This window comes from Gorilla gorilla, chromosome 19, assembly GCF_029281585.2.
Source record: "Gorilla gorilla gorilla isolate KB3781 chromosome 19, NHGRI_mGorGor1-v2.1_pri, whole genome shotgun sequence".
NCBI lineage: Eukaryota > Metazoa > Chordata > Mammalia > Primates > Hominidae > Gorilla > Gorilla gorilla.
Window position 1 is genome coordinate 52,274,311 of NC_073243.2, and position 72,089 is coordinate 52,346,399.

A 72,089-nucleotide genomic window follows, 5' to 3' on the forward strand; every position below is an offset into this window, starting at 1 on the left:
TGAAATATGACATAGATCACCCCTAAGCTTAAGGGAAAATGGCACTTCCAAATACTCTTTGAAACAAGGCTCTGAGTTTTGAATCTGAGAGCTGGAATTTATGGTATGCCTTTGTTGCTTTGTCATTCAATTTTTCTGACCCTGGGAAAATTTCTGATTTTTAAAGTGTGGTTAAATTGTTATAATGAAGATATTCTTTTGAAACCACAAATCTGAACAGGGCACCTCTCTACTTAAATTATTTCAATGGCTTCTTCTTATATTAGGCATAAAGCCAATTAATAATCTTTTGTGTGGTCCATGAAGGGCCTGCCACAAAGTGACCCAGGTCCCCAGCCAATCTCTCCCATGCCCCATTGACCATCTTTCTGCCTCTCTCATATTCCATGTTTCTTGCCACCCCAGGTCCTTTCCACACACTGTCTCATCTGCCTGATATTGGCTCCCTCCACTCCATACCGTTGGCTCCTACGTATCCTTCAGATCTCAGTGCAAACATCACTTCTCTCCATTTTCCAACAAGCCATGTGTCCTACCTGCTCAAGTCTCAGAATGCCACCTGTCCTCTCCCTTTTGTTAATTACCAGTCATCCTTCAGAATTCAGCTCTTAAGTCACCTCCAGAGGGAAGCCTTCCCTAAATACCCTCCTGGATTGGTTAGATCTCCCTATTCTACCCACTGCTAGCACACTCAGCCTCTCTTTAATAGAACTTAGCACAATTCAACTAAATGGTTATCTACTTGCTATCTCATGTCTAATTCCCCCACTAAAATGAATTTTTCTGCATGAGAAAACTTTGATTGCTTTTTTGCCTAGCATGGTGTTTAGGCAAGTGCCAGGATACTTCATGGTTGCTCAACGGATGCGGTATATCAGGTAATCACCATCATCCTAACCCGAGTAAGTACTCAATTTATCACCGCCTTTAGGTAATGGATGTTTCTATAAAAGTAGCAAAATCAACAGAAATTCTCATATATATAAATATTCCAATTCTTCACTTTGAGCAATACCTCTCAAGCACCTACTGTGGACAAGGCATCACACTAAGAACGACGTCAGATGAAAAATAAATGAGAAGTCGTCCTGCCTCCTAAGAGCTTGTCCAGGGTGAGAAGATAATAAATAAATAAATGGCTTTAATTCAAGGTAAAGTATGAGAAGAATAACACAGAACATCCTCCCTCCAAAAAATATTATGGAGGCTTACATGAAAGGAATAAAATATCTGGTTTGGGGATGAGAAAAGGCTTAATGGAAGACATGGATTTTTGTGGATGGACAGAAATTTCAGACAGCAAAGCTAGCATGGATATGGGCGGATATTTCAGCGAAAGAGTTGAACATAAGCAAAGTAGAGAGGAATACATGATTTATAATACAGCATGGGTAAACTGCACTAATTTGTCAGGCAATTGTTCTCCAAATAAAGGGTCCAAAAATCTTAGAATGAGTCAGCTATGTAGACATAAAAATTAATCAGAACTAGCTCTGTACTAAAATAAATATATCTAGATTCTGAGCATATACATGCAGTATTTTGAGGCAAATCTATGCTTAACACTTCATCTTTAATTCATACAGCACCCTGAACATCTCTGATGTTTTCAAGACAGAGAAAAATCCAGAGAAGAATATGTCTCCTATCTATTTGGATACTTGTAGGTTTTGTGGTGGATTATGAAATTCTTTGACGCTCCTGTCATTGAGTTCTGGGAGTTCATGTCTCTGTCCCTTGAATCTGAGCAGGCTGTGTTAATGATTTTACTGACATAATATGGCAGACGAGATGCTACATCAGTTTCTGGTCCAGGCCTTATGAGATTAGCAACTCCTACTTCTTGCTTCTTGGAACTGTTGTTTTGGGGAAAGCTAGCCACTGTGTAAGAAGCCCAGCTACTGGATTGTGAGGAAATTGAAGCTGAGCATTTTGGAAGGCCACATGAGGAAAGGAGACCAGCCAGCCCCAGAGATTTCACCCATCTAAGCCAGGTTCTGGACATGTGAGTGAATGAAAATAAGACAACTTGGATGTGGAGAAAAATTAAGAAATTCAGACAAAAGCCAGAACTGAGGTGGCAGATAAATGGCCCCACCTGAGCCATCTTCAGCCCATAGAGCCACCCAGCAGAGGCCTCAGCTGTCGTGATCTAAGATGAGCCATTCCTGTGATGTCCTGCTCAATTTTCTGACCCACACAACTGTGTGCATAGTAAAATAATTGTGGTTTTACACCACTATGTTTGGGGGAGGTTTTACACAGTAAAAGATAACCAGAGAAGATATTTTCACTAGAGTTGACTATAAGATAAATGAACACACTAGCACTTGCTTCTCAAAGTATTAGTATTTAAAATTGACACCTAGGAAGATATTTACTTATTTCAATAATTTTCCACCCTGATAACATTTTTGAAATTCCCTTCATAGAAACACATTATGATTTATGGAGAAGCAGGAGAAGGAAAGAAGGAGGTAAGAAAGAAAGGAAAGAGGAAGGCAAGAAGGAAGAGAAGAAGAAAGGAAGGAAGTGAGGGAGGGAAGGAGGGGGAAAGAGAGGGAAGGAAGGAAGGGAGGGAGGGAAGTGGGGAGGAAGTGAGGAGGGAAGCATCATGGTGGTTATTTTATAAACACATTTGAATTGGAGCTTAAATAATGCAATTTTCACCATATTCTCTAGACTTAGCTCTAGACAGCTTTCTCTTTTTCTTTTTTTTTCTCTTCACATTAAAAAAAAAAAGCCATCAACTACTGAAGAGTTGTCACTACTGAAAATGTTGAAAAGAAAGTGGCAGGCACTCCCAAGGCACCTGAAAGGGAAGAGCTGTGGAAATATTTGGCTTATTTTCTTGATGCTCAGCATCCCCAAAGTGTCTTTTATAAAGGACACAGAACTCATGTAGAGAAATCTGATCCTGTGAGTTAAAAAAATCAATTCCATTATAAAGGGCAACTAAGGCAGAATAGAACATAACTGTTATGACAGTAAACGAATTTGCTGCACTTCTCCTCTGTAATGTCAACAAACCTACATGCCACCATGTAGTTAATTTATCTACATAGATTTATCCTGAATCTTTCTGCCATTTATGTAAAGAGAGGATTTAGTTTTAAATAGAGAAGTTTCAAATAGTGAAGTATAAATAGCCCTGTTTCTTACTAGCTCAATGGCCAAGTTATTAACCTTTCTGAAACTTATTTTTTATTTGTAAAAATATGAATTTGATATTCACTGAATAAGGCTGATTTGTAGAAACAATGAATGATTTCAAACCACTCTGTTCATACCTGATACTAGGTATGAATATACTAGGCTCTGAATTTCATATATTCTTGCAAACAAATAAGCAGGCATTTAAGTATGTCATTATTGTGCTCTTCTTTTTTAGTTTTATCTTTAAGAAGGAGCTGTAAACAGTTCCTAAATAGTTGTATCTCTTTTACCAGGGCATCTACAAAATGAGATCCCATTCAAACATCAAGAATTGAATTCTAAATTTAGAAAATATTTAAGTTAAAAGTAATAAAGTCAATTATTGAATAAATTTGTCCAAAGAAAGTTAAAGGCAACTTAGTTTACTTATTGTTTTGCTTGAGACCGTGGAAATAAACAGAGGTATAATATGAAAATGATGGTATTGGTATGATGAATAAGGCAATAATGTTTGGACAACAGGAGAATGGTGCTGTGATAAAATACAGTCATTACTTGGTGTTATGAAAAAGATTTTGAGTAATTTTCTTTATATACCAACATAACAATCATGTCCTAAGCAAAACTAAATAAACCATTATTAGATATTTCTGGTGCCACCTTCTGTTAGGCATGATAAACCAAACTTCTCTCTGTTTTGTATTCTTCCACAGTACCTGGCTGAGAGCTCTGAAACTGACAAATGCTGTTCCTCTGGAATTTAAAGAAGTGCATAAGCACATGAGATATTTTCACACACACACACACAAAAAACACATATGTGGGCTCTTTTGTGTCATGGCATCTCCTAAGTAGCCATATAAACTTTCAGAAATTAAAAAGAAAAGTTGTAAAACGATAAGCACAAAGTAATTGCCAAGCATTAAGCTTTGATAATACCACCTAGAGAAAAGTTAGGAAGAGTCCCAATATACATTCAACTGCTTCTAGATCTTCTTTTATGAGAAGAGAGCTTAAAGTCTGTATAACAGATGCTGCTCCCTCTAGGATGCCAGCTCTAATTGACCACCAAGGGAACTATCTGAATGATAGGCCAGCCTGTATTATTAATGTTGTTCCCCTTCTCTGGCAAGAAACTCTTCGAAAACATGGCAATTTTTTTTTCCAGAATAGAGATTTTAACAATAACCCTTGTTATATTTCAAATAATTCCAGGAAAGTGTTTGCGTAGCGCAACTGGCAATGCAAATGGGGTATCTGCCATGTTGTGTGGTAGATCAAATGTGTACACCATGTGCTTTCTGCTAACCAAAAGCTTCTGCTACATATTGGCCAGGAATTTGATAGTGGCTGTAATGAATCATCATATTCCAAACCAAACAGAAGAGTGGCCTCCAACCAATTATCACTATAATCATTACAATTTGGAAATATGATAGAGAGTAGGGGGAAAAGAATAAACACAAATTAATTCTTAATCATCGTAATTCATTCTAACACTTCCTGGAAACTGGAATATGAAACACATACTATGTTCAACAATTCCAAGGGTGGTGAATCAATATCACAGCTTCTCATGTTATCATCCCTGATTATAGTACTTTTACCGTTTCATTATCTTTTAAGAAATAGTTTTACTACAAGTGTTACTGTGTATTTTCATCTCCAGAACTAAGATGTAAAAGGTTTAATTTTGAAAAAGGAACTTTGGCAGCATCAAGCCTGCTTTCCCACGTGGCACCCATTAGCTGTACTGAACACCAGCTGTGGGCTGTGAGAAATGCACTTTCTGTCTTCAGGGCCTGGACACTGACCTGGAGGTTTGCTCACTTATACTGCCTATCAGGCCCCTGGAAGCATCTGGGTCTGTGACTCACATACTCCCCAATATTGGTGATGCAAAGAAACAGTTAACTTCCATATTCTTTGGAAATTCTTTTCTCATGATTTCTAATATAAACTACAAAATGCTACAAGCAGAATGTATTTGTAAACTTAAGAAAAAGAATTGAAAACAGTTAAGCAGTAACAATTAAAGAATAAAGAAATAAGCAAAAGAAATAAATGTTACCACTCAGTATGCTTATATTAACAAAAAACAAACCCAAATCCTGATTTATCTTTAGTGAGTCTGGTACATTCATATACTGGTACACTCATATACTGCAGTATAATTTGGAATATTCCTTTGTAGAACAATTTGACATCACAAGAAAAATCATTTATTCATTCATTCAGTCATTCAAAAAAATTGATGAGTGTTGTTTTTAACAATTATAACATGCCAGGCACTGTTATAGGTGTATGGGGCACAAAAACAATTAGAAAACGATTGCCAATCGTTTCTAATTGTAGCAGACAAGGAGAATGAGATAAATTTTAATGAAAAATACGTATATACAAAATTCTCTGGGGAATTGAAGAAGGTTGTACAACGGAGATGAAGCTTGCGGCTGGGTCATGTATTATTCATTTATGTGTACTTTAATTCATCAAGTATCTAATGAGTACCTTCTGTATGTCACAAGCTATCATAAGCACTGGAGATTCAGCAGTGAGCATAACAGACAAAAATCTGTGCTCTCCTGAGGGTTACATTCTAGTGAGTGAAACAGACAAAAAACAAGATAAATAAATGAGATGTGTAGTAGGTTGATAATAAGGGTTAAGCAGAAGAAGTAAAGAGGGATGGGGGAGTATGAGAAGAGACTGACATTTAGGCAAAGTGCCAGGGAGGGCGTCATGGATTTGGTAAAACATCTAAAGGAGGTGAGGGAATGAGCCGTACAGGAACCTGCGGACAGACCATTCCAGGGCGAGATGACTGTGAGTGTCAGGACTCTGAGGGGGAACATGTCTGTGAGGAAGAGTGGGTAAACCCATATGGCTGGAGTGAAGTGAATGACGAGGGAGGAGGATACAGAGGCTGGGAGGCAATGGGGAGCCAGTTTATTTAGGTCACTATAAACACTTTACTTTCTCTTTGAATGTGATATCTGGTCACTGGAGAATTTGACAACAAGAATGACAGGTCATGTTTATGGACTGATCAGTTCACTCTGCTCTACTGCAGAAAAAGAGGACTGGAAACAAGGAGACCAGTTAGGAGGATGAGTGATTTAGGAGAAAGATGATAATGTTATTGATAAAGGTGGGAGCCACGGAGGAGATAAACAGTCATATTCAGGATATATTTTAAGGCAGTGTTACAGCAGTTTCCAATGGACAATGAGTCATGGGTTCTTAAGAACCCATCAGTGTTATGATGTGTTAGAAGAACTCATAGGGGCTGGGCGCGGTGGCTCACGCTTGTAATCCCAGCACTTTGGGAGGCCGAGGCGGGCGGATCACGAGGTCAGGAGATCGAGACCACGGTGAAACCCTATCTCTACTAAAAATATAAAAAATTAGCTGGGCGTGGTGGCGGGTGCCTGTAATCCCAGCTACTCGGAGAGGCTGAGGCAGGAGAATGGCGTGAACCCGGGAGGCGGAGCTTGCAGTGAGCTGAGATCACGCCACTGCACTCCAGCACTCCAGCCTGGGTGACAGAACGAGACTCCGTCTCAAAAAAGAAAACAGAAGAAGAACTCATAGGACCCAGTATAAATTTGTACTTGCAATTATGATTTATTATAGCAAAAAGATACAAAACAAAATCAGCAAAAGGAAAAGGTACATCAGGAGAAGCTCAGAGGAAATGAGACACAAGCTCCCAGGACTCCCCACCCTACGGAGTCAGGTATTTCTCCAGTACTGAACTGTGACAACACATATGAAATATTGTCTACAAGGAAGCTGATTAGAGACTCAGTACCCAAGGTTTATTGAGGGCTGACCATGTAGACACCCTCTGCCTAACATGTACCAAAATTCCAGACTCCCAGAAGGAAGCAGGTAGGTGCTCAGCATGAACTTTTTTTTTTGCACAGTTTCAGCACCATGAGCCACGCTTATCAGTAAGGGAATCATGAGAATCCTCCAGAAGTTTAAGTTCCTGACACCAACCAGGGGCCAACAACACAAGCAGACCTTCTAAGGATGGCAGTCTCAGCCCTACTGTGTTAAGGTCTTTTTTTTTACAGATGGAATATGAGAAATGAGATAAATAACTATTCAAGAAGAGAAATAGATGCTGTGGACTCTACTGTGAAGGACCCGAAGAACAGAAATAGATGGTATCTCATCCTTCACTTATGTATTAGTCTGTTCCCACAGTGCTATAAAGAACTACCTGAGACTGGGTAATTTATTAAGAAAAGAGGTTTTGATTCATGGTTCCACAGGCTGTTCAGGATGCATGGCTGTGGAGGCCACAGGAAACTTAGAATCACAGTAGAAGGGGAAGGGGAAGCAGTACATCTTACATGGCTGGAGTAGGGGCTCAAAGTGGGAGGTGCTACACACTTCTAAACAACCAGATCTCATGAGAACTCACTCACTATCATGAGAACAGCAAGGAAGAAATCTGCCTCCATGATCCAAATTTGCCTCCATGATCATATCACCTCCCTCCAGGCCCCTCCTCCAATATTGGGGATTACAATTTGACATGAGATTTGGGTGGAGACGCAAATTCAAACCACATCAATTTAGATGTGTGCAATAAAACTCATGGAGATATGATGGTGATTTCAACAGACACAGTCCCTCTTCTTGTGGAGCTTATTTGCAATTTAATAGGAGAGCCAGATACTAAGAAAATTATCCCCATATCTGTCCTTATGTTACTAACACAGGAGTAGTCAGCCCAGGCAGAGCAAACAGTATCATGAGGAAAGACCCTGATGGGGTGAGTATCACGGCCCCATCTCACTCCTGAAGGAAGTCCAGCATTATCGAATGTATTAAGCGAACAGGATAATGGTGAACAGGAGTATGGACTTCGATGGGAGTTTTTCATGCTTTCTGAGGCCTCAGTTCTGCCAACTATTGATTAACCATTTATTGACATCTCTGCCAAGGACTGGCCCTACTTTGTTTATTCATCCAATAAATATGCATTGAGCATTTACTGATGCCAATCATGTGCTAAGCAATGGGGATACCGTTTCTGATGCAGTGGTGTTTGCAGTCCAAGAGAAGAGAGAAAGTCATTTGGTCTTGATGACGTCCTTTTTGTCTTCTCATAGTTTGCCCTTCCTTTCTATTCCGACTACCCACAATGAAATCTCTCTCAACCCTGGATCACCATGAAATCCTTTCCCTCGGTGACCTCTCTCTCTCTCAATTGATCCTCTAGTCTAAAACCGAATTATTTTCTTAGCATCTGATTCCAAGACAATTTCTAACTAAAATTTTTTTTAATATTTTCCTACTTCTCAAATTGTGTTCCAAGTTAAGAAATTAACATTTAAGGCTGTTACACACACACACACCATAAACCTCCCACAATGAGCTTGCTCATTTCTATCACCATCTCTTCTTATCCTATTTTTCCCCATCAAGAAAACCTCTCTTCAATCTATTCTTAATTCTTCTTTTGTGGGACACCTCAGGTGCTACCTTCTCCGCAAGTGATTAACTATCTGGTCTACCTTACAATGTCTCTCCTTTCCACAGCTTATAATATCTGCAAAATATAAGCATATCTTTCTACTTGCTCTTTTCCTTATCTGAAGATGGGGATTTTGTGGGGTTTTTTTATTCTAACTGCAATGTCTGAAATTATTCTGGGTCATGGCAGGCCCCTGAGTCACAATTATTTAGTTAATTTATTGGCTTTTCTAGCTAAACCTCCAGCCTGGATTTTTGCCTTACACATATGTATTCATTATCTATTGCTGCATAACAAACTGCCCCAAAATCTACTAGCTTAAAACAACAATAAACATTTATTATCTCATATCCTCTGGGAGTCAGGAATTTGGGAGCAGCTTAGATGTTTCTGGCTTAGGGTCTCTCATGAGAATGGAATCAAAATGTCGGTTGGGCTGTGGTCATTTGAAGTCTGGCTATGGCTGGAGGATCTGCTTTGGGAATGTTGTCATTCATAAAGCTGGCAAGTTGGAGCTTGTTGACAGATCTTCCTCTTCTCATGGGCTTTCCATGGACTGCTTGTGTACTCATCACGTGACACCTGGCTTCCTCCAGAGCAAGTGATGCAATAAAGTATGAGACAAAAGGGTCAGTGGGTTTACGGCCTCACCTTGCAGAAAGTCACATGCCATCACTGTTACAATATCCATTTGTCGCATGGTCAACAATATTCACTATCAGAAAAGACTACACAAAGACACGGATACAAAGGGACAAGAGTTACTGGGGGCCCACCTGGGAGGCTTGCTAATACACTACATCTGATTACATACACTTTACTGCCTAGGTTTTAATTTCTGCACAAAAGTGCTTACTTTAAACAAATCTAACATGAAAGAAGTGAAAAGACTAGCAAAATAAATAACATCATGAAGTTTTCCATAAAGACTTAGCATTTTTCAAAAAGAATGTCTTTATATAGCAAGCTGACTTCAACCCCTCACCATCACACAAATATTCTCCTTTCTTTTTTCCTCCACTGATCCTCACAGTTTTCCACTCCTCTCTCTCACCATTTCCCTTAAATCCTGGCTTTCTATCCTAGAAGTACAGCCTTTCTTATGTGTAGGTAGAGCAAGTAGCCGCTGAAGAGTAATGTTCATGAAACTTAAGATCTTCTTCCCCCATCAAAATATGTTTTCAACCTGCTCATTAATGTCGAACATCTTGAAATTCACAGATTCTTTTTTCTTAACATGTAGGGTTTTTTTTGTCTGAGGTTAAAATACCAATGTTTCTGCTAAAAGGAACATATTACTATTTTAAAATCTGTCTGCTCCTGCTCGTTAGTATGTTTTTTTTTTTCTGCATATCTCCTGAAACTAAGTTTCCAGAAGGGAGAAGAAGTAAAAAACAAAAACAAAAACAAACAAACAAACAAAAGCACTGGAGAGAGACAATTTCCCAAAAAGCAAGTCAGCATAGAGAAAGGGGAACTTCATGGAATGGGAGGATGCACTTCCTCATAATTTTGCTCAGGACCAACTCTTTTCTAAGATTTTTACCAGGGGTAGAAAATCGAGGTCCTCTTACTTGATTATTTTATCAACCAAGCTCACTATAGTAAGCCATATTTCTTTATTCATCAACTGCCAAAGGCCATCAAAATGGAAAAATGAAGACAATCCATTAAGAAAAATGAAGAAAGAAATTATTTGGGAACATAAGCCACAAAGTTGACAATGAAGAACTGGGAATGCACTACTTGCAGAGTGGCTGACTTGTTAAAGCTTGAACTAGAGCTTGTTTATTTTAATGATAACTTTGGTCTGTAAGCCCTTAGCCATGTTATTTATTCATAACCTTGCAGGGGTCTTGGATTCCTAATTTGCAAGCACAAAAATGAGAAGCAATTTGCACACACCAGGTGTCTGGACAAATGCTCTCCATTATCTGCATAACCAGATGCTCAGTGATTTGAATCAAGTTGATCAGAATGCATACATACTGTTCACTCACAAGCTGGCATCACACTCCTACAGCAACCCTGGGTTTTGCAAAGACTGTTCTGTAGAGCTTTTACCAATTATGGTAAAACCATTGTCAAAAAACAACAACAACAAACTTTTCTTGATGATGTGCTGCTGACTAATGATTACACTGTCCAGTAGAATTTAACAGCCTCAGACTCTTCTTATGATGCTTAAAATATGCCCCTAGGAAAACAGATTTAGAATATAGACACTAAAGCCAGGTTTATCCACTGCATCAAAGGAGTACTTTTCTATTTTATTTGACCTGACGGCCAGAGGAAAGAAAACTAGCATTTGTTAACACACATACTGTGGACCAGAAATCATGCTAGGAGCTTGAGGCACATTATCTCATTTAAGCAACTGATTGGGTCATAAAATATCCAATTCAAGTTTTTCTATTAACCCAATTAGACTGTGCTTTGCCCATGTTTTTATTTGGCAGAATAGGCTGTCTTAACAGCAAAAAAAGAAATAAAATTCAGCTCCCCATAATTGAATGTGTTCACAGCCTTACCTTGTTTTTAGTACATTTGTGTTCTCATGCTCAGGCACAATAAAAAGTACCTACAGTGCCTCTTTCTATGTGCAGGGCAAGGGATGCTCATGGTTTGTGAACTACATGAGGCAGAGCAAGCCTGGAAGGACAAAATCAGAAGCTGGGGGCAGCCAAGAGTGTATGAATAGCCCTATAGATATCATCCATGCAACTATGGTGTGCACTGAGAGTAGAGTCCACTGCCAGGCATAGCTAGAGAATACAATTTTCAGAATCAAGAGAGGGGTGGTCATATGAGTATTAGGATGCTCAAGCAGGACAAAAAGACACAAGAAAAACTTGGCAAGGCTATTCAGACCAGAACCCAGCCCACAGAAGTCTGAGCCGGACAGGAGTGGCTATACATAGCTAGGAGTCAGAAATCTGCTGGGCTGGAAGAGAACGGTCAAAGTGTAAACCAGGAGGACAGAAAAGCACCAAGAACCTGAAACACACAAGTAATGTCATAGAACAGTTTAAATCACCTGGATAGCACAAATGAGCTTATGTTCCCGTTCACAAGCAGATCCACCAGTTATGCTCTGGAATGGATTACATGAGCTCCTCATGTAAGGTCTACAAGGCCTTGAAATGGACCTTGAAAATGATGCTCTGGGATATCTGTCTCGGTAGAAGAAACTTTAAAGAGGAATGTTTTGAACAGTAAACACCATTTACTAGCACAGTTTTCTCCAGCTGATGAACAGTGCTATGCTGCATATGCATTCTAGGTATGCCAACATATTTATCCCCTCTTTGGGCACATTTGGTAAATAGCTGCTTATACCTGTGGAAGATCATAGTTTTATGTTAGTACTTAAACATATACTACTCCAGACCAGCACTTCCGTAACTTTAATGTGCGTGCAAATTATCTTGATTCTTGGTAAAATGCAGATTCTGATTCAATAGGTCTGGGTGGACCTGAGAGTCCTCATTTCCAACAAACTCTCAGGTGAAGCATATGTTGCTGGCCTTGGAGGTCACACTTCAAGGAGCAAAGTCCTAAATTAAAGATAAGAGCCTTATTTTTGTTTTCTACAAACAATTGATATACATAAAAATTCAACAACAGGTCATACACAACTAGCATCTGAAAGAACATAGATCGTTGTTTTCTTGGTGATTTATATGTTTGGATAATTGTTTACATTAAACAAAATCCGATGTAAGGAGTATTAGTCAGGGATCTCCAGAGAAACAGAACCAATAGAATATGAATATATATAGAATTGGCTCACACAGTTATGAAGACTGAGAAGTTGAGAAGTCCCACGACCTGCTGTCTATAAGCTGGAGACCCAGGAAAGCTGGCGGTGTAGTTCCAGCTCAAGTGTAAAGACCCTAGAACAAGAAGCACCAATGGTATAAGCCTCAGTCTGAGGCCAGGACAATATTAAGCTTCTCAAGCTGTCAGGCAGACAGTGAATCCTCCCTTTCTCTGCCTTTTTGTTCTATTCAGGCCCTGGATAAATTGGACGATATCCACTTGCATTGGGCAGGGGCCATCAGCTTTATAGAGTTGACCAATTCAAATGCTAATCTCATCCAGAAACAATGTTTAAACAAATATCTGGACATTCTATAACCTAGCCAAATTGAAATATGAAATTAACCAGCATACAAGTAAATATATATTTTTAACTTACTTTAGTTGTTTCTGCAGGTTAGCAAAATGTGTAACCTTGGGCAAATTGCTTAACCTGAGTCTCAGAGAGTAAATAAAATAGAAATAATTCTAGGACTTCAAAGGGATGGCATAAAGATAAAATGTGTTATTATTTTTAAAACATTTAAAATAGTGCATGAAATATGGTAATTACTATTTTAGTGTTTGTTAAACTAAAATACATGAATAAATTTATGAAAAGTTAGTTAGAATTTATATTAAATCTACCATTTAAATAGGATAGTATATTGTGCATTATATTTGTTTTTATTTTGTTTGATTTCTTTTATATTTTTTTAATTATACTTTAATTTCTAGGGTACATGTGCACAAAGTGCAGGTTTGTTACATATGTATACATGTGCCATGTTGGTGTGCTGCACCCATTAACTCGTCATTTACATTAGGTATATCTCCTAATGCTTTCCCTCCCCCCTACCCCACCCCACGACAGGCCCCGGTGTGTGACGTTCCCCTTCCTGTGCCCATGTGTTCTTATTGTTCAATTCCCACCTATGAGTGAGAACATGAGGTGTTTGGTTTTTTGTTCTTGAGATAGTTTGCTGAGAATGATGGTTTCAAGCTTCATCCATGTCTCTACAAAGGACATGAACTCATCCTTTTTTATGGCTGCATAGTATTCCATGGTGGATATATGCCACATTTTCTTAATCCAGTCTATCATTGTTAGACATTTGGGTTGGTTCCAAGTCTTTGCTATTGTGAATAGTGCCACAATAAACATACATGTGCATGTGCCTTTATAGCAGCATGATTTATAATCCTTTGGGTATATATCCAGTAATGGCATGCCGGGGTCAAATGGTATTTCTAGTTCTAGATCCTTGAGGAATCGCCAAACTGTCTTCCACAAAGGTTGCACTAGTTTACAGTCCCACCAACAATGTAAAAGTGTTCCTATTTCTCCACATCCTCTCCAGCATCTGTTGTTTCCTGACTTTTTAATGATCGCCATTCTAATTGGTGTGAGATGATACTTCATTGTGGTTTTGATTTGCATTTCTCTGATGGCCAGTGATGATGAGCATTTTTTCATGTTTCTGTTGGCTGCATAAATGTCTTCTTTTCAGAAGTGCTTGTTCATATTGTTTGCCCACTTCTTGATGGGGTTGTCTTTTTTTTCTTGTAAATTTGTTTGAGTTATCTGTAGATTCTGGATATTAGCCCTTTGTCAGATGAGTATATTGCAAAAATTTTCTCCCATTCTGTAGGTTGCCTGTTCACTCTGATGGTAGTTTCTTTTGCTGTGCAGAAGCTCTTTAGTTTAATTAGATCCCATTTGTCAATTTTGGCTTTTGTTGCCATTGCTTTTGGTGTTTTAGACATGAAGCCCTTGCCCATGCCTATGTCCTGAATGGTATTGCCTAGGTTTTCTTCTAGGGTTCTTATGGTTTTAGGTCTAACATTTAAGTCTTTAATCCATCTTGAATTAATTTTTGTATAAGGTGTAAGGAAGGGATCCAGTTTCAGCTTTCTACATATGCTAGCCAGTTTTCCCAGCACCATTTGTTAAATAGGGAATCCTTTCCCCATTGCTTGTTTTTGTCAGGTTTGTCAAAGATCAGATAGTTGTAGATGTGTGGTATTATTTCTGAGGGCTCTATTCTGTTCCATTGGTCTATATCTCTGTTTTGGTAACAGTACCATGCTGTTTTGGTTACTGTACCCTTGTAGTATATTTTGAAGTCAGGTAGCGTGATGTCTCCAGTTTTGTTATTTTGGCTTAGGAATGACTTGGCAATGTAGGCTGTTTTTTCATTCTATATGAACTTTAAAGTAGTTTTTTCCAATTCTGTGAAGAAACTCATTTGTAGCTTGATGGGGATAGCATTGAATCTATAAATTACCTTGGGCAGTATGGCCATTTTCACAATATTGATTCTTCCTATCCATAAGCATGGAATGTTCTTCCATTTGTTTGTATCCTCTTTTATTTCATTGAGCAGTGGTTTGCAGTTCTCCTTGAAGAGGTCCTTCACATCCCTTGTAAGTTGGATTCCAAGGTGTTTTATTCTCTTTGAAGCAATTGTGAATGGGAGTTCACTCATGATTTGGCTTTCTGTCTGTTATTGGTGTATAAGAATGCTTGTGATTTTTGCACATTGATTTTGTATCCTGAGACTTTGCTGAAGTTGCTTATCAGCTTAAGGAGATTTTGGGCTGAGACAATGGGGTTTTCTAGATACACAATCATGTCGTCTTCAAACAGGGACAATTTGACTTCCTCTTTTCCTAATTGAATACCTTTTATTTCTTTCTCCTGCCTGATTGCCCTGGCCAGAATTTCCAACACTATGTTGAATAGGAGTGGTGAGAGAGGGCATCCCTGTCTTGTGGCAGTTTTCAAAGGGAATGCTTCCAGTTTTTGCCCATTCAGTATATATTGGCTATGGATTTGTCATAAATAGCTCTTATTATTTTGAGATATGTCCCATCAATACCTAATTTATTGGGAGTTTTTAGCATGAAGGGCTGTGGAATTTTGTCAAAGGCCTTTTCTGCGTCTATAGAGATAATCATGTGGCTTTTGTCTTTGGTTCTGTTTATATGCTGGATTACATTTATTTATTTTCATATGTCGAACCAGCCTTGCATCCCAGGGATGAAGCCCACTTGATCATGGTGGATAAGCTTTTTGATGTGCTGATGGATTCGGTTTGCTAGTATTTTATTAAGGATATTTGCGTCGATGTCCATCACGGATATTGGTCTCAAATTCTCTTTTTTTGTTGTGTCTCTGCCAGGCTTTGGTATCAGGATGATGCTGGCCTCATAAAATGAATTAGGGAGGATTCTCTCTTTTTCTATTGATTGGAATAGTCTCTGAAGGAATGGTACCAGCTCCTCGTTATATCTCTGGTAGAATTCGGCTGTGAATCCGTCTGGTCCTGCACTTTTTTTGGTTGGTAGGCCATTAATTATTGCCTCAATTTCAGAGCCTGTTATTGGTCTATTCAAAGATTCAACTTCTTCCTGGTTTAGTCTTGGGAGGGTGTATGTGTCGAGGAATTTATCCATTTCTTCTAGATTTTCTAGTTTATTTGTGTAGAGGTGTTTATAGTATTCTCTGATGGTAGTTTGTATTTCTGTGGGATCAGTGGTGATATCCCCTTTATCATTTTTTATTGCGTCTGATTCTTCTCTCTTTTCTTCTTTATTAGTCTTGCTAGCGGTCTATCAATTTTGTTGATCTTCTCAAAAAACCAGCATCTGGATTCATTGATTTTTTGAAGGGTTTTTTGTGTCTCTATCTCCTTCAGTTCTGCTCTGATCTTAGTTATTTCTTGCCTTCTGCTAGCTTTTGAATGTATTTGCTCTTGCTTCTCTAGTTCTTTTACTTGTGATGTTAGGGTGTCAATTTTAGATCTTTCCTGCTTTCTCTTGTGGGCCTTTAGTGCTATACATTTCCCTCTACACACTGCTTTAAATGTGTCCCAGAGATTCTGGTATGTTGTGTCTTTGTTATCGTTGGTTTCAAAGAACATCTTTATTTCTCCCTTCATTTCGTTATGTACCCAGTAGTCATTCAGGAGCAGGTTGTTCAGTTTCCATGTAGTTGAGCGGTTTTGAGTGAGTTTCTTAATCCTGAGTTCTAGTTCGATTGCATTCTAGTCCGAGAGAGAGTTTGTTATAATTTCTGTTCTTTTACATTTGCTGAGGAGTGCTTTACTTCCAACTATGTGGTCAATTTTGGAATAGGTGTGGTGTGGTGCTGCGAAGAATGTACATTCTGTTGATTTGGGGTGAAGAGTTCTGTATATGTCTATTAGGTCCACTTGGTGCAGAGCTGAGTTCAATTCCTGGATATCCTTGTTAACTTTCTGTCTCATTGATCTAATGTTGACAGTGGGTTGTTAAAGCCTCTCATTATTATTGTGTGGGAGTCTAAATCTCTTTGTAGGTCTCTAAGGACTTGCTTTATGAATCTGGGTGCTCCTGTATTGGGTGCATATATATTTCGGACAGTTAGCTCTTCTGGTTGAATTGATCCCTTTACCATTATGTAATGGCCTTCTTTGTCTCTTTTGATCTTTGTTGGGTTTAAAGTCTGTTTTATCCGAGACCAGGATCGCAACCCTGCCTTTTTTTGTTTTCCATTTGCTTGGTAGACTTCCTCCATCCCCTTATTTTGAGCCTATGTGTGTCTCTGCATGTGAAATGGGTTTCCTGAATACAGCACACTGATGGGTCTTGACTCTATCCAATTTGCCAGTCTGTCTTTTAATTGGAGCATTTAGCCCATTTACATTTAAGGTTAATATTGTTATGTGTGAATCTGATCCTGTCATTATGATATTAGCTGGTTATTTTGCTCGTTAGTTGCTGCAGTTTCTTCCTAGCCTTGATGGTCCTTACAATTTGGCATGTTTTTGCAGTGGCTGGTAACTGTTGTTCCTTTCCATGTTTAGTGCTTCCTTCAGGAGCTCTTGTAGGGCAGGCCTGGTGGTGACAAAATCTCTCAGCATTTGCTTGTCTGTAAAGGATTTTATTTCTCCTTCACTTATGAAGCTTAGTTTGGCTGGATATGAAATTCTGGGTTGGAAACTCTTTTCTTTAAGAATGTTGAATATTGGCCCCCACTCTCTTCTGGCTTGTGGAGTTTCTGCCAAGAGATCAGCTATTAGTCTGATGGGCTTCCCTTTGTGGGTAACCCGACCTTTCTCTCTGGCTGCCCTTAAACTTTTTTCCTTCATTTCGACTTAGGTGAATCTGACACTTATGTGTCTTGGAGTTGCTCTTCTCGAGGAGTATCTTTGTGGCATTCTCTGTATTTCCTGAATTTGAATGTTGGCCTGCCTTGCTAGGTTGGGGAAGTTCTCCTGGATAATATCCTGCAGAGTGTTTTCCAACCTGGTTCCATTCTCCCCATCACTTTCAGGTACACCAATCAGACACAGATTTGATCTTTTCACATAGTCCCTTATTTCTTGGAGGCTTTGTTCATTTCTTTTCATTCTTTTTCCTGTAAACTTGTCTTCTCACTTCATTTCATTCATTTGATCTTCAATCACTGATACCCTTTCTTCCAGTTGATTGCATCGGCTACTGAAGCTTGTGCATTGATCACATAGTTCTTGTGCCATGGTTTTGAGCTCCATCAGGTCCTTTAAGGACTTCTCTGCATTGGTTATTCTAGTTAGCCATTCATCTAATCTTTTTTCAAGGTTTTTAACTTCTTTGCGATGGGTTTGAACTTCCTCCTTTAGCTTGGAGAAGTTTTATTGTCTGAAGCCTTCTTTTCTCAACTCGTCAAAGTCATTCTCCATCCAGCTTTGTTCCATTACTGATGAGGAGCTGCGTTCCTTTGGAGGAAGAGAAGCACTCTGATTTTTAGAATTTTCAGTTTTTCTGCTCTGTTTTTTCCCCATCTTTGTGATTTTATCTACCTTTGGTCTTTGATGATGGTGACATACAGATGGGGTTTTGGTGTGCATGTCCTTTCTGTTTGTTAGTTATCCTTTTAGCAGTCAGGACCCTCAGCTGCAGGTCTGTTGGAGTTTGCTGGAGGTCCACTCCAGACCCTGTTTGCCTGGGTATCAGCAGCGGAGGCTGCAGAACAGCGAATATATTGCTGAACAGCAAATGTTGCTGTCTGACCGTTCCTCTGGAGGTTTCATCTCAGAGGAGTACCGGTCCGTGTGAGGTGTCAGTCTGCCCCTACTGGGGGATGCCTCCCAGATAGGCTACTCAGGGGTCAGGGACCCACTTGAGGAGGCAGTCTGTCCATTCTCAGATCTCAAAATCCCTGCTGGGAGAACCACTACTCTCTTCAAAGCTGTCAGACAGGGACATTTAAGTCTGCAGAGGTTTCTGCTGCCTTTTATTTGGCTATGCCCTGCCCCCAGAGGTGGAGTCTACAGAGGCAGGGAGGCCTCCTTGAGCTGATGTGGGCTCCACCCAGTTCGAGCTTCCTGGCCACTTTGTTTAACTACTCAAACCTCAGCAATGGCGGGCACACCTCCTCCAGCCTCGCTGCTGCCTTGCAGTTCGATCTCAGACTGCTGTGCTAGCAACGAGCAAGGCTCCATGGGTGTGCAACCCTCTGAGCCAGGCGTGGCATATAATCTCCTGGTATGCCGTTTGCTAAGACCATTGGAAAAGCACAGTATTAGGGTGGGAGTGACCCAATTTTCCAAGTGCTGTTTGTCACAGATTTGCTTGGCTATGAAAGGGAATTCCCTGACCCCTTGTGCTTCCCGTGTGAGGCAATGCCTCACCTTGCTTTGGCTCACACTCGGTGCGCTGCACCCACTGTCCTGCACCCACTGTCTGACAAGCCTCTGTGAGATGAACCCAGTACTTCAGTTGGAAATGGAGAAATCACCCATCTTCTACGTCGCTCACGCTGGGAGCTGTAGACTGGAGCTGTTCCTATTCGGCCATCTTGGAACCACCTCCTCGCATTACATTTGATCCTTAAAAACCTTATAAAGGATTTTCCATCTTCATTTAACATATTAGGAATTGACAATAGAAAGACATAAAAAGTGATTCTTGAGATGGACACACATTATTTGAAATCTTCAGAAGAAATATATAGAGAACTAGACTAAATGTGGTATAACTGCAGTATTTTACACTGGGCTCGCATTTAAGGTGGAATAACTCAGTGCATTAGTCCATCCTCACACTGCTATGAAGAAATGCCCAAGACTGCATAATTTATAAAGTAAAGAGGTTTAATTGACTCACAGTTCTGCATGGCTGGGGAGGCCTCAGGAAACTTACAATCATGGCAGAAGGCAAAGGGGAAGCAAGAACCTTCTTCACATGGCAGCAAGAGAGAGAAGTGCCAGTGCAGGGAAAACTACCGTTTATAAAACCATCAGATCTCACAAGAATTTACTCACTATCGTGAGAACAGCATGGGGGAAACTGCCCCTATAATCCAATCACTTCCTACCAGGTCTCTCCCTAAACACCTGAGAATTACAATTCAAGATGAGATTTGGGTAGGGACACAAAGCCTAACCATATCACTCAGACTCTAATTAATGTACTTACGTCTGACTTTAACTAATATATTAATGTTTCACTAAACTGACTGTGTTGTCGGATCTGTAGGAAAATTCCACATCCCTCTGGATAGAACTGAGATTTCTCCTATAGTGAATGGATGCTGCTATTGTTAATAATTCGGGAAAGAAATAAAACCTGGAGCATAAATTGAAGATTATGAAGATAGGTCTTAAAATAAGATGAGGGAAAAAAAAATTCCCCTTTCTGTGGCTGAGAATCAGTTATGCTTGGAATCTAATGTCTGGAGAGGCCCAGAGCTCTTGCCAGTCCTTTCAGGTGAACTGCTGCTGAGAAGTGAAGACAGGCTGTAGTAACCCAGGGAGCCAGCCCAGAAGAGGACACCAGGGCCTGTTGAGTAGGTATGAGTTTTTCTTGGTGTTGAACTTTTCATCCGCTATTCATATTCACTATTTATGATGTGTTAATAAAGACATCAACACAGTCTGGTCTCTGTCTTACAGGGGAACTTATAAACTGGGTTATGCAAGCATGAAGCTAGGGAGAATATCAGGACTAGAATTTGAGTTTCCTTATCTCAAACCTACTACTATTTCCAGTGTATCACAAGACAATCATATCATTAGGATAATCTTTGTCATTATCATTGTCTTTATGAAAACTCCAGAAATTTTAATGATGCCCCCATTTTAAAATCTTGACCTTTAACATTGTCTGGAAATGTTGAAGGCTATCAGGCCATTGATTTGTTTTGTTTGTATGCCTCTTTGTTTTTAAATGCAAGTCACAACCAAAGTTGACTAAATTGTTCTTGATCAAAAAGAAAAACAAATTCTTATATGGCAAGGAACCACTTTTAATAAACAAATAGAGCATTGCTAAACAACTTTGATGAAACTACATGGGCATCTCAAAGAATATGCAAGAATAATTTCCAGTGTTTGCAGAAAGAACACTGGATTAAGCCAAATGACTTTGGGCTGATCACTGTGAAACCTTGGAAGAAATATTCATCCTCTCTGAACTCTCAAGCTCTTCATGTCTTAAATGGGGATGATAATCCTAGGGTTGCTTACTGCAGGGTTGCCACCAACACATGGCACAACTTTGTGAGAATTAGAAGATCTCCCCTCTGGGAAAATCCAGCCTAGTGTAGGCATACCTATTAACGCTAAGTGTGTGGACTGGGTTTGAGGCCCACATGTTCCCTCAACCAGGTACTCATGTGCAGTGAGCCAACTTATACATCCATGTACATTGGCCATGGTCTATCTCACAGGATAGTTGGTTGTGAGGATGAAATAAGACACTCTGCAAAATTTGAAGTGCAATACAAACCTAAGGGTATGTACAGACATGAATATCATCAAATTTTAGCTTCGAAACGGGAAATTTAGAAAGATCCCATAGCATGTGAATTTTTCAAAAAATTTAAATCATGAGACAGAAATCAAAAGTGCACTTACAAAATATATGATATAGGTTTGTAGTTCTTAGCCAGTGTGAAGGGCCAGAGGCATCTGAAATCTATTTGAAAAAAACGCATTCAGGGCCCTTTCCCTGGAGGTTTCTGAAACAAGATGTCTGAGATGACTGTAACATTCTTGTTTTACAAAGCTCCTCAAATTTTCTTTGATATACACTCTTATTTGAACATCATTAGCTTAGAGAATTCAAGCCTAGCAGCCAATTCAGGTATTTTTAAACCATACTCACCTCTCTCTCCCTCTCTCTCTCTCTCTCTCTGTCTTTTTTTTCCCTTGTGCCTGAATCATCCAGAGAGCCATCAAATGAAAAAATAAAAAAAGCATATTACATAAAGAATAAAAACAAACTAAAAAAGATGTCATTTTCTCCACTTAAAAAAGCAGCTAAGATACTTCTCAATAAATTGATAGTTCATAAAATATTTATTAGAATGCATTTTTCTGAGTACGTTGCACATGGCACAAAGCATCTCACTGAGCTACAAGGGTAAAAATCCTAATTCTATTCCCTATGTGGTATGAGCCCACTGAAATGCAATGAAAATACTAGACCAGCATGTCTGTCATCATTCTGATACCCACTGAGGCCATTATGAATCATGTCAAAGTAAGCAACTGGTAAGCATTCTGCTTTTATGTAAAGCCAACATTATCACATGAAAGTAATAATTTAAACCCAGTCATTTATAGTGAAACACTATACAGTAAATCCTTCTTGAAAGTACACTTTTCACTTTCAACTTAGATATTAAAACAATTAGTTATATTCTTCTCTCCCTTCTGCTATTCTGTGTTTCAGGAGTGAAATGAGTAGATGTCATGTAGCACCTTTCTTAAGGTATTATTAATACCACTGGTAGGGGAAGCTATAAGATTTTGAACAAAATTGAAAGGACCCATTTCAACCTACAAAGAATAAGCCAGTGGATTTCTCCACAGTGACACCTTAAAGTATTAAACGCAGGATATGAGCACTCTACTTTTATAAATTTCTATAATTGCATCTAATTATCTCAGAAAAGTAAAAAGTGGAAGATATAATGGACAAATGGAAGGGACTCTGGGTTTTGGATGGACACTATTAGTGCTTCCAAACTCATTAAACGGGCATTGTCATTTACTTCAGGCTGTTGCCACACTCATTAATGAAGAAACCAGTTTGGAATTCAATATCTAATTTAGTCCAAAATATTCTAGAAAAAAGGCATCTACATGTGGTTGATTAAATGTGACAAGTGGAGCCTTTTTATATAATAGAGTCATAAAATAATAATTGATAACAACATTAGAAAAATGAATTTCTGGTTACTATGACAAGAAAGCTCACACTACCTATTCCAACAGCAAGGCTTAAATAACAAGCAGAGACAGGTAATGGAGCCCACACAGAAGTACATATCAAAAGCTAAGAAGTCAAATGCTAATAGATTAACATAGGAAGAGACCAGTGAGTAATGAGGAAATTCTCTTCATGTAGAGCTTAGTCTGCTAAAATACAAGATGGTTCACAAATATCTACATTCTGCCATGTGGCAATAGACACTAAGCTGTCATTCCTATGGCAGTAGGCAATTGCAGCTGACAATTTCACAGAGTGCTTATCAGAAAGAGGATAGAACAGGATTTAGGCCCCCACTCATCATGTAAATGAATGATAAGTAGCGGGCATGAGTGTATAGTTAAAGCTATGAAAAGAAAGGCTGGTGAAAATGTTCTATTTTAAACTGTGAATTACGAGAAATGAAAATATCATCTCCTAATACAATTAAGGGACAGGCCTACCTAGCAGGAATACATAGTGCACAGGTAAAGTGATGGTATGAACTGCATTTCACTGAGTATACCAAACTGAGTATATATTGAATTTTAAAAAGTAAGCCGGGCACAGTGGCTCACGCCTGTAATCCCAGCACTTTGGGAGGCCGAGGCAGGTGGATCACCTGGAGTCAGGAGTTTGAGACCCGCCTGGCCAACATGGTGAAACCCCGTCTCTACTAAAAAAAATACAAAAATTAACCAGGTGTGGTAGCACACACATGTAGTCCCTGCCACTCAGGACGCTGAGGCAGGAAAGTCGCTTGAACCTGGGAGACGGAGGTTGCCATGAGCCAAGATCACGCCACTGCACTCCAGCCTGGTGATAGACTGAGGCTCTGTCTCAAAAAAAAAAAAAAAAAAAAAAAAAAAGGTCAAAAAGTCATATGTTGGTGAAGGTGTGGAGAAAAGGGAACACTTAGATACTGTTGGTAGGAGTGTAAATTATTTCAATCATTGTGAAAAGACTGTCAAAGAACTAATCACAGAACTACCATTTGACCCAGCAAGCCCATTGCTGGGTATATACCCAAAGAAATAAAAATCATTTTACCATAAAGATGCATTCACAAAAATGTTCATTGCAGCATTATTCACAAAGAACTAATCACAGAACTACCATTTGACCCAGCAAGCCATACCCAAAGAAATAAAAATCATTTTACCATAAAGATGCATGCACAAAAATGTTCATTGCAGCACTATTCACAATAACAAAGACATAGAATCAATTAAATGCCCATCAATAACATATTGGATAAAGAAAATGTGGTACGTATACACCATGGAATATTATGCAGCCATAACAAATAACAAGATCATGTCTTTTGTGCAACATGGATGGGGCTGGAGGCTATTATCCTTAGCAAACTAATTCAGGAACAGAAAGCAAATACCACATATTCTCTCTTATAAGTGGGAGTTAAATGATGAGAACTCTTGGACACAACAAGGGGAATAACAGAGACTGGGACCTACTTGAGGATGGAGTGTGGCAAGAGGGAGAGGATCAGAAAAAATAACCATTGGGTACCAGGCTTAGTACCTGGGTGATGAAATAATCTGTACAACAAACCCTCATGAGACAAGTTTACTTACATTACAAACCTGCACATATAACCCTGAACCTAAAAGTTTTTTTTAAAAAAAACCATGATATATATACACAATGGAATACTATTCTGGTATAAAAAAAATGAAATCGTGTCATTCATGGCAACATGGATGGAACTGGGAGACATTAAGAGAAATAAGCCAGGTACAGAAAGGTAATCACCACATGTTCTCACTCATGTAGAAGCTAAAAAAAAGTTAGCCTGGGCATGGTGGCTCACATCTGTAATTCCAGTACTTTGAGAGGCTGAGGCAGGTGGATCCCTTGATCCCAGAAGTTTGAGACCAGCCTGGGCAACATCGCGAGACCCTGTCTCTACAAAATATATAAAAATTCAGCTGGAATTGGTGTCATGTGCCTGTAGTCTCAGCTACTCAGAAGGCTAAGATGGGAGGATCACTTGAGCCCAGGAGGCGGAAGTTGCAGTGAGCCAAGATCACACCACTGCACTCTGGCCTGAGAGACAAAGCAAAACCCTGTCTCAAAATAATAATAAAATAAATAATAAAGTTAATGTGATAAAAGTAAAAAGTAGAACAGAGGATATTAGAAGCTTGGAAGAATAGAGGGAAGGGAGGGCTAGGGAGTGATTTGTTAAAGGATACAAAATTATAGCTGGATAGGAGAAATAGGTTCTAGTGTTTTATAGCACTACAAGATGACCGTAGTTAACAATAATAAACTATATAGTTTCAAATGGCTAAAAGGAGGATATTGAATGTTCCCAACACAAAGCAATGATAAATGCTTGAGACAATGACTATGCTAATTATGCTGATCTGATCAGTATACATTATGCATCTCGCCACATCACTCTGTACCTCGTAAATATGTACAATGGGTATGTGTAAACTAATAATATTTTTTAAACTATCATTTAAGTGGTGTAATAATCATAACTACCATTTAAGTAGTAGTAAATGTAGACATGCACCAGGCATTTAACATTGATTATAACATAACATTTGATTGGCGCAAAAGGTCTTATATGGTGGCTTCTTTTCCTTTCATTTTATAAATGAAGAAAATGAAGTCATAAAACTAGAAGCTATAAGCCATTATAAATAATGGAACTGAAATTTGAACACAGACGACCCTGTGCTTTTGATGACCATATTTACTACCACTTTTTAATTATATAGTATATGTTTTTATTTATGTACATACCTCACTGCTTTGCAATTAACTGTTCATATGTCTGTCTTTCCTGATAGATTTTATTCTTCAAGGCTGAGGGGTTTCTTTGCTTTTTGTTTCCACAGCCTAATAGTAACTGGCTAGCAGATACCTGATATTAAAACAATGTTGGTCAGAATAAATTTTAAAAATATTAGCCTTCAGTAAATCACTCCCAGAATAAGAGAGTGTCACTTCCTGTAGTTTTTGGTGCTCTATTCTGAGAATAGAATCAATTTCCAGATGAATATTCATGATATACTACAAAATGAGCTAAACATCTTTCTCCTATTTTTTAGATAAACTGAAGATTGAACATTTATGACATATTTATATTGGTCTTTCCTGACATCTTTCTTGACCGACTTATTCAGGAAACATCTCAAGCTGAATTTCCGAAGTATTTAATATGTCAATTTATTAACGTTTTAATTATCAGTCAGAACAGAGTAGTGAAAGCAAGAATCTTGAAGAGCATCTAGTCCACTGCTAAAGAAAGAGATTAACAAAGGAATTATTTCTCCAGATAAAATGTTCTAAGAAAGCCCACTATCCACAGAAGAAAAAAGTGGAGGTTCCAGTTAAAGTGGATATGGAAACATGGAACATGCCCTAAGGATGTTTTCTACGCTACACTTCTTTTAGGGGCCTTTCAGGGGTCCTGGGAAGCCTTACATTTTCTGAGGGACACAGATTGAAATTAGCTGACCTAGTCCATTCTCATTTTTGAGTTGACATACTTAAGATTTATGACAGTTCATCCAGTATCTTTACATAGCAAATAAACCTTACCTAAGAATTCAGACTTTCACACTCTCAGTCCAGTGCTCACTCCACTCACTGCCCCAGAAGTATAATAACATGGCAGTTTCCATTTTACCCCAAATGAGGTTATTATAAATGGAAATTACTAAAGCCTAAGTTATAAACGCCAACATGATAGCATCATGCTGGGAACAATCTGCTCAAACTTCAGAGGAAGTTTGTCAAGAAGCCTACATCTAATTTTCCTTCTCCATTAACATGAATGCCATAATGTCTAAAAATCAGCACCTCTCAGAGACAGGTGTTTCCTTTTTTAGTTCAGAAAGTGGGCTGGTTCACCTTCCTCCTCTCTGCGATGACTGGAATTTTGGTGCCTTCATAGCAAAATTATGAGATTTGCTTTGATAATACTTAGAACGTTAACTCTTGGGGAGAAATTCCTAACCAATGCACAACTTCAAAGTAAAGATTTTCATCAAATATAATCTAAACACGAAAATAGTGCCTGTCAGCAGTCCCTGCCAAACCTCTTTCCTCTCGAGGGATCTTACTTAAGCCTATAACAGCATTGATCTTTCTGAAAGGGGTAAAACCCTTGATCTAACATTATCCCAGAGGTGATGTGCAAGTGGCTTATTTTCATTCAAATTTCTATCCCACCCAACTGCCTTTTTCCTCCCTCAAATCATGACAAAGTTACAAGAGCTCTAAAAACACCCTCAAGACTAGGAAAAGCTGAGATATGCTCTACTATACGGGTAGGAGCCACCTCTAGGGCACCAACAGTGACATACGTAACAGACGTAATAGTCACAGCCACACACGTCTGTGGACAAGTCCTAATTCCATTTCAATATTAATAGTCACAATGATTCCTCCCAAGAAAGAGTATCAGAATATAATGAATGAATGTAGTAGTATTAGTAGGAAAATATCAAATCTTCTCTAATTTGTTATTTATTTATTTCTAAATTAGTTTTAAAAATAATAAATTGCAAGCCACGGTGCTACATGGTTATTAGTTGCATTATCTGTGACATTATCTCACAACTGACTCTGATATACCCCAGTGTTGTGAAGAACTGCGTTTCTGGGGACCCTTGTGATGACAGAGCCTGAAAACTAAGCAGTGACCCAGTGAATACTAAAAAGTGCTTCGGATGGTGTATTTCTATATATATATATATATATATATATATATATATATATATATATATATATATACACACACGTATAATAATAATAAAATAACAATATATACGTATATATATTAATATAATAATATACATATATTATATATACATATATATACAAATACACCATCCGAAGCACTTTTATACTTTTTACACTTTTTACAATTTTATACTTTTTATAAGAGCACAAAATGTACTCTTGTCTCTCTCTCTCTCTCTATATATATATATATTTTGTGCTTCCTCTCTCTGTATATAGACACAAGAGTATATTTTATCCATATATAAGACAATATTCTTTCTCCACTGGACTGAGTACTCAATACTGTCCAGACATATCATGTTCATTACTTATTTTATATGAAATATTCTCAGATAAACAAGAATTTTATCACCATACCATGTGAATGGAGAAGAATAAATGACGTTTCAACAGTGCCTGGTATAATACCCACACCCTACAATAAATACACACGCCTTGAATTCCGTATGTTTGAATAAGTTCTATCAGTACGACCCCCACATTACTTGGCTTCCATCTATATCTATTGAGTTGTTGCCCTTTGGGGACTTTTCTCCCGTTGATTTGTCAATTTAACCAACAAATTTCATTACACCTCAGGTATGTGGCAGAAACTGGCACAAGTATAGGTACTGCGATATTATAAGGAACAAGTCAAACATCAAAGCATCTTTCCAGAGCCCCGTGGGGAAGAGAGTTAAGAACACAGGAGAACACGACATATTGTAAGACATGCTGAGAAAGGAGAACTGAAGATTCCTGAGAGAGCACTAAGAAAGGACACCTGACTTAAACACAGGAGATCTGAAAGACTTCACGGAGAAGGTGATGCCTAAATTGAGACAAGAAAAACCTGATAATCTAGCCTTCATGCATATCTCTCCAACTGCCAGAACTATCTTCTCTTCATACTTCATTCAACCAGTTCTTAGCATTGTTCAGGTTTCAGTATAAATGTCCCTTCCTCGGGGATACCTTCCTTCTCCTCTACTTCACTTTCTGAACACTAATGACACTTTCCGTTATTACTTAATGCCACTTTCTGTAATCACTCTGAAGGTCCATGAGAGTAAGAACTACGTCTGTTTTGTTGTATTGATTTATTTTGGGGGTTGTTCAGGTAAGAGAATGGAAAGGCGATGGGACGAGAGAAGTGAGAATATGGGCAAGGAAGTGGTTAAGCTGAATATGAATCTGATTATTAACACTTCTGCTACCACTAGCAGATAACAATCATTAAGCACTTTTTATGAGCTAGACAATATTCCAGTAAAGAGAGGAGAGGATTTACATATACAGTAAACATGAGAGGGGCAGAGGCTCTAGATCTCAATGACATTGAAGAACATATGTGGTGGGGGTAAGTGAATAAGAGATCTGGAAGGAAGTCCTAGGTGTGTTAAATTTAAATGCAAGAGGTGAAGCAATTCAGGGTTATAACAAAACATGGATATAGTCATAAACTGGGGTGGCTCAGACAGAGAGGAAGTGAAGGTAGTGATATCTAGAAAGAGACAGAGAACTTGGAAATTGACTGAGTTACCCGTGAAGATGCAAATTTGGAAGAGGAAGAAAACTGCAAATTAAAGCAAAGTGGAGGGGAGCATATGATGGTATAACAGGATAGTGTCCGTTTCAAATGTGCGGGAGTTTTGCAAAGAAATAAAGGAACATGCGGCTTCAAAGTAGTGCTGGACTGCAAGAAGCATATCAAACCACTCTAGCGGTTTGAATAGTGGCTCACAAAAAAATATGTCCACGTTCTAACCCCCAGAATACCCACTGTGTTGGCAAAACATAAAACATAAAAGTTTGATAAGATTGAATGTTATTCAAATTTGGACCATAAGAAATCCTATGTATTTGGTGTATAAGTTGGTAGGTGTTTAACTTGTTTAACCAGTAAGAAAATAATTTGGCATTATCTTAAGTTAAAGATTGTATGTATACCCTATGACTCAGAAATTCTACTTCTAGAGAAATCTTTGCACATATGGAGATAATAGGAGAATATTTATAATAACATAACTAAACAAAGGAGACAAAGTTGACAGCTCAGAAACCGAAAATGGTGAAATGTGAGAAAGGCTTCTTAGCTACACTCAGAGGCTGATATTAGCTCATGGATTTTCACGGATAGAAAAATCATGAAATATCAGTTCTTTAGTCTTTTGTGAATCTCATCCTTTTACTTGATAGATAAAATCAGAAGACAGAGGCTACCATATTTTGGCATATTTATCTCTCCATCAGTTGTAAGATGTACTGTAATATTATATATCAACAAGGAAAAAAACACTGTAATTAAACTATGAAACACCACGCATTCAGACTTTAGGAACAAGATAGGAATTGGTACAATACAGTAGAGAAAGAGAAAGCATAAACTTCCGTCTGTATCTGATTTCTAAACTGTCAGCCACCTAGCATCTATTTTCACAGCTCATAAAGACAGATCTATGTTCTGGAATAGCCTCAGAAGAACTGAGTCTGTCAGTTTTTAAGGTTTTTCTGATAACACCCATGGCTAAATCATAGGCTTATCAAACTCCACAGTGGGGTAAAGATGTAATAAATGTTTATTATTATTTTAATGCAAAGTGGCTAGAAGGAAATCAGAGGCATGATTTGGGGCTAGGTTCTATTTACAGAAAATAGAACTCTAGAGCCCTTTAAAATATTGCACATTATATTTCTGGCATCACAGTGAATAAGGTGTCATTTCAAATATTCGTAAATCTTAATGTATCAGTTTTAAGTATAAGAAAGAAGGCTTTAGACAGTTTCTGTCATCTACGTAAGACTGTTTAATCAGTAATTAAGACCAATTATTTTTATGGCTGACAGTCATTGTCTCATGCAGCCAGATCCTAAATTTCCTTGCATTCTTTCATTCCATCTACTAACAGAATTCTTTTTCGCATAAACAAAAAATGTCCGTGGGTTGTTAGTAATTTAGTCAGTGCCTTATACACATTTTTTAAATTAAAGCATTAATTTGGTATCTTTTAATTATACTGCACAAATATAAAATGTTTGAGGTTCTTTAAGGAAAAAGTAATCCTTCTGACTAAACATATTTTGGTTTAAACTTTCCTGAAAGGAAATTAGTACGTGACTCACTTCAAAGATAGAGATTACAATAGGTTGGCCCTTAAGTGAGTAGAGCCTTTTCTTCATATAACAGCTTAAGAGGTCAAAGCTATTAACTTTTTTTTTTTTTGTAACTTAAGCTGGGCACATTTGGAAGGGCATCTCAGACTTGTCACATTGCTCCAGCAGAAGCTGGAGGCTCAAATGCACTAGAGCTTAAAACCATTTCTGATCTGTGATCTTTTACAAACCCCAGCTATTGGGGAGTCAGCAAAAGCCATGCCACAATGCCCTCCATCCCCCTTCTCTCGTTTCCCCACTCCTGGCCAGACCAAAAGTATGTATGAGACACAAATACAACATGTACCCCGAAAGAAATACTAAACTGCTTTCACATTTCTAAATATTCATCTGGTATAGACACAACGAGTCTTTCCTCAGTAAAATACAATCCATTCACATGGAGGCGCAATGAAGAGCAATAAATACATAAAGTGTTAAGAGGTCAAATTTCAATAAGCAAAGAGAAATATGTCAATGCAGAATTAATTTGACTAGGCAGCTTTGATCTTTTTTTCAAAGTCAGGTTGACTATTGGGTCAAATTCTCATGAGAAAAATTTATTATAATTGTTTAGTGTGTCATCGAATAGCCTGCACAAATTGAAATATGAATTGAGCTGGAAATATGTTTCTGTTAAAACATATTTTATAGTTAAAAAGAAAGTAATAGTTTATACTTTGAACTATTATTTAGGGTATTACTTTATTTTTGACTATGCAAAATGTATAGTTAAAGTATACAGCAGGTCATCATGCAGGGTATGACTTTTTTAACTATATATTTCTTATTTAATTTTAGAACAAAGACATATTTTAATGGATATGGTTGCTACGTAGTCATCAAGTTAAATTAAAATTTGTTGTACATGTGATCAATGACATGCTGTAATACTTTCCTTTTATATTTTTCCCAAATTACTTTTATGGCCCTTGGATTTTTTCTTTTCTTACTCTTCTCATTCATATTGAGATCTGAATTGGAAGGAACTGTATAGAAATTTTCAGCTTTTATTTTTATTTTTATTTTTTTGAAACAGACTCTTGCTCTGTTGCCCAGGCTGGAGTGCAGTGGTGGTGCCATCACGGTTCACTGTTAACCTCTGTCTCCCAGATTCAAGTGATTCTCATGCCTCAGCCCTCTGAGCAGCTGGGACTACAGGTGTGTGCCACCACACTCAGCTAATTTTTGTTTCTTTTTGTTTTTTTTAGTAGAGACAGGTTTTTGCCATGTTGGCCAGACTGGTCTTGAATTCCTGGCCTCAAGTGACCTGTCCTCCTCAGCCTCTGAAAGTGCTGGGATTACAGGCGTGAGCCACCATGTCTGGCCTCAGTTCTTTCAATAAATAACTATAAATAACCAATTTACTTGAAATCCTTATAGTTCTAGATTAAGTTTATCTTAAAAACTATTGTGTACAGTTCTAATACATGTTGGTGACCTAAGTGGAGAATTCAACTGAATAAACTGGTGCCACAGATGTTTTATTATGAATGGTTAAAGTTTTATTCTCACCATTTTAATATCCACAAAGTACAATATTTAATAAATTTTCAATGAAGGAATAGTAATTGTTGTGAATGTACAAATATATTAGCTCAACTAAATTTGACTGAATAAATATATGACAGATATCATCTATGTACTTGTATTTTTGAATATTTGTCCATATGAACAAATTAAGTCCTAAAAGTCCTTATTTTAAAATGGTTAAACCAGTGCAATCAGGCTGCTAGAAGCAGATATGAAGATGATAATTCCCAAGAAGGCTGCAGGCAGCCCCTTGTTTATGTACTACTGTGAACATTTACTATGTCACTATTTCTTCCATAGAAATTTTTCTAGACCCTCGCAAATATTACCCTATCTTGGCCATTTTAAATATTTTCTTGAATAATTCAAAAATAATATTTACTCATTACATGTGGCAAATGAATGCTTGTTACAATATTTTATTATTCTCTTTGTAGAGTTGAATTGATAGAAAAATAAAAGAAATAAGGTTAAAAAGAAAGCAAATAAAAATTAAGAAATGAGGTTTTAAAAGGGCATAAGAGCACTTTTAATCTTCATATATTTTTTCATGTGGTGGTATCTATTCTTATGGAGATGATACCTAGCAAATAAAAAAGAGGAAAAGGAACATGAAGAAGGAGTGGGTCCCTCTGTGATCTCCAGAAGAAGCAGGGAAAGAGGTGGTAGTGAGTGTTATCAGATAGCCCTGGAGAGTTTTATAAAATTACAGAGACCATCACACGCACCCAATCACCAGAACATTCCAGCCATGATTGCTTTTCCCTTAGCAATGAATGACAATCTAGCTTCTACTGAGACAGGCATGAAAAATGTTAGAAAGAAATCCAGATTAATAGTGGTCATCATGTCATCTACTGCTTGCAAAAATATGTTACCAAGCCATTAAATAATATATTTCATTATGATCATATTTTATTGTTTCTCTAATAAGTAAGAATTTTATTTTAGGTATTGGCCGGGCACGGTGGCTCATGCCTGTAATCCCAGCACTTTGGGAGGCCAGGGCGGGCGGATCGAGACCATCCTGGCTAACATGATGAAACCCCATCTCTACTAAAAATACATAAAATTAGACAGGCGTGGTGGTGGGTGCTTATAGTCCCAGCTACTCGGGAGGCTGAGGCAGGAGAATGGTGTGAACCTGGGAGGCAGAGCTTGCAATTTGAAGAATCTGCATAAAAACATGATAAAAGTGCAGAGCAGAACCTCAACGAATATTTTTAATTTAACAATTTGCTTGGAATAAGGACGAATTACATCAGTCACATGTCAGACATGTCCACCCAGCAAACCATCACCACACCCAAAAAAGAGTATTTGGTCAAGTAGAGCAAACAGTGTTAATGACCTCAGTGACCCATGCTTGACAGCAAGCCAAAGGTGACTATTTCCCTCCCAAGCCACCTTTTCATTATGGAGATAATGTTGTTTATAACATGTCATCACCAAATTGCCTTAGGACTTTGGCATGGTTAAGAACAATCCTAAAAAGGACAATGAGTAGTAGAAATATCAGTCAGTAAAATGAATTTTCATGCAGGTGTCTTGAAAAAAGTGCAACGGAGAGAGTGAGACAGCTACGTAGAAAAGAAAGTTTGTAAAAGTTGGTGTTTTCAAATGGTGATATGTCCAACGTGTAAGACTGAGCAGGCATACAGTTTAAATGTTGTAAAAGCCTTCATAGCCATGACTATGAATAAAATGATGGAATTCTTCAAAATAGGTACTTTAAAGTACATATTTATTTGGTCTGGGATCATGCTAGCAGGAGTTTAAAAATTAGAAAGAAAGGGGAGGCATCCGTGAGTGTTATAAATTTTGGGTACTGGGGACGTAAAAAGCATGGACACAATATAATAATACTGATGATAATAACAGTGTTCACAGCCAGTATTTATTGAGTCTACCTATATGCAAGACATTTTAAATGCCTGACATATATTATCTCAATTAATTCTTATAACAATATAATGAGATAACACTATTATTATCCCTGTGTTATTGGTGAAGATACCTAGACCTAAGATATTATGGAACATGCCCATAATTAGTTAGTTTCCACCAAAGCCTGAACTCAAAAGCAGATCTGAGTTTCTTTTCTTAACTATCATACATACAATCTATGACACAAAAGATATTGTAATTATCTTCTTTTATGTGGTCATCATTAAGCCATGAACAGGTCCACACCCCAGGTGAATGTTGATTTCCACTCTTATTCTTTCAAAATTTCTACTTTGGCATAAGGTCTTGGTGGTCATTCCTAAATACTTAAATACAAAAATTTACCATCGTGTAATCACAAAGATATCCAATGAGACAAAGAAAGAAAATGGTGAGAGTGTTTTATCAATATGCTTATCTATCTGTCCCCTTCAGCCTCCACTCCCCTTTTGTTTACGAGCTCCTATCAGAGTTTAGTATTCATTTTGGTACTTAACATTCTCTATGGTTAGTAACTCCAACATCATAGAATAGTCAAGGCATTAAGCAAACAAAACTCTGCCCTTAATTTCACCATTTAAACTCGAATATGAGCTTGTTCATGGTGTTTTTGTTGGACCTTATTATCTCCATTGCAAGGAAAGAACTCCATCTATTCCTCATACTTTATTTCTCTCTACTCCTTTGTAATCAGTAAAATTCTTCAGACATGGTTATTCACTTAAATATTACGTATGAAATGATTCCCATGAACCCCACAGCAGTTTTTTTCTACTGAAATTGGTTTTATTTATGCAGAGAAGGCTAAAAATTTTTATAATAATGACTGAAAAGTTCCATACACATTTTCATAGCCAAAAGTCTAGACAATGGCCATCCAAGAATCTGAAAATTTGTTATTAGATTAGTAATGAGTGAGGTCAAATATTTTTCTACTTAGGCTTTACGTCTAGGAAGACCATTTGGACCCATAATTTCCAGAGTCATTTATTTGTCTGACTGTTCAGAATGAAAGAGGAATTATCACATATCTATCTAAAACAACAACAAAAACGCTGCTCTTTGATTAAAATTCACATTACGCATTATGCAACAGTTAAGAATGGGGTGTATCCACAAATATAACCATTTAAAAGTCCACCCTAAGAAATTGATTTAAACTTCATGGCCAAGTCCCCATAATGCTTTGGTTTTTGCAAATTTGGCAAGTTCAAGGAATTCACGGGAGTGCTGTAATGCCAATGTGATTTATTTAATAAAGATGAGACCTGTCATTACCCAGGGACGCGCTGTGCTGTGGGTGTGGGGAGGAAAAAGCACAGCTGCCTTGTCCTGGGAAGCAGAGTCAGCAGTGTTGTGTGTGTTTGTTGGACATCTTCATTGTGGCCTTGGCAGAGCCCAGTCGTCTAGTGACAAATACGGGACCCAGGCTGGATCCTGGCCCACATTTTGGGGACCGTTTGGACCAACTTGCCCAGACTGCTTTCAAACAATCTTACAGGCTTGGCCATCATCATTGAGCTGACTCCCGTTTGCTGATACTCAGCCCAGGAATGAAATCAAGTTCCTGGCCTCTAAGAGGCCCTTTAGAAATGCCAAAGTTTTGGCATACTGCAAAATAAAGAGGTAACTGTCTCAGAAATCCCTGTAATCTCTGGAGACAAAAACCAATAACGAAGTTTGAGGAAAATAAAGAAGAAGAAAAAAACCTATAATAGGAAAAGGAAAAAATATCATTTTGACTAAAAATACTCAAGGATAAGTATGATAGATTAGAGATGGCCACAAGTTTTGTATTACCTATCCCCCATGGAAAGATGGAATTTATTTCTCTTCCCTTTGAATCTAGGCTAGTCTTGTGATAAATCTGACCAAAGCTTTCCATTTTATAGAAAGCCCAATCTAGTCACATAAAAGGATGATGTGGAGAAAGAGATGTCCTAGCGTCCGGATGTCCCCTCCAATCATCAGGTATCTGAGTAAGCCATTTAGAAGCTCTAGGCTCAGCTACCACCCCACTGCATCTGCGTGAAAGACTCCCAACAACAAACCTGCACATTGTGCACATGTACCCTAGAACTTAAAGTATAATAAAAAAACAAAAAGAGAAAGACCCCTAACAAGACTAGCAGAACGCTTTTTTAATGTTTTCTTTTTTTTTTTTTTTTTTTTTTTTTTTGAGACGGAGTCTCCCTCTGTCACCCAGGCTGGAGTGTAGCGGCGCGATCTTGGCTCACGGCAACCTCCGCCTCCCGGGTTCAAGCAATTCTCCTGCCTCAGCCTCCCGAGTAGCTGAGACTACAGGCGCATGCCACCATGTCTGGCTACTGTTTTGTATTTTTTAGTAGAGACGGGGTTTCACCATGTTAGCCAGGATGGTCTCAATCTTCTGACCTCGGATCCGCCCTCCTTGGCCTCCCAAAGTGCTGAGATAACAGGCGTGAGCCACTGCGCCTGGCCTAAAATAATTTCTTTATATGCCACTACATTTAGGCATGGCTTTTTATGGAACAATAGATAGCTGAAACAGCTATTAGTAGCATTCTTGACAAAGATTTTTCTCCATCTTCGCATAGACACACTACTGAGTTTATTACGATGAATTGAGCCAAACCTATAAATGACAAGGCCTGAAAAAAAAAAGAAGTCATGAGTCCAATAATTCCCTAGACTTAAAGAACTTCAATGTCTAGCCAATGACCCCTTTTTGGTTAATAGTCAACATGAGTATCTTGTTTATTGGTCTAGGCGTGAAACACAACCTGAATTTGCAAAAGAATAATTTTAGGTTAAAATTTAAAATAGGAAAAGCAGTTCTAATGATGGCTTTTAATCTTGAACTACTCAAGAACAAAACAGCTATAAAATGGGAAAAAAAAAAGGAAAAATATTTTGGCTATGTCTCAAGGGCTGTACTACCCTGAAGCAACATAGCCTTTTCTTCCAAAATATACTTTATTGCTTTTGTATATTGTGAAAGGCAAATTGCTTTCCAATTTTTGCCAGAGAGGAAAAGTGCCATCTATACATTCAATTTTCTTCTCCAGTGACCCCAAGTAAGATCACGTGCTGAGAGGCTGAGCTACGAACTCACCTTTAAAAAAAAAAAAAAAATTTAGATTTGAAAGCACATGTGAAGATTTGTTACATAGACAAACACATGTCACAAGGGTTTGTTGTACATATTCTTACATCACCCAGGTATTTTAAGCTCAGCACCTAATAGTTATCATTTCTGCTCCTCTCCCTCCTCCCAACCTCCCCGCTCAAGTAGTCTGTGTCTGTTTCCTTCTTTGTGTTCATAAGTTCTTAGCATTTAGCTCCCACTTATAAGTGAGAACATGCAGCATTTGGTTTTCTGTTCCTGTGTTAGTTCTCTAAGGAGGGTAGTCTTCAGCTAAATGCATGTAAGAACTTTCTTTAGTAAGTGATCTTACTCAGGAATCCTCTGCTCCTTTTCTCCATATAGACCTGGACATTTTTCATTTTCCCTGCTTCAGGCTTTGAGTTCCTAAATAAACTCTACGTGTTTAATTTCCTTGATAGAGATCTGAACATGTGTCCCACGTCCATTATATACTTTAATTCATATGCCTATTTTTTTAAACATTAAGATTAGCATCCACTTTCATTAATTCACAAAAATTAAGTATTAAAAATACATCTCAAAAATTTTTAAGCTAAATTTAACTCAAATTATATCTAATATTTAGATTAGAATATGTTTATAACACTTGTGATATAAACATTATTTTACCATAGAATCTAACTTACTGATTAATAGAGGGCTGAACATGTCATGCTGTCACTGAGTAGCATTAGTGTTAACCTCCATTTCAGTAGGAGAGAGTAGAAGTATGTTTGCTTATGTCCCTAGCTGCTATTTCTGTGATACCTCTCTGGTGGTATCTATTTCATCCTGTTATCTAAAAAGCTCCCAACCCACAAAGCAGGTTGTTCTAGGGTACACCTGTGCTTTACCTGCTGTATTCCTCAGCTGGTTGCCCACACAAGCTCTTCTCTCTGACTTGGTCCTTTTCAGAGGTTTATGAGGTCCCCAAAAGAGAAGGTGGTAATGCTTCTTTTGTCCTTTTCTCAAGGAATTTTCATGCTATGCCAATTTTACACAGGAGCAATCAGAAGCTCAGAGTTTAGTCATGTCCCAAGATCACAAAGCTAATAAGTGGTAGAATTGAGATTTGAACTTATGTCTACTTGACTGTAAACCCCATCCTACAACAGAAATATTTTCCAGTAACAACTTATTATCCACCTTAATCCATCAAGGAGTCCAAAAACAAACCAGTGTTTTGAGCATCTGGAGCTCTTGCCTCTTCAAATACATGTAAGTGAATTCCTTTTCTGGCTTAAGACAATCTGAGTTGGGTTGCTGTCCCCCACAGCTATGAGGGTCCTGAATAATACACTCATGGTAATGTCAAAGTCTCAGAAAAAAATGAAAAGTTTATCCCTAATGTGATGGTTGAGGAAGTCTGCCATAGTAGATAATGTGTTTATAGTTGAATGGTGGATTGGATAGTAGTTGTAACTGGAGAATAGCCAAGACATTTGAGGAACTCTCATTTTCAGCAGCTTGGCAATCTCAAAGCCTCATAATAACAGAGATGTCATTATTGCAAAAATTGATGTTTCCCACATGCTTCCCACCTTTTAAGAGCTATGTGTATATTTCTTACATAATTCTCTTTCTCTGTGAGCATGAAAAAACTCTGCCTACTTTTGAATTTTGTTCACTCACAGATTTCACCTTCATTGCTGTTACTTGTGTAGTATGTCTTATGTAAAAGGCATGCTTTACAATCTTTTTCCTACACTTTTGCACATTTATGTATGCCCTGTGGTTTGAAACATAGAAAGCAGTTATATAATTCAGGATGTCTGAGTTTCAGAGTCAGGGATCAAACATTTTGTTTTTTACCTAAGTAACATCTATTTAGCTCTTTTAGTATCATCATATTTATAATTTCTTTTCTTTTTCTTGAAAGTTAAATCAGTTGAGCTTCCTAAGATATTTGTTATTTCATACAGCTATCTATAAGTTACAAGTGAGGGAGGTCAGATTTCAAAGTCTGCTCATGAGATGATGATGGGCAAGAATGATGACTTGGACTCAATTCAATGTTGCTTTTACTCTTCTTCATTCCAAAATCAGCTAAGGAGTATAAAGAATTTACACGGGGTAAAGATGTAAGTGGATGGGCATGAGCCCCATTGTCTCATTTGTGTTTTCCTGTATTGGGGGTCTTGGAAGCCTGGGTGGAGGGAGAAGTCCACAAAGTCAGATAACTATAGCACTACTGTCTCCTATACTCAGGGCACATTGACATCCAGAAATAATTTATGAGGCAATAGAACTACTACTTAGCATGCTACCCAGGCTGTATATTCAGGCTTCAAAACTTGGAATGTTTGTTCTGCCAGTGCTGAGCAACCTCCCCTGATCTGCACCCAACAATGCGCTATGAATGTCCACTGAGGGGCTTTTTATAGGCAAGTCCGGCTAAGGCCTTTTGCCACAAGTAACTGAGTTTTGCACTTTTCTTAGATACTGATTTTTAAGAAATAGTAATAATAATAGGTTACAGTGGAGTATGACAATCTCCTTTTACATTCTGCACTTTGCATCACACCTAATCTGTATAACTTGGAGAGTATAAAGGCAAATATAAGTTTGATTTCAAGATAAGTCAAATAAAGCAGTAGATATTATTCTATCTTCTCTTTCATATGTTTGTAACATTTGTTGTTTCTTTAAATACTAGATGAAATTGCCTTTCATCCACAGAAGGATGGAACAGTCCATTATTGTGCCTGCTGCTCAAGAAGTCACTTTAATGACAGGATTTTTAGTAGCAACCACAAAGCCTGGATGATAGCCCACAAGATGAAAATGTTTAAGAACCATTGCTTTAGATATATGTTATATCCCAAACAGAAGACTCATTTGTCTGGCTTATGGGTGAGGCTCTGTATTAAGTTCCCATACCAGGGAATTGTGCCAAAGACTAGGATTTGGCACTCATAAATCAAATGGAGCTAACCTACTTAGACTGAAATTTTATCTCTCAGTGCTGAGGGGTTTTGAATAGGCTAATGCAAGAATGCAATTTTCATAAATACCAGTAGTTTCACCTCAGTGTATATCTTTATGTGAGTTTGAAGCATTGTCGAATTACATAAAAATGAAACTGGATATTAAAATCTGAAATTTAGCAAATATGACCTAAAGAGTTCACGGAATAAAGAGAAATTGGACACTGAATTAGATAGATCTCTAAGGTGTACTTAAAAATATGTAATTATCACCTGGCCACCAAACATGAGCTTACTCTAAGAAGAATATAATAGAATATAAACAAATTTCCAAAATTGTTCATTTGTATACTTGCAATCTAACAGATATGACTGAAAATGAACATAAATTCCGTTTTGCAAATGAGATTGGTGTAGGCAGGTCTAATCTGAATAGGGGAAGTATATGATCTCCTGGGATTATGGCAAAGATGGTGGTGAGGAGCATGCTTTGATTATGGTAGGTGATAGAAATAACTCCTAGCTTACTCCTAGAACCTGAAATGAATCAAAAAATTGACCTATGAAAATAAGTTAATTGGCTTGTTGAGAAACTTGTTACACCTATAAGGATGAAAATCTATGTGGGAATAGGGAATGCAATATATTAGTTACGCCAAATGTTTCTGCTCTTGGATTTGGCTTTAAATTAAACAGAGTCAGGTTTAAATCTCATTTCTATGGCATAGTTATGTGAACTTGAGAAATCGTTACTGTTACTATTATTTTTCTTTTTTTTTTTTGGAGATGGAGTCTCGCTCTGTTGCCCAGGCTGGAGTGCAATGGTGCAATCTCAGCTCACTGCAACCTCCACCTCCAGAGTTCAAGTGATTCTCCTGCCTCAGCCTTCTGAGTAGCTGGGATTACAGGCATCCGCCACCACCCTCGGCTAATTTTTGTATTTTTAGTAGAGACGGGATTTCACCTTGTTGGCCAGGCTGGTCTCGAACTCCTGACCTCAGGTAATCTGCCCACCTCGGCCTCCCAAAGTGCTGAGATTACAGGCATGAGCCACCGTGCCCAGCCCAGAAACTATTTTTTGTAAGTCTATGCTTCATCTTAGATATATCAAATAGGCACACAAATCTGTGGGATTCTGTGAGGGATTAATTAGATAAAACATTAAAGGCCTAAATCTGTACCTAATCCATCCTAGGTCTTCAATACATAGAAGCTAGTTTTTTTTCTTATTATATTATTTTTCATCTTGCAGCATAAGAGGCAATACATAGAAATAGAAAATTGGTAGGCAGTGTTTAGGTCAACATATTTTTATTATCTCATTTCAGTCTTGAAAAAATAATATCTAATGATTCTCTGTGAAACCTGCAGGAGCCTGTAAATGAAACTTCTGACAGTCATTCCCACCAGGCATCCAGCCACATAGCTCATGCTCCCTGGTGCCCTGCATACATATTCCAAAATGCTGTTGTTCCACGTTCCTATAGTTACTGGGACCTTGGAAAATGCCCTATTTCTCTCCTCTGTATTCAAAAATTCCTCAGATCAGTTGCTCTCACCAAAAACAGAAGTAGTTTCATTGGGCTTTCTGCCAAACGCCTGAGCAGGGAGGACTTCCTTTTCTAGCGAGAGAACTGCAAGCAAGTAGGTCAAGCTGTAACCCACAGGCCTGCACGGTAGTCCTGGATGTTCTACTGCAAATATCCCTTTCCCTACGATGATCACTGAAGACATCGCTAAGCCCCATCTTAGTTTCAGGGCTTAAAATAAAATATTCAGCTGCCTCAATCATGCTTGCAAGAACTGGGTAAAAATTATAATTCAAATGCAGTGCAAACGCAGCATTTTAAAATTACACAGACTTAAAAAATAATGCACAGTTCAGGTTTGACACTACAATCTTTTAAGGTAAAAACTGTGGAATATAATGAATTATTATTAGATGAATAGTCAAATAAACAGTATCTTAGTATATGAAATATGTACTACAGTGTCCAAAGTGTCACTGTTCATTTAGCCAAGGTGAACTGAACACTGCAAAACTGCATAAATAGAAAACGTCACGTACTACAGTAGTTTCTGAAAGGTACTAGGGGTGTGGTAAAGTCACACAGACTAGCTACAAACCATACTGTGTTGGTTAGCTCAGGCTGCTATAATGGAATACCATAGGCTGGGTGTCTTAAACAACAGATATTTATTTATCACAGTTCTGGAGACTGGAAGTCCAAGATCAAGGTGGCAGTAGATTCCATTGCTGGTGATGGTTCTCTTACTTGTTTATGGAGGACTACCTTCTGGCTCTGTCCTCATATGGCAGAGAGAGAGAGAGAGAGAGAGAGTGAGAGAGCGAGAGAGCGAGAAAGAGAGAGAGAGAGCACTCTGACCTCTCTTCTTCTTTTTTTTTTTTTTTTTTTTTTTTTGAGACGGAGTCTCACTCTGTTGCCCAGGCTGGAGTGCAGTGGTGCAATCTCGGCTCACTGCAAGCTCCGTCTCCCAGGTTCATGCCATTCTCCTGCCTCAGCCTCTCGAGTAGCTGGGACTATAGGTGCCTGCCACCATGCCCGGCTGATTTTTTCTATTTTTCAGTAGAGACAGGGTTTCACCGTGTTAGCCAGGATGGTCTCGATCTCCTGACCTCGTGATCCTCCCGCCTCAGCCTCCCAAAGTGCTGGGATTACAGGCGTGAGCCACCGTGCCAGGCCTCTTCTTCATTTTATAAGGGGCCACCGACCTCATCACGGGGGCCACTGACCTCATCTAAACCTAAAACCTAATTTACCTCCCAAAGGTCTCACTTCCAAATACCATCCTAAGGGGAGTAGGACTTCAACATATGAATTTGGGGGGACACAAATATTCAGTCCATAACACACACACTGAAAAGTAAACTGGTGCTGAATTATTTTCTAGCAGCTACTGGGAAGCAGAAGAGTGAGATGGGCAAGATACGAAGCCATTCATCATTTCCTTGAAAGGCTAAGAAGGAGGGATTCATGCAAGTACAACAAGGGCAGTATAGAGTCAAAAAGCAACACTGGAAAAGGGAGAGAAAAGAGCAAAACAAAATTAGGCTGGAGTGGGTTTTTTAGTTTAGTTTAGTTTTGTTTTGTTTGTGCATTAAGAAGCATAGCAGGCTTCAACATGACTTGCTGGCTAAAAGTTCTAACATGAAGAGTCTTTTCAAGCAGATACCCCACAGAATTCCTCTTATACATCAAATGGAGTATCAGAATCCTTTGGTCATGACCTTAATATCAGACAATTATACGTGGATATTTGTAAAGATACATTTTCAACAATTCAATTAAATACAATGGACCAAAATCTGATAGATTCCTGAAAGTTTTGCCTTTCCCTTTTCATCAAATCTTACGTACCTGAAATTCTCTTGCATAGGGCTGTTCACTTACACTCAGACTTTAAGCTCTTTTAAAGGCACCTGTGCCCTAAGAGAAAAGATTTCAATGAAAGGTATGCTAAGACTCGGGCTCTGCCACTTGCTTAGGCCTGTGAGTAGGGGCAAGCCACCAACCTGTTTATGCTCTGATTGGCTCATCTGTATAATGAAGTTACTAATACCTACCACAGGAGATTGTAAGAATTTCTAAAATTCAATGAATTTGAACTATTTTATAAATGCTGAAGTTGCATTGGGGTTCACACCTGGAATCCCAGCACTTTGAGAGGCTGAGGCAGGAGGATAGTTTCAGGGGAGGAGTTCAAGACCAGTCTGGTCAACATAATGAGATCCTATCTCTAAAAAGAAAAAAGAAATAGAAAAAATTAGATGGATGGTGGCACTCACCTCTAGTCCCCACCACTCAGGAGGCTTGAGGTGGGGGGATTGCTTGATTCCAGAAGTTCAAGGCTGCTGTGAACTATGAATCACAACACTGCACTCCAGCCCGGGCAACAGAGTAACACCCTGTCTCTAAAAACATTGAAATTAACTTTAAAAAATATATAGCACTGCGTTATTCCATGCAAATGCTCCTGGAATTGGTGATCTTCTAAACCAGGGGTCCCCAAATCCCACGGCGCAGACTGGTGTGAGTCCATGGCCTGTTAGGAACTAGGCCACACAGGAGGAGGTGAGCAGCAGGCAAGCTAGTATTACTACCTGAGCTCCGCCCCCTGTCAGATCAGCGGTGGCATTAGATTCCCATAGGAGTGCAAGCCCTATTGTGAACTGTACATGCGAGAGATCTAGATTGTATGCTTCTTATGAGAATCTAACTAATGCCTGATGATCTGAGGTGGAACAGTTTCATCCTGAAACCTTTCCCAACCTCCAGCCGTGGAAAAATTTTCTTCCATGAAACCGGTCCCTGGTGCCAAAAAGGTTGGGGACCGCTGCTTTAAACTATTTCCATTCTCTTATGCAGAAGTGATATGCATAGCAAATTTTTCCATCAGAACAAGTTTTGATTAAACTTGACAGCTTGAGGAGAATGCAGGGAGCATTAAGAAGGAGGATGTTTAAAGGAGGAAATGGGGGAAAATGGCCCATTGTGAAAACAAATTTCTGTATCTCATAACTACGTATTGGTAAAGTATGCTTTGCTTTCACTTGTAAACCTGAAGGAAACAAGTTAGTGAATAGAGATCATTTAATACATGTTCTCTATACTATGACTATTTGTTTTGTTGCAGTTTTTAAGATGAGATCTTAGTGGGATGGATTAGACTTGACATTTTTTTCGGGGGATGAGCTCTTGTGATCGCTAGAGAAGAAAGGGAGTAGAGAAAATCCAGCCTTGGTTGAAGTGGAGAGGGGTCAAGATGCCACAGGTGGAGAAGAGGATACAGCTCCCATTAGAGGAACATTTTAAAGTGTGTGGCTACCCATCTTGTAAACCTGTAAAAGATTTCTCTAGCTCAGAACTATGTATTGGTAAAGTATGCTTTGACTATATCAGGAGAAATCTTTAGGTTGTTTTTATTTCTACTTACCATGAACTCAATCTAGGCTTAATTTTAGCTCTATCTTTTGGAAATCCTAAAAAATAAAATTGTTCAGTGTAAGTTTGTACTCTCTCCTCCTCCCACAGAACCAGAAAACATGACTGATCTTTATTTTTATTTTTATTTTTATTTTTTAGATGGATTTTTGCTCTTGTTGCTCACGGTGGAGTGCAATGGCCCGATCTTGGCTCACTGCAACTTCCAACTCATGGATTCAAGGGATTCTCCTCTCTCAGCCTCCCATCTTGCTTCTATTATAATTTGTATTCAGTTAATCGTACTGAGGTTGCCTTGAAATCATTTGTTTACTTATTACTATTTTTAAATATATTAGTTTATTATTTTTAAACATACTCATTGAATTAGTAATGAGTAGAAGCCTTCTTTGGCCTGGGATACAATTACTCAAGTCACTTTAGGTCATGATAAAAGTTGTACAAATCTCATTACTCATGGAGTTGCTCATTTTCTGTTTGTTTGGGGGAATTTAAGCTACAGAGCTAGGTTCTTCTTACATATCATCCAGGGCCAGAGGGCATTCATCTCCTTACCTTTCTTTCAGTTGGGATGTTTGACTGGAATAATAGAGGTTGAAATTACTAAAGTATCTACAACACATATAATATATATCATAGGAAAGAGAAGAGGTGGAACATGAAGAAGTAATGAAGAAAGAATAAATTTCAGGAATTTTAGGAGTTTTCAGAATAATTACACATGCTATTGGATAAGTGATATGAAATACCATTTCTATCCACCGAAGGAAGCTGATATAATAGCAATTGCTATGTACATTAGCATCCTAATTAAGACTTTAATTTATTATCACAAGCATTTACTAGGAATCCTTGTGGCACAATCCAAGGCACTTCAAGAGAGTGGAACACAGCTCCTCAAAATAGGCATGTTGGTAGTTGAAAATGTACGCCAATGGAAACCATTCATGATCAATTACATCATAGATAGATAGGTACTGGGGAATTAAGTTAAAGGACATAATTTTTTAATTAGCCTAAACTTTCTTTGAATGAACTTGCACCAAGATTTAATAGTAAGAAAGATCTGAAATTTCTATCCTTATTAGAAAGCAGCAGGCTGCTGCATGACTTGGGGAATTCCTAGCCACAAAATGTTGTGGAATGCTGTTTTTTGGAAGTATCAACAGTTGATTTCAAGCAAAGTGAAGATATAATATTAGGGTAGAATGAGCATTTGTCTCCCTTCGGATGCCGAGTATTTAAGACTGTAACAAGAAATTGAAAACAGGAATTTAAGAAGGAGAAAAGTTTTTATCATTTGAAACTTGAAACCAAGGAATTTAATACTAGTGATGACCAACTTATGCACAGAAGGGATTTTTAAAGCCTGGAAAGATAAGCACAGAGAAGCATTGCATGTCATGGCACAGATACAATAGAAGACAGGGGATCCAGTGAAGGCCAAGGCAAAGATGGTCATGGCCTCTACGTGAAAGCACATCAGTTCTTGAGTGGTGGGGTAGGAAAGAGGCAGGGATTTGGCAGAGCAATACTGTGTGGAATAGGCTGGCTTTTGAGATGACTGATTCTCTCTGGTAAGTGGAGAGTTACCTACCTACGTGTTATCTTCTAGGATGTGGAAACAGACTCTAGTGTATGGACTTGGAAAAGTGTCAAATTGATATCATTGACTTAATATCTTAACTTAAAAATTACATGTAGAGAAAGCCTTACAAAAAAAGCGTCCTTTATTGTACTTGTTTATATGCTGTATACCCTGCTAATCTCTTTGATTTTTAAGATTCTCCATGAGATACATGATGACAAACATACAATGTGAATGTTTTCTGTAGGATGATACAATTGTAATATCTCTGTCAAATTGGAACAAATATACAACAATCAGCAGCAATTACCTTGGGAAACAGAGGTCAAGGTTGTGGTGACAGAACTTTTACTTTTAATCCTTTGGTAATAGATTTTTATTATAAATATAATTAAAAACTAATTAGGAAACAAAATTATTTCACGTTATTATTTCAGTTTTGATGCATTATACAAACATGTATAATTTCCGAAGATATCTATTTGTAGTATATCACAATACTGAGAATTATTTCTGAGTAGTATATTAATGAAATTTTTAATTCTTTCTTCTTTCTTCTCTCTTTCTTCTCTTTCTTTCTTTCCTTCTTTCTTTCTTTCTTTTCAAGGTCTTGCTATGTTGGTTAGGCTGGACTTGAACCCCTGGGCTCAAACAATCCTCCCACTTCAGCCACCTGAGTAGCTGGGAATATGAGTACGTGCCACTACACCTAACTACAATTTCTTTTCTAAGCAAATTGCTGTATTTTCCAAATTCTTTAAAATAACTGTTTAATATTTTTATAATCAGAGAAAAGAAAATTTACAATTAAGTTATAAAAGAAGTTTCTTTTGTTATTTGTTCTAATTAACAACCATTTTTAAAAACCCCATTAATTATCAGAATGTATCACATCTTTGAATTTATTTTGATCCATACCAATGGAAAGAATATTCTGATTTTAGATCAATGATGAAATATTTTATGAAATAAAAGACGGATTTAAATAATCTTTCTTAATGTTTTTACACAGCTGAAAGTTATTGTAAATAGAGATGCCTTTGATTCTGGGTTTTAAATATTCCACATCCACTTTCTTTTTAGACCTTAAATCTCACTCAAGTTATTCTGCATAAACACAGTTAGAATCTATATGCCAGATTTCATTACAGCTTCAAAGAAAGAAATGTAAACATAGTGTAAATTCAAGGACATCAGAGAGATTTTCTTCCACTGCTTGTACAAATATTAAGAGACATGATTTGGTTTCATTCTGTAACAGATTTAGTATCTTTACATTCATTTTTATTATAAATAAATAAAGTTTGCATAATCAAATAAATTTAACAGTATCATACACAAAAACCAAACAAATATTTGACATTACATTAATATAACAAGTTGTTCCTTACTGATTTTAACCAAGCCCCTTGCTTTCTTTCCTAACTTTATCCAATCTTGCTGAGAAAGAATCACTGGAATTGAGAACTTTTCCCAAATGTGTCCCCTTTTGATCTGATTGGAAAGAAGAGAGCAAGACTGACTGAAGTCTTTGAGAACGTTTCCAAGAGCCCAAATTCTCATCATCAAAGGTGTGGTGGGGAATTCTTCTTTGCTTCATCACTGCATAATTAGGGAGGATTTAATCCGCAGATCATGACATAATAACTCCCTGAGCACATTTTCAATGCACCCAGTTGGGTCAGTAAACTCTCCCAAGACTTTGCTCCATGGACCAGCATTTGTACCCTGTTTGCGATCATGTCTGCACATTCTCTTAAAGGGTAGGACAGCTCATGCCCTTCTGAGAAAAACAAAACTTCACATGTGAACAGCCATGCATCAGTTCCACTGCTCTTAGAAGCAATTGCTCAAGTCTATCCTGCCTTCCATCTCCAATGTGAACTTGGGTCTGTTATTGACCCAAGCTTTTGCTGAAGAACTTGGGCTGAAGAAAGTTTGAGCAGGTCTTTTGACTGATTTTTTTTGTCACCTTTAAAGGAAAGCCTTTAAAAATAAAGGAAAGGAATTCTTTCTGGTTCACTCTGCTCTAGTAGTATCAGCCTTCTCCATGCACACAATGTACACACTCCTATCTTTGACCACGCACTGGGTCTTCCAGCTGCTGGAATGATCTTCCTCTAAGTATCTGTGGGGCTATATACTTCCCTTCCCTTCTGTCTTTGATCATAGATTAGCCTATGCTGGCCTTCCTATGTAAAGCAGCAACTGTCTCCACTCCTGATCTCCCTATCCTTCACTTATTTCTTTCTCCATCTCATTTATCATCTCTTTCCTTCCACTGGAATTTAACTCCATGAACCGGGCATTTGGTCCATTTTGTTCTTTGGTGAATCTTAAGTGCCTGGGGCATAGTAGGTACCCAGCAAATATTTGTTAAATGAATGAGAGATTCAGTGAATGAATAAATAAATTCAATGGCCCGTCAGAGAACAGAATAATTCAGCTCTTACATAGAAACAAAATGTATTTTCATGGACATGAAAAATGTTGTAAATCGTGATTTTCTTTTGCCTCCCTTAAAATTTTTCAGCAGTATCTAATGATATAAAAAGTGTTGGGATATTTCAGTGGAATGATTGAAACAACATATCTGTGCCTATCTACCTGTGTTGGCATAGTAAAGCATAGCAGATAAGGGAGTTTTGGTTCTAGGTGTGAATCCATCTCTGCTACTCACTAGTCATTACTTTCGGGTGGAAGTTACTTAGTTTCTCATAGGCTCCATCTCACCATTTCTAAAAGAGACTTTGATAAACTGCTATCTAAAGCACTTGGTGCCTGTCACATAGTAAGCTTTTGGTGGATGATAGTTATTATTATTTATTTATTTATTTATTTATTTTTGCGAGACAGAGTCTCACTCTGTCGCCCAGGCTGGAGTTCAGTGTTGTGATCTCAGCTCACTGCAACTCCGCCTCCCAGGTTCAAGCGATTCTCCTGCCTCAGCCTCCCGAGTAGCTGAGATTACAGGCTTGTGCCACCATGTCCAGCTAATTTTTGTACTTTTACTAGAGATAGGGTTTCACCATGTTGGCCAGACTGGTCTCAAACTCCTGACCTCAGGTGATCCACCTGCCTTGACCTCTCAAAATGCTGGGATTACAGGTGTGAGCCACCGTGCCCAGCCAATATAATATTATTTTGACTTCCATACTGTATTTATTCCCATAACCTCTAATCACATTTTAAAGGTGAAGAATAGATTAAAAAAATATTAAATTAACGATATCAAGGATTTATCATGGGTTATTAGAATAGAAGATGAGAGGACAATGAAATAGTAAAGGAAGCATGTTGACATTGCAAGCCCAAGCTGTTTCTATAATAAGAGACTCACAAGAATCACAAATTTATAACTACAGCATTCCAAAATGGCATAATGCAAATATTTTCCACACAGTACAAAGAAGTTATGTATCACATTTGATAAATTCCTTGTTATAATATTGTTAGTGTCCAAAAGGTTATACCTCTGTATTTGGCAATATTATTGAGGAACTACAGGAAAACTAAAGATGTCACAAATTTACAAATGAGAAATAAGTATCTAGACTGCACATAAGTAACATTAGATAACTACATATTTCTGCACGTCAACCTGTGATGGATGCTGTGATGTCACCTAGAGTCCCCTTTAGGACTGAAGTACTCGTTCCCTTAGTGACTAGGAGCACTGCTGAGGGACAACCTCCCCTGTCAGCCACTTCCAGGATTATCATTGCTGAAGAAAGCCACCTTGCCCAAGGTCAGGTCGCCTTCCCAGGTGACCCACATCCAATGACTAATCTGCACGGGAGTTTAATATCCCAGCCATTCCACCTCAACTCAGATCAGCTCTGAAGGGTCATTTATCTTCCGAGTTTCCCTATGGTAGGCAAGGGTGCCCATAGTGGCTGTATCACATTTCCTCTTCCTCCTGTCTCCAGCCCTGCTTCCTTCCTTTCCCTTGCATAGGGGCTGTTCCCAGGGACACTCCGCAGTAAACTTCCTGCATGGCAAACTCCATCTCAGAGCTGGCTTTCTGGGAACCTGAGACACAGGTCTTTCTTTTGAAATTGAAAATTTAAATTACAAATTCAGATAACTTGAGTAGAGAATGCCAAGCGTCTGTGTTTTCGACTGAGTGACTGGGTGGTTTTTTACTTTTTAACTAAATAGGTAGGGTAGCAGAGTTATATCCACCTACTTGCTTTTTATTTTTCTGAAAGTTAGAGAGACTTGCAAATCTCGAGAAAGAAAAATATCCTGTCAACTGCCTTGTCTTAAAGCATAGCGCCTGACAATATCATCGGGGACTTTTGGGGTCTGTCATTTTAAAGTTAAATGAATTATTACTGAAGTCAGTCTTACTCAACAGCAGGTCAATTCACTGCATTACATCACAATATCCAAACATCATAATTGGCTTTAGGTAACCGATATTCTTGTTAGAAAGATAGTTCTATAACATGCTATAATGAATGCATACACTGTTCAAGTTTAAATATACAGGTTAGGAAATACAGCAGCTCAAAGTATCTTTTAATATGGCTACAGTGTATTTTTAATATGGAAGAAATACAATGACCGGAATTCTTTAGTATTTGTGAAGTTCTGAAAACAATTGCTCAGTTTAAAGGTTTTTTATGCATTCTACATATAGAAATCCCCTCTTCATTTAAAATAATTCAAGTTGCTAAAGATGTTATCAAAGATTGCCTTTTTGACTGTTCATTTCTTAGGTTATGGCACTTGCTGCAGAGATAACTAAAATATATTGGATACGCAATTTAAAATACGTAAAGAAAAATTATTCAGTATTACATTCAATGATATGCTAGATATGTTTTTAAATGAGAAAAGATTTTAAAATGCTAGCATAAGAATTGAACGTTTCTTTGTAAATGCAAAGCCATAGTTTTAGTTCATATGAAAAAAATATCTTGCTGCTTTTATTGTCTTCAGCCCATCATGGAATAAGACAATATTTATCAATTAGGCTGATCAAGTGCTTCTTCTTAAAAAACAAACACCCAACTTATAATTTATTCTGTTATGGTCAAATGGTATATTTTATAGATAGATCCTGATAAAATAATAATTCTCAGATTAAAAGCCAGACTTGTTTTTGCAATTTGGAACATTTTGAGAAGATTAGTTGCTACTTACTTCAAATTCTCTTACCTTTGTAGGTGGAATCAGATCTCAGTGATGAGATTCACATGAAAGAAACAGCTTAATCTTAACCTGTGTCCTGTAAGTTTAAAATTAAACTATCGTTAACCATCAAACTTTGGCACTCCTGTAGACAAACTCACATCTATAACTTCCCAGATAAGCAATATATGCCCAATGCAGTATTCTAGCTCTGCAAAACCGTGTTAAATTACACTGACCTCTCTTGTTTCACTGATAAATCAATAGCCTTAAGATGGTGACATTTAAAACCCAGTTGAATTATCAAGATTGAAGTAGAGACTGTGGTTCTCTTGGTATCACCACATTATAGCAGCATGACTACTTTGGCATTATTTTAATTTTCTGAGTATATTTTCCCTATTTGGAAAATGAAAATTACTTTGCAGGGTGTCAGGAGAATAAAATGAAACTAGGCAGGTAATTCACCCAGTACGGTGGCTGGGATATAGAGGTCCTCAATAAATGTAACTGTTAAGTGCAGAAGCAGAAGTGGAGGCTGGTGGAATTAAGTGAGCAGGAAGATGGTCAGCTGCAGAATCAAGGTCTGCTTTCTGGACCTTGTGCAGAGCTCCGTCTACTGTAGTTGACCTTCCTCTCCAGTGCAGGTTGGAGAGTGAGAGCAGCAATACAGTGTTGAGGCTAGGCCTCCTACAACTCTGGTACAGCACCAAGCATTTGAATCCTTTTGATTATTCCACACCAACCTTTAGGCATTCTGTACTCACATGTGCTCTCAGCCATTTGTGGTCAGCCAGGGCATGCCTGTGGAATTCCTTTTCCTGTAACAGTTGACTCATGGCAAAGCGCGCTCCATTTGTCAGGTTGCAGGAGAGAAAATTCCAATCATGCTCCAACTTGCAGGGTGGCCTCAGACCCTGGAGGTGAACTGCCCCTCAGAGCACACTGACTTTCGTCTACCCTCCCTTCAAGTCATCTCACCACTTCCTACTCATCCTTCACATATAACACAAATTCTACCTTCTCTGTAGCCTTCCCTGACCTGTCATCAGTGACAATTGAGAAAACTCCACCCGTGACCTCATGTGACACTGTACATACTGTATCTTTACTATATGACAATTCTAATGTAGTCTTCTGATTACTTGCTCATGTAACTGTCAGTCTCTACAATAGTTTTTACATCAACCCCTTTAAAGATTGTTCTAAATCTTGGATTTTTCTCATAGTTAAAGCACACACACATCTTAGGAGGATTACAGACATCTTGAAGTAGTTGTTCACTTTTAGGAATCTGTGGATCCAATGTTAGGAACTCCCACTCAAGCCCTGTATATCATCATTTGTGTTTTCTTTGCAAATCCCAGCAACTGGAGCAGCATAGGCATTTGATAAACAAATGAATAAATGAATGAACAAATGACAGTCTACCTAAAAGAATGACAAGATTTTTCCTAAAAATGAATGCAAAAGGATCTACAATTGCCCCAGAGAAAACGGGGTATTAGAGGGCCTCTGGAGAAACTGATCAACTCGTGGTGGCAATACATTCCAAAAAAGGCTTTATAGATTCATTGAACTGATCCGATCCGATTTTGATTCTCTTTCTAATGCTGCTGTGTAGTGAAGACCATGGATAGAGGGCAAAATTAGTTACACTCAGTTTCTGAAATACAAGCTATCACAATTTTTCACAGGGGCACAGGTTAAATGAGGGAAGATTATTTTCCCTTTTGGTCCTCTGTTTCTACTGCAGACTATTCAAAGGCAAATGGAGATTAATGTGTTTTGCGTTTTTGGAAAAATGGTGAAACTTCATCTACCAGTCTCTCCTTACAGATGTATCCCATCTGTTTCTGTTGCATGGGATTACAGCTATAGGCCTGGCATTGAAGGTGGTATGCACCTGGAGGGCTACCATCCTTCACATATAGGGGGCTGCAGTAAAAGGCTGGGGCATGGTGGGGCACAGGGAGCACTTTGTTCAGCTTCACAATAATGCCTAAAATCTCTCAGACTGCGAGTAAACTCATTCTCCCTCATACCTGGCAGGAGAAGCTCTCAAACGCTGAGAATTGAGGCTGGCCTCCAAATATCAGTATGAACAGCCCCTTAGAGAAGGGGCCTTTCAATCTATAAAAATCTCTATTTTGTCTTTTGTATGCCATAGCTTTAAGACACAGAAATTATTTCCTCTTCAGTGTTTCACATTATACCTACTTGAATAAGCCTCAATTTGCTTTAAAAAAATGAGAGAGAAAGATTATACAGAATTATTTTCCTTTGATGGTAAAATCCACCTTCTCCCAGGGGCAACTGGCAAACTCTTATCCTCTGCTGCTTCTAGAGAAACGCCCAGTAATGAGAGCTGCTTTCCAGGCTCCTGTGATCAGCTAGAGGTCTCTAGTGGAAATCTAGGGCAATCACAGCTTTCGTCAGGTGTGGCTGCCTGGAAGGGCCCTGACAATAGTGCACATGGTTAAGAAGAACTGATAACAGCCACTTTCCAAACACATAAATATGTGGATTGACTAGAATTCCATTAGCTACATGTTTCCAACTTTAAGGATTCTTGGGAATTTCGAGATCTGGCTTTGAAAAGGGAACAAAAGATGCAATCAGTTTTTGCCTCTTTTTCCTTCTTGCCTGCTCAGAAACTGTCTCTAGTTAGAAAGGTTAGAATCCTGAGGAGCTCTGAGAATATTACAGATGTGAGACACATTCTGCCATAAAAATTAGGGGCGGTGTGAGACTATGTAAACTCTCACAAGCTTGTCAAAAGCGGTAGGTTTGTAAATATCCAAGCTCCACGACAGTACCATAAGGATAAGAATCTTTTCTTATACACAAGATGTCCAAGTGTTGCAGATTCTCCTTATCAGGCATTGCAGCATTTCAGTGTCTTTTTCTTTTTTTTTCAAATAAGGAATGACCACGTGATTCTTTTAAGAAGGAAAAGACCAGCAAGAATAGAGAAACCCATTATTGGGTTTCATTTGTTTGTAGAGCCAACAATATCATTTCAGTAAAAAACAAAAAACAAAACACAACAAAAAAAGTGCTTCTAATACATAGTCAATAGGAGCCTTTAAACTTGCATGGATGTTTGGGAAGAAACTCTATTCTAATGAGTAAGAATCTTCCTGCTTTTCATCCTTGAGGATAGAATGTGATTTACTGCAGTACCAAAAAGTATGTTGAAAATATTTACCCCACAGGGGGCAAGTAAAATTACAGTAGAGGACACGGTGGCTCAAGCCTATAATCCCAGCACTTTGAGAGGCCGAGGAGGGCAGATTACAAGGTCAGGAGATCGAGACTATCCTGGTCAACATGGTGAAATCCCTTCTCTACTAAAATACAAAAATAATAATAATGATAATTAGCTGGGGGTGGTGGCGCGCGCCTGTAATCCCAGCTACTCCAGAGGCTGAGGTAGAGGAATCGCTTGAACCCAGGAGGCGGAGCTTGCAGTGAGCCGAGATCATGCCGGGCCACTGCACTCCAGCCTGGCGACAGAGCGAGACTCTGTCTCGCGGAGGGCAGGGGGGAATTACAGTAGAGGAAGCGCGGGTAATTTAGTAAATAAGTGGATTGATCGTGCCAGTTTCCATTGCAATCACAAGATCCAAAACCTTCAGCTGGCAGTTGCAGCTATCAGTAGGATTGGGGCAGGTCTATAAAGGGTAGGGATTGGTTTTGGTCACCCGCATTGACAATTTTGAAAAGTGTACCATAATTATGACTACAAAGTCAGCACATTTTAAAGCCTAAATTAGGGAATCAAACAAACACATAAAATAAGTAAAGAAAAAATATTCATGAAAGGGGAGGATTTTTATAGCAACACCAACAACAACAAATACCTCTAAGCATTGTTTCTCAACGTCAGAATGTTCAGATTCTCTTAAGGCCCCCACCTGAGGCACCTCTGTAATACTGCATGGTTCTGTATTTGTGCTACCAAGAAGCACAATTGCTTGCACTTGCTTGTTACATGACTCTATTCCTGTTGTAATAAATACTTCTTTATGTGTGGCAATATCAGTCCTCTTTAGCCCTGTGTCTGGAGTGTCTGGTGCAGTGCAACTTCTATCACAGATTTGTGAATTGCATTCATAATTAACACATGAATGTAATACAGTGACATATTTTCCAAAAGAATACTATTAATTATAATAGTAATGAATAGGTCCCAAGTAATAGGTCCCAATAGATAGGTCCCAAAGACATTTGACCAAACTGTTTATATTAGATTGATGATGTTCTTGTATTGGCAGACCATAAAGCTAGAAACAAACAAAGAAACAAAAAAATGGGTTATAGTTAAAATACTTAATAAAAGGAAAAATAAAATTCAAAAAAGAAAGTAATTTTTTTAAAGTTTCAGGAAATTTCATTACTCTTTTAATGGCTAAATCTCATTTGTTTCTCCTAACAACTCACTGAGGCAGATGTTACACCCATTTTACAGAAGAGGAGAAGAAAGATTAAGGAATTTTAAGAAGCAAGGACGGGCTTTTAATTCTTGTGACTCAAACAACAAACAAAATCACTGGCCTCTTTTTAAGGAGGGAGAAGGGGTAGTTTAAAACCAACAAAACACATTCTAACAAGGAAGTATGGTTTGGGATGGAAGTTTGGGAAAAGGTCTTATGGAATAAGGAGGAAATGGAAGAACTAAAAAAGAGAGCAAAGAGAAATGCGGAGTGGAATATGAAAGAGAAAGCAACTATCCAAGACTTAACTTCAAGACAAGATTAACCCTAGCTGCAGCTCAGAAAGCTGTGGAAATCTGTCCCATTATTTAACAGGCCACCAGCTGATGGTTCCGCTGAATCTCAGTCACCAGTGATTCTAATTTCAAAATTAATAAACACCTGTTAAAACATGAAAATAATTACAAATGTATACTCTGGTGCTGTTCAAGGGCAGACATGTCCCTCTGGGGAAGACACTTCCATAGATAATTGCAGGTCATCTTGTGCTCAGAATCTTCCAGATGCTTCACAGCTCTCTCAGAACACAGCCTAGTCTAGCTACTACAGGGCCTTACAGAAACCAGCTCCAAGTTGGCCCTCTGCTCTCATCTCCTTCCACTTTCCCCATATTCAATCTTCTCCAGTCACACTGGCCTCCTCATTATTTTTTAAACTTTGTTTATAGAACACATATTTTTATCCAAATATCCACTTGGCTAACCCCTCACTTCCAATAGGTCTCTCGCTTAGAGATCCTATCTAAAATTTCACACACACACACACACACCCTGCTTCATTCTCCAACTCTGTATTTCATAACCTCCTTCCTTGTTTATTGTTTTCTCCTTAGCTCTTATCACTATCTAACATAATATTTTCCTTATCTTGATGATTGTCTCTCTCCCTTACTTGAATGTAAGCTCCATAAGGGTAGACGTTTGTATCTATTTCATTAGGCACACGCTTCAAGGAGCGCCTAGCACATAATAGTGTTTAGAAATGCTGGTTGAATGGCTGGGTAGAGCACAGAAGAGTTGGTCATCTTTCCTCTCCAAAGTCAAGAAAAGCAGGTGCAAAGGCTGACTTCTACCTCTATGCCTCTTGTGGTTGCAGCAGGCAAGGACCAACCTTCCCAGGGGCTAGACTGAAGTTTCTGACACAGTTCAAATGAGGCAGGAGCTTGAGAGGTGTGTTCTTTGCAGAAACTCCTCTGGGATAATTTGTTTCTTTCTTGCAGATTCAGGCTTTCTAAGGGAATTACCCTTTAAACCACTGTACATTTGACTGGATCCATCTCGTAGACTCCATGTTTGCTCAAGAACATAGTAAAAAGAGCCACATTGCTTTTGAACCAATCCATACCTGTTTCTCAGGAATGGCAACTTCCAGCCCCAAGATATGGTAGGGTATGCATGTGATAGCTCAGGCTCCTCTCAGAAGAGGAAAAACGTCTGGTAATGTGGCTGCAGTCATGAGGGCACCTCTCCCAAGAAGGACGTAGAAAGGCTACATCCCAGACTGCTGAGTGTTAGAAAAGCTCTAAGTGCTTTTCTGTTCTCAAGGATGACTCTTCTTCCAGACAAGTCTCAAAAATATACAATTATACTCATCTTTTGAAAGCATACAACATATATCAATCTTTGAAGCTCTACAAAAATAGGATTTAATGAATTTTTCAAATAATGCCTTTAAGATATCAGGTTTCCCTGCTGAGAAACAAAGACAATAAGAATAAGTAAAGAGGGAGAGACTTGCCAAAAACATCTATACTGTAACTGTCGTTAGAAGTTAGATTTCAGCTGACTCCTAGTTGTAAACTCATTGTCTGTGCCTCTCTCTTAAAATAACTTTGAAATCTATCAGTGGCTTTAGCACTGTGCCATGATAGATCAAAGATCTATCTAGAATGATCAAAGTGTCTAATCAAAGGCCATGAGAACATCACCTTAAATCAAGGTTTTTATTTCTATAGGTTTGGTGATTGAAATACTTTGCCCACATGCTAGAGAGAGATTTTCTAGGAAGCTTCAGATAATGTTAGTGCTTAGAAAGACACTAAGTGGCTATCTGGGCCATTTATCCACTCAGACACTATCCCAGATAAGTAGAAATATGCCCTGTTTTCAAATACTTTTATGTAAAACTTGACAGTCTCCCTTGGGAAGCAATTTTAATGCTTAACAGCCTTTGCTATGAAGAAAATAGCTATTTATATTAAGCTCAAGTCACTAAAACTGCAGTCTAAGCTGTTTCCTACATATTTGGGCAAGGAGATCAGTGGCATGTAAAAGCGCACATTCTGCTGGTGACATGTAAATGAGTTTGGGCTTTTAGGGTGCTGACTGAGACTACATCAGGGACCCGGTCCCCAGCGGCTTCATTCTGGTGCTGCAGATGAATGAACTTGGGTCTTAGCTTATCTTCATGCTAGCCTAGCAAAGCTACACAGCTACCTGGAGGTACAATAGTCCTGACCACACAGTGCTAGGGAGGAACTGCCTTCCTGACAGCCGCTAGTCTGGAGATTTCAGGTAACTCACCCCAAATGGGAGTGGAAATTCCGGCAAACCTTTCTTAGATTTCCTAAGGCAGAGAGTAAATAACACTATCCTGTTTCCTTCTTCATATCCCAGACTTTCCTAGGGACCTTAGGAGAAGAATGGGAGAAAATCTACACACTGAGGCAAAGCTCCTACAGTGATTTGTGTGGGTGTGTATGCATGTGTGCATGTACTTATGTAAATGTGTGTGTTTGTGTGTTCACGTATGTCTTAATCTGTGTGGGCTGGTATAATGAATAGCATAACTTAGACTGAGTGTTTTATAACAACAGAAATTTATTTCTCATAGTTCTGGCAGCTGGAAAGCTCAAGTTTAAGGTGTCTGGAGAGGGCCGTCTTCTGGATGGCATACTGCTGACTTCAGATTGTATCCTCACATGGCAGAAAGACAGCAAGAGAGCTCCCTGGGGTCTCTTTTATAAGGACACTAGTCCCATTCATGAGGGCTCCACCCTCATGACCTAGTCACCTCCCAAAGACCCCACCTCCAAAAATCATCATATTAGGGATTAGGCTTCAACATATAGGTTTTGAGGGGACATAAGCATATAGTCCATAATAATGTAGATGCATGTCCATGTGTGTGTGTGCTGTGTATGTTCACATTTGCATATTTTGTGCATTTGAGTAATTATATATGTATGTGCCTATGTATGTGTGTGTATATATAGGCGTGTATTAGTGAAAGTGGTTTATGTGTTTGAGTATGTATGTATGTGCTTGTGTGTGCATATACATATTTGCATATATGTGTCTGTATATTTGTGTGTGCATGTGTGTATATGTGGCAGGGAAGTCTAAGCTGTGGATTTGAAAAGGCTTCCTGAACAGCACTGACGAGGATCCTCCTGAAAGAATATTTGGAGCTAAATCATGCAAGGACTGTTTCTCTAAGGTAAAGAGCTATTGTTATTGCCACATCACCTCTTGAACAAAGGTGATGTGGCCTCTGCCTTCATAAGAGTTAATTACCCTGCCTTCCCACTTAAGGACCCCACTTACTGAGACCTCTCACTCCACTCCATGATTAGTATGTGTGATGGCTTGCAGAATGGAAAAAACTCAATGCCAGATTAAGAACTCAAAGAATTTAATATAATTTCACTCATTATTCCCTACCTACATTTTGAGGAATAATTATTGCTATTCCACATTCATAGGATAAAAATGGAGAGGCAGAACAGCCAAAGATAACATCTGCATGTATGATTATCTTTACTATTCAATATCAGTAATAACAAATGAATAAATTGGTGGATCACATTTTATTTTTATGTTGACATTTTATTTCTTTTTGAGTCCAAGCATTTTAGTAACTGAAATACACTAAACTGTATGACAACACTATAAACTGTTGCAACGTAATATTGATAATGATACAACTGTAAGGTTCAAATTACTTTATGAAAGGATATATTAATATGATAATAGGATGGGCACAGTGGCTCACACCTGTAATTCCCGCACTTAGGGATGCCAAGGCAGGCCAATTGCCTGAGGTCAGGAGTTTGAGACTAGTCTGACCAACATGGTGAAACACCGTCTCTACTAAAAATACAAAAAAATTAGCTGGGCATGGTGGTGTGCACCTGTAATCCCAGCTAGTCGGGAGGCTGAGGCGGGGGAATTGCTTGAACCAGGGAGGTGGAGGTTGCAGTGAGCCAAGATTGTGCCACTCCAGCTCCAGCCTGGGTGACAGAGCTAGATTCTGCCTCAACAAACAAACAAACAAACAAAAATATGATAATGAACACCTATCAGGTGTTGGGAAGGCTAAGTGTAGGACACAGTCCCTGCCCTTAAGAAGACACAGGTCAGGTGAGGACATAGAGCAGTAAATAGATAATTAGTATGTAACGAGCTAAAGAAGCACCTGCCTGTGCTGAAGTACATGAAGCAGAAAATGAAGAGGATGGCCTGGAGAACTGAAGAAGCTGTAAGGTAAAGGCACTGTATCACCTGTGTCTTTCATAAAGGATGAATGGGGTACAACATGCAACAACCTATACCCTATACCCACACCTACCCCACCCCGAATTGAAAAGAAAAATAAACTATCAGTAGGGTTTTTAGTCATGGAGGTATTGCATACAAATATTATTTTCAGGAAACATATAGCTTCTGTGGCTTTTAAGTTGGTACATCTCTGAGTTACCAACCAATAAGCCAGCCCCTGCACCTTGTTTCTTTTGAAACTGGCCAATACATATTAATAAAAATTCTGGTGGGAAGTCAGCTAAACCATTTATTATTTCTCTGAGTCTCTAAATTGATCCACATGATGGAGAGAGAAGATGTCCTTGTTTGTTTGTTTGTTTGTTTTGTTTTTCTCTACCTGAAATTAAATTGAACTGCAATCTTTGGGACTGGTAGTAAGCAGCATTCTGGCTAAAGAAAAGATTGGCATCAAAGTACAACTTGCAGGTCTGTGAAGAAACAGCAGCTGGGAGGCCAAGCTGGGTGGATCACTTCAGCCCGGGAGTTTGAGTCCAACCTGGGCAACATGGTGAAATCTTGTCTCTACAAAAATAGAAAAATTAGCCGGGTATGGTGGCAGGCACCAGTAGACCAGTAGTCCCAGCTACTCGGGAGACAGAGCTGAGAGAATTGCTCGAACCCAGGAAGCAGAGGTTGCAGTGAGCCAAAATTGTGCCACTGCACTCCAGCCTGGGTGACTTAGTGAGACCCTGTCTCAAAAAATTAAAAGAAAGAATGAAATAAAAAGAAAAGAAAAGAAACAGAAACATGAGCTTCTGATTAAGAGCAGGGTCTCCTGTTTGCTACATCACTTAGAAGTACCCTGATGAGTCTGGGGCCTCAGTGGGAGGCAAACAGGTAGTAGGATTGTACTATTCCAGGAATGGGGAAAATGGATCATCTGGTGTCATCTGCCTCACACGTTCCAGCTCAGCATTTGCACTGGAAATTTAGTACCTTTCACAGAGAAGGAGAAAATGCTATGCCAGTGACAAAACTGGGACACTGGCTGAAAATTAATAACACTTTGCACTTCAGGCTTCCTGGGAGAATGCATCATACATATTAAGTGAGCATGACACAATTTCACAGCAATAGCCTGGCTGGGCCCAAGCTGTTCATTTTAAATTTCAAGTACTGTGAGGAAGAGTTGATTTGATGGATGGCCAGGTGGTTAATATAAAAACTTTCAGGAAGAGGAAAATAAAGATGCTCTTTCAGGGAATTCTCAGCCTAAAACCAAAAAGGCTTGCGAAGATTATCCTACTCCACACTTAAAGGAAACACATGGAAATTTTGAATGATATTTACATCAGGGAATTTTTGTAGAATAAAAGCACATTGGAGTTATAGTTGTGCTGGAATTAACAGGCACAGAAACACTAGAGTAGGTGATGCTATTTCATGAAAGCTGGACTTCGAGCAAATATGCAGTAAGAGCCTGTGGACTCTCCTGTGCAGTGTGGTTGTTACCAGCACGAGCTTCGATAGGAGGCAGGCCTAGATTTTGATTTCCGGTTCTGCATCTTGCTAGCTGTGGGAACTCGGACAAGTTACTTCATTCCTCTGAACTTTAATTTCCTCATCTGTCAAAAAGAGATAATTATACTTACCTCATAGGGAAGTTGAGAGAACAAAATTGCATAGCACATATAAAGAATGTAGGCTAGTGGCTGGCAAGTGGCAATGAATAAAAAGCCAAGACAAGTAGAAATAGACTTCCTTTTGTTGCATTTGTGTTTAGTTATTTCTTAGGTGATAGCAATAGAACACGAGAACTAAAAGTAGTTGTAGTACAAGCACCATTAGTAGTAGTAATAGTCAACTATCATATTAAGTACTTACCTATCATATTGAGTAGTGACTATATTAAGATATTGTACTCAGTACCTTATAGAAATTATTTCATTTAATATGTATACAACCTCAAATAATAAGAGGTTAGTTTTCCTTCATTTTTTTAAAATGAATAGACTGAGAAATAAAGGAAATTTTTTGAGGTCACACAGAACTACTAACATGCTGAGCTCCAATTGAAACCTAAATGGTCTGTCTTACTCTGAAACCTGAGATTTTCATTATGTAATTCCTAAATATTGGGTAAGCACAGCTGGGATAAGTATTCCTTCTCCCCAAGGGAGTTTAGCAAGCTTGTACAAAAAAAGATAATATTTGAGCTAAGTATTAGAGAGAAGCTTTTTCGAGGATGGGAAGGGCATTCTAGACAGAAAGAAAGGCTTAAACAGCTAACACAGACCTGAAAATACACAGCACACCTAGCATGTATCAGGCATGGAAGTCAGGGCCCATGAGAGGGAGCAGAGGCACAGGCATTCAGAGGTGCTGCGGCATCCACCAGTGTCACAGAATTTCAAAAAGAACTCTTTCTTAATTGGAGGCATGCCTCCATGCCTATAATCCTAGCACTTTGGGAGGCTGAAGCAGGAGGATCACTTGAGCCCAGGAATTTGAGGCCAGCCTAGGCAACATGGTGAAACCCCATCTCTAGAAAAAATACAAAAAAATTAGCCAGGCATGATGGTGTGTGCCTATAATCCTAGCTACCTGAGAAGCTGTGGTGGGAGGATTACCTGAGCCCTGGAGGTTGAGGTTGCAGTGAGCCAAGATCACACCATTGTACTCCAGCCCAGGCAAAAGAGTGAGACCCTGTCTCAAAAGAAAAAAAAAAAAAAAAAAAAAAGAAAAGAAAAGAAAAAGAAAACTCTTTCTGTTGCTCTGGAATTTTGGCACAGATGCAAAAACCAAGAAAAAAACAGTAGATACCCTGTATTCACAAAGTCTAGACTGAGCTGCTAGACCATTTTTGTAAGATTAGAAGAGAAGACAGCCCCCAGCCAGGTCTGCGAGAATTAGGTGATCACCACTCCGCCCACATAAAAGGCTGAGGTTGAAAAAAATAGAGAGAAAATATCTGTGGAAAAAGTTGTTGACTATTTTACTTCCTCTCAAATAAAGGTAGGGAGGAGCTTCAGCCTGACTTCAAACCTCAAATAACAGGTTTAAAAGAGATTAATGAGAGAGCTTGACATGCGTCTTCAGAAATCTGGGGGTGAAAGGGACTGGTGTTTGACAGATGTTAGAAAAAGTTGAAAGGTGAAAGTCTGGATGGAGCTGGTAGAACAAAGAAAGGAGCTGTGTAGAAAATGAAATGTTTGTCCCCCAAGGAAATGGTAAAAGGGTTTATTTCCCTGGTTCTAGATGTAGATCCTGTGGAGGGGGAAAAAAAAAAAAAAAAAAAAGCTACTCCAACTCACTCAAATAGGACCACTCCAAAGAGGAACATATGGGTTACACTGTGCCCCATAGTGAAGTACCCCTTAAGAAGCCTCAGGAATGAGGTAGACTGTTGTAAGTGACCAGCAAGTGAGAATTAGTCCCCCTTTATAAGTTTACTGCAGTCTGAAATCTCAGCAGAGGAACTCCAAAAATCCCACAGTTGCATCCCCCAAGAGGAGGAGCCAGCAATGAGTTTATTATCCATGGGGCAGAAAGACAGATAACGACTGCACTTGCCTCGCTTACCTTCTCCCTATGAGCTCATTGCTCTTTCTGATGCCTCCATGCCTCCATTTTGGCACAGATGCAAAAACCAATATTAAAAACAAAACAAAACGAAACAAAAAAAAAAACAGTAGATACCATGTATTCACAAAGCCTACATTGAGCTGATAGACCCATAGATCCTTTTTTTTCTTTTTTTTTCTTTTTTTTTTTTTTGAGACGGAGTCTCGCTCTGTCCCCCAGGCTGGAGTGCAGTGGCCCGATCTCGGCTCACTGCAAGCTCCGACTCCCGGGCTCACGCCATGCTCCTGCCTCAGCCTCCCGAGTAGCTGGGACTACAGCCACCCGTCACCACGCCTGGATAATTTTGTTTTTGTATTTTTAGTAGAGACGGGGTTTCACTGTGTTAGCCAGGATGGTCTCCATCTCCTGACCTCGTGATCCGCCGTCCTCAGCCTCCCAAAATGCTGGGATTACAGGCCTGAGCCACCGTGCCTGGCCAGACCATTTTCATAATATTAGAAGAGAGGACAGCTCCATGGCGAAGAGTTGCTTTTAAACTGGTCTCAACTCTTTAATTCTTTAAAGTAATGGGAGTCTTTTTATTATTTAAGAGTGACTGGGGGCCAGGCGCGGTGGCTCAGGCCTGTTATCCCAGCACTTGGGGAGGCCGAGGAGGGCGGATCACGAGGTCAGAAGATAGAGACCATCCTCGCTAACAGGGTGAAACCCAGTCTCTACTAAAAATACAAAAAATTAGCCGGGCGTGGTGGCGGGCGCCTGTAGTCCCAGCTACTCCAGAGGCTGAAGCGGGAGAATCGCTTCAACCCGGGAGGTGGAGGTTGCAGAAAGCCGAGATCTCGCCACTGCACTCCAGCCTGGGCGACAGAGCAAGACTCCGTCTCAAAAAAAAAAAAAAAAAAAAAAAAAAAAAAAAAAATAGAGGGAGGAAAAGAGTGACTGGAAAAGCTGTTGTAGCCTGGGGTGGGAAAAAACGGTTTTACATAGTCTACATCAAGGAGCGGTGAGAAAACATAAAGCTGCTTTCAAGCTTGTATCCTACTGAGACCAGCTAATAGAACAAAAATCAATTAGTATCATAGTAATAACAGTAAAGGGGCATGGTGACTCACATCTGTAATCCTAGCGCTTTGGAAGGCCAAGACAGGAAGATCGCTTGAATGCAGGAGTTCAAGACCAGCCTAGGCAACATAGTGAGACCCTGTCTCTACAAAAATACAAAAAATACAAATAAAAATAAATTAGCCAGGCATGGTGGTGTGCATCTGTGGTCTCAACTACTTGGGAGGCTGAAGTGAGAGGGTTGCTTGAACCCAGGAGTTCAAGACTGCAGTGAGCTATGATTGCACCACTGCATTCCAGCCTAGGTGACAGAGTGAGACCTCATCTTTAAAGAATAAAATAATAATAATAACATTGTAAATTTTTAACCTACCACATAAACTTCCTCATCTTTTTGCCTATTATCATCAACCTGTGTGGAATATGGGTTTGATTTTTGTCCTTAGTGGCCCTTTTCTTGTTATGTTCTAGAAGCTGGGGTGCCACAAAGATTTTTCTCTTTAATAACCACCAGACTGGTTTGGTTTTGCCACACTGATATTAATGTTGACTGTTTGAATGGCATGAAGAAGATACTGTTTTTAAGTGAGGGAGTGATCCATGACAAAATTTGAAAACCATGTTTGGTCCTTATTTCAAAGTGAGAGGAATGTCATTCTAATCAGTTTAAAACTTTGGGGTTTTTTTCTTTCTTTTTTTTTTTTTTTTGAAGACATGAGGAGATACTGAAGATTTTAATCTTAGCAGTGACATAGTCATATTTTGGGGTTTTTGTTTTTGATCAGTTTGTCAGCAAATATGGAGAATAGATTGAAATAGAAATAAATTAGAGATAGGAAAATCAATTAATAGGTAACCCTAGGATAAATCACCTATAAAATTAATGAAAAAAAGTTAAAATTCTCCAGTATTCCAACTGAAGGTAGTAGTAGCAGTATTGAATTGCAGTAAGCAGGCAAACACTGAAAAAACAGACTAATAAATCAAGATGAATAATCATCTGAAAATAAAGATTTTTATCTGAGCTACAGACTACATGTTGATAAGTTAGTACTCTGGGTCTTCGGACTATCACAAATTTTATTTTTATGAATTATCCTGGATCCCCGATTATGAATTTCAGTGAGATTCCCTGTCATGTGGATTTCATTCAGATTCTATGGATCTTCATGCAAAGTTAGGAAAGGAGAAAATAACTTCATGTCTCCTAAGCATCTGCTCTCCTTTGACCAAAAGGAAACTATCTTCTCCGCTCCCTCCCAAATACTTCTTACATCTAAATGGCAAATGGATGTTTTATGAATCAGTCTTTTTTTTTAAGCAAAAAGTTACTTGTATTTCCCTCTCCGCCACATCTGGAATGGCTTATTTTATTTTACATTAGCTTTAAGTTTGGTCTTATTATTTTCACAAACATTTTGAAAACTTCTTTGAAAATGGTGTTAAATGCTTTAGGGCATTAGTCAAATGCAATTCCCTGGAAAACATCACAAGAAAAGTTGGACTTGAAAGAACAATTTTCCATTGTAATATATGAATGTAACAATCACATTTTTTGTTAGAGAAAGAACATGATAATACTCTGTGCCAATCTGTATATCCTGCTTTTTCCTGTAATTAATATGCTATCCATTCCTACTTCAGTTACCAAGAGCCATCTGGTCACACACTTGATCCTTTTTTACTTCGTGTCCCTAGTCACAAATAGCAAAGGATTCAGCTTAGTAACTATTTTATTTTGGACATACTCTGTCTTTTACCCTTTTCAAGCTTCCATACTTATTAGGCTCTTTTCCTTGGCAAATTCAGAGAATAATTAAAATTAATATTAATACTAAGAGCTACCATTTACTGAATACCTACTACATGCCAGGTGTCATGTTCAAAATTTTCCTACAACAACTCAATTCACCTGCACAACAAGCGCAGGCTATAGGAATATTATTTCCATTTAACAAATAATAAAACAAACTCAAAGATCGTAAGTGATCTTCTTGCAGCTAATAAGAAACTTAGCCAGATTAAATCTGACTCCAAACTAGAGCTCTTCACTATTGAGCCATTTTGCCTTCCACACCTGGGCAATCACTAGGATTTCCTATTTATGGCACAGTTCTGACCACAAAGATAAATTCCTATCCTTAGGTTAATACTTTTCAGTCCCTAAAGAGGATTTTATGAAATGATTCCATAGATTAGACAAGAAAAATTTTGTAAACTTATCCATAAGGAGAAAAATATTGTAGGCAAAGTCATTTGAGCTAGAATCTTCGAAATTCCTCAAATTAACCTGAAGACACAGGTGTGAAGTGAGGTTGACCCACTTAAACTGAAAAAGAGGTATGGCTTACCTAAGACTGTGGACTATATCTCAATCCTTGGAGCCAGTTCATAGGATTTAGGTTATTAGTGGCAGGTAGTCAATTTCTAATTCTTCTGATTCAGAGCAAATTAAATCAGCATTACAGACTTATTTTTCTAGCGATAAGATGCTGTTTAGCCTCGTAAAACTTCTGCTACAACATAGCATAGGGCAGAGCAGGATATGAAAATCTACAGGTAATTCATTGGCATCACCTTAGTGCTGACTTTCGACATTTGTTCCCACTCTGTACTTTTGCTAGACAAGAGTTATTATAACAACTGATTGGAGCTTTATAGCCTATATATGCCTAGCTGTACTCGTCCATTGGTGGATGAGCTTGAGAAGCTAAAAAACCTCCCAAGAGTTAAGAACAGAAATAGGTTGGGAAAAGGGGAGCATCAGATCACCTAAGCACTGCAATGCTACATCTGAACTTTGGGAGTCAGTGGTTGTTACCTGGTAACCTGATACCCTCTATCCTTGAAATTATAGAGCACTAATTAGCTCAAGATGGAAAACTTTTGACCAGGCCTTGAAAACACTAAGTCCCCTTCCTGACACTGACTCATTTTGTGTCCCTGTGCTAGTCCCATAACCTTGTTGAGCCTCAGTTTCTTCACTGGCAACATGGAAATAATAATATGTTTAGTAAAGGAGTGTTCTGGAGTTTAATTAGAGTTTCTAAAATACTTTGAGATGATCAGATGAAAGGTACGCTTTAAACATACATCATTAATTATTATTTTTATTGGACATAGTAATTTGAAAATACTAGAAGCTGCTGGGTGTTGTTCTATTGTCACCGAATCTATATATTCTAGTGCAGTTGTCTTTCTGAAAAGTGTATTCTCATGGTCAAGATGATTAACTCATTTATAGATTATTCTCCCAAAAAATTAACTTGGGAAAATATGCAAAATAGGATAAGTAACAGGAATAGGGAAAAGCATAACAGGTAAGTATTGGTTTGCCCAGTTAAAATAGACACACCTAACTGTTGAAGTAAACATAACAGCAGAAGGGATAATTGAAGGAAAAGAAGATATAACGTGATTGCACAACAATATAATGGTGCTTCTATTTGAAGTGTGCTTTTCTGCTTAGGAACTCAAAGCAATTTACCAATATTATCTCCCTGATGCTCATAACATCCCCATAAGGAAGAGAGCAAAGAGGAGTCTACTTTAGAGAGAGATTAATAGAGACATAGTGACTAAGTGATTTGCCCAAGGTCACAGAGTCCATTGCTAGCAACAAGGTTTAAGTGTTGTTTTCCTGGACAAGGTCAAAGAGTTTGCTAGAGGTAGGGTTGGGACTGGAAATCAGATGTATTGTATCTAATAACTAAGTGATGTTACCTCTCTTCAAACAAATGAGTATAGTCTGAGGATAAAGACATTTTATTATATTGCTGCAAAAGTAATTGTGATTTTTGTCATTACTTTTATTAGCATTTTGCCATTACTTTTAGTGGCAAAAATTGCAATTACTTTTGCACCAACCTAATACAAACAAATCCTCTTCAATATCTAAGTAAACGTTCCATTAATACTTAGAGGCTGTCAGTGAGGTTGAGCAGGTCTCCTCTAGATTAACAGTACCTGAGAAAGCATGTTTCTTATTCCATGTTGATACAATTTCTATTTCCATCAGTGATTATGAAGATTTAAAAGAAGTTTTCTAAGGAACACTTCATATCACTGGGGAAAAGTTTAGCCTCCTGTGGAGGGTAATTAGAACCTGAGAACATGTTCAATAGATCATTGCTTCATATCAGGATTTTTTTTGATTTTTGATTCTCACCTAAGTCTCAGGAAGTATTAGTATGTATTCATCTGAGATAAATTAGACCTCAAAACTCTCTTTCCACATATGTCTACTTTTTTGGCTTCATAAACATCCTTAATACAATTCTCACCCAAACTTCCAAGATACAGAATATGAGAAAGATCTCACTGATATTAAACTTCATGTGTCTTGCAATATTTGAGACTATTCAACTGTCAAAAACTGCCAAAAACGCCATTCCCAGTTTTTACGTTAATTTGACTGAGGCTATTAGTAGAAATATTTTATATGGTTAGGATCCATCATGAGATAACACTTTGATGATATTTCTGAATATTGGGAAAGTACTCACCATTGATGGTCTGTTTTCAAGTTCAAGGAATTATCTTTCTTTCTCTTCTCTCTTTAAAGAAAAAGACATACTGTAAATTTTAAATAATTATTTCATATAGAGACTCAGAAAATAAGTAAAATACAAAGACAAAAGATAAAAAGCAAAGATGGAGCAGTAGAAGGTGATAACCTACTAAAAACTCACCATAAAAACCTATGTATGGAAAACCTCCCTGTTAAGACCAAACACACCTGTTTGAGAAACGGTAAATTGATGAGGGATTTCATAAGGTCTAACAAATTGTTACACTAAGGATGTGTTTACACACTTGCAACTTGTTACAAATAATAACTCCTAGAATTCTTTCTGTTTAAGTCTTTATGATTTAACAGGTGTTTATTATTGAATGAATTTATAAATAAGTTTATGTTGAGTCACAATGTTTTAAATCAGGAATCAGTTCTAAACTTTTTAATCATTTTTTTCTTTTTCTATTTCTTGTTTTTGGGGGTTTGTTTGTTTGTTTGTATAGCCTGAAGATCCTGAATGGTGGTTGTCTTTCATCTAGAGAAGAGTAGAAGACCAATTCTACCTAGTTGACTGACCATGACTCACTCCATTCAGGTTCACAGGATTGTGATTAATCAGTGGGGTAACTTTCTACCTTGCATTATTTACCACATGATCTCCAGCTCCAAGACCTGTGTGAACTCTCTGGACCAAACAATGTAACGTACAACAACTAGTAAAGAGTTGTTGAAAAGAAACTCAGCTTCAAAATAACCAACACCCAGGCTAGCCTGCAATGGTTAGTCCTCTGAAACCCAGACACATCATTGACAAGTGTAGTGATGAGCCCCAGTTACAATGGCTTTTATCCAGAATATAGGCAGTAACAAATGCTGGCAAGGATGTGGAGAAATGGGAACCATCGTACACTGCATGTGAGAATGTAAATTAGTACAACCACTATGGAAAACAGTCTGGAGGTTCCTCAAAAAAACTAGAAGTAGAGCTACCATATGATCCAGCAATCCGACTACTGGTATATACCTAAAGGAAAGGAAATCAGTATATTGAAGAGATATCTACACTCCTATGTTTGTTGCATCACTCTTCACAATAGCCAAGATTTGGAAGCAACCTAAGGGTCCATCAACATACAAATGGATAAAGAAAATGTGGTACTTATACACAACGGAGTACTATTCAGCCATAAAAAGGAAAGAGATCCTGTCATTTGCAACAACACAGATGGGACTGGAGGTCATTTTGTTAAGTGAAATAAGCAAGGCACAGAAAGACAAGATTCTCATGTTCTCGTTTACTTGGAGGAGCTAAAAATTGAAACAATTGAACTCATGGAGATAGAGAGTAGAAGAATGGTTACCAGAGGCTGGGAAGGTTAGTAGGGGTCTGGGGGAGATGTGATGAAGGTCAATGGGTATAAAAAGTAGTTGGGAAGATGGCCGAATACGAACAGCTCCGGTCTACAGCTCCCAGCATGAGCGACGCAGAAGACGGGTGATTTCTGCATTTCCATCTGAGGTACCAGGTTCATCTCACTAGGGAGTGCCAGACAGTGGGCGCAGGTCAGTGGGTGCTCGCACCATGTGCGAGCCAAAGCAGGGTGAGGCATTGCCTCACTTGGGAAGCGCAAGGGGTCAGGGAGTCCCCTTTCCTAGTCAAAGAAAGGGGTGACAGACGGCACCTGGAAAATTGGATCACTCCCACCCGAATACTGCGCTTTTCCGAGGGGCTTAAAAAACGGCGCACCACGAGATTATATCCCGCACCTGGCTCGGAGGGTCCTATACCCACGGAGTCTCGCTGATTGCTAGCACAGCAGTCTGAGATCAAACTGCAAGGCGGCAGCCAGGCTGGGGGAGGGGCGCCCACCATTGCCCAGGCTTGCTTAGGTAAACAAAGGAGCCGGGAAGCTCGAACTGGGTGGAGCCCACCACAGCTCAAGGAGGCCTGCCTGCCTCTGTAGGCTCCACCTCTGGGGGCAAGGCACAGACAAACAAAAAGACAGCAGTAACCTCTGCAGACTTAAATGTCCCTGTCTGACAGCTTTGAAGAGAGCAGTGGTTCTCCCAGCACGCAGCTGCAGATCTGAGAATGTGCAGACTGCCTCCTCAAGTGGGTCCCTGACCCC

At 38.6% G+C, this 72,089-nt stretch overlaps 1 long non-coding RNA gene across 1 annotated transcript; it reads left to right on the forward strand.

Moving 5' to 3' along the window:
• The first annotated feature begins 43,141 nt into the window (after positions 1-43,141).
• Positions 43,142-51,951, forward strand: LOC109023856 (uncharacterized). The gene is made up of 3 exons (XR_002003316.4): positions 43,142-47,017; positions 47,289-47,374; positions 51,856-51,951. It is a non-coding gene; the product is annotated as an uncharacterized lncRNA (long non-coding RNA).
• The last annotated feature ends 20,138 nt before the right edge of the window (positions 51,952-72,089 follow it).